The 72,089-nt window shown below is 39.2% G+C and overlaps 2 protein-coding genes across 4 annotated transcripts in view; both read right to left on the bottom strand.

The window, feature by feature from the left end:
* The window catches only part of RICTOR (RPTOR independent companion of MTOR complex 2), a 53,173-nt gene extending 45,789 nt beyond the window's left edge, over nucleotides 1-7,384 (bottom strand). Inside the window, exons 1-2 of the mRNA XM_061362740.1 lie at nucleotides 7,223-7,384; nucleotides 7,018-7,065 (exon numbers count right to left, since the gene is read on the bottom strand). Of these exons, the coding sequence (XP_061218724.1) occupies nucleotides 7,018-7,065; nucleotides 7,223-7,271 (97 nt within the window). The 5' untranslated portion in view covers nucleotides 7,272-7,384. The remainder of the gene's footprint in view (nucleotides 1-7,017; nucleotides 7,066-7,222) is intronic.
* A 10,195-nt stretch (nucleotides 7,385-17,579) lies between these two features.
* Nucleotides 17,580-66,493, bottom strand: FYB1 (FYN binding protein 1). Of its 3 annotated transcripts, XM_061362737.1 has the most exons (17): nucleotides 66,307-66,493; nucleotides 61,843-62,017; nucleotides 60,295-61,441; nucleotides 44,212-44,392; nucleotides 39,000-39,117; nucleotides 36,352-36,508; nucleotides 34,305-34,449; nucleotides 32,315-32,343; nucleotides 31,080-31,149; nucleotides 30,388-30,528; nucleotides 29,685-29,716; nucleotides 28,526-28,634; nucleotides 27,069-27,174; nucleotides 26,597-26,759; nucleotides 21,323-21,356; nucleotides 20,137-20,168; nucleotides 17,580-20,022 (listed from the first exon to the last, which is right to left on the bottom strand). In XM_061362737.1, exons 3-17 carry the CDS (start codon nucleotides 61,412-61,414, stop codon nucleotides 20,000-20,002), a joined length of 2,460 nt encoding a protein of 819 aa, XP_061218721.1. In that variant the 5' UTR covers nucleotides 61,415-61,441; nucleotides 61,843-62,017; nucleotides 66,307-66,493; the 3' UTR covers nucleotides 17,580-19,999. The 3 variants fall into 3 exon arrangements, with proteins under 3 accessions (XP_061218721.1, XP_061218720.1, XP_061218723.1); XM_061362736.1 differs by lacking the exon at nucleotides 61,843-62,017 and having other exon boundaries at nucleotides 66,307-66,492; XM_061362739.1 differs by lacking the exons at nucleotides 30,388-30,528; nucleotides 61,843-62,017 and having other exon boundaries at nucleotides 66,307-66,492.
* Nucleotides 66,494-72,089: the final 5,596 nt, after the last annotated feature.

The following is a 72,089-nucleotide window of genomic DNA, read 5'->3' as shown; positions in this document are numbered from 1 at the left end:
TTATGGAAACAATAACTTTTCTCCATTTCTTTTCTTTATATGTCATAAAAAAAAAAAAAACACAAAGCAATTCTTTTCTTTATATGTCATTAAAAAAAAAAAAAAAAAAGTAAGTGTACCCATGAGAATCACACACGGTTTGCATAGAGGAGATGAGAACATCCTAAATTCTCTAGATATGAGGTTACTAAAGCTGAATTCTGACTTCACTGATGCTCAGAAGGTAATAAAGGAAAAAGATTATAGATCCAATCTTTTTTTTTTTTTTTAAGTAACTTTCAGGCAACAGCTGTTCTTGACAGTAATCTATCTGTACGAAGTAGCTATTTAATATATGTATTTTTGTGTAGTCTGTGTACACTTCAAGCAGAAAAACAATCTTTTACACAGCTGAAAAAAAAACCCAGACAAAATCCCTGTATTTTTACTACACATTTTACATGAAGCAACTAATGAAATTATTCTTTGTTACTTTTATATTTTTTCCAGAAATCATGCCCATATTGTTTTGCTTTAAATACCTTACTTCTATATATAAGTATCTCTGACTAATCATTCTGTAGTCTTAAATCAACAGCTGTAGTTTATTTGTTGTGAAATTTATGTAGATGTTGTATAGAAATGTACCTCTCATTTTGACCACACTAACCAACTGCAGCCATTTCAAATACCAGTGAGTAGCCATCCTAGCTCATTTTTACTGTTTTGCCATCCTTGCCACCTGATGTTGTGCATCTCTTCTCTGTTACTAGGGGCAAACTTATGAGATTGATGGGTAATTGGTAAAGTATGCATGAAAGTCATGAGATTGAGCAAATAAATTATGTATTTCTTTCTGGGAAGGCCATCGTTGACATAGCTTCCTTATTTACTGTAATTATGATGAGGGGTGTGTTTCTTTACATAGCATCTACACTGGATAGGCTCTGACAAAAAGACAAAAAAAAAAAAATCCTGAAACTAAGCATAGCGTTAATCTCAAAAGGGGGGTGGGGGTGGTGGAAGGGAAGGGAGGGAAGGAAGAAACTAAAATTAGGAACATTTATGACAAAGACTAAAACATTCATATCAAGAAGGCAGGAACTAGAGATATTGGTACTTCAACAGTTTCTAAACTTAATAAGACTCAAATAACTCTGTGGGGTGTTGGGGAGAGGGTAGGAAGCAGAATACTATAATGCTGTGGAAACACAGCATAGCTTAAACACCTAGGAAGATATTTATAGCGATCTGAATGGCAGAACAATTTTGTCAAATATAAATAGGAACCACAAGATATTAGACAGTCATTTTATTCTCTGTCCTCCAGAATGAAGGCTGACATTTGTTGAGCACTCTGAACCACAGAAGGAAAAAAATAAAGAACCCACCCACAGAAACAAATCCAGAGATGCTGCGCATGAAAACTTTACAGGTATGAATTCAGATCTTGAAAGACATGGTAGTGCCCATTTCCTAGATACCTTAACACTAGGTAAGCAAGTTAGAAGGTTTTTTCAAGTTGACTTTTGTTACGTTCGTTCTTCATTAAAAACATTGTTCCTGTTATCAAGAAATAAAAAGTGAAAATATTCTAAGCACACACCTTCTTACTAGCTCTGAAGTCTTAAAACTGTAAAAGTAGTAATGCTTTAGGAAGCAAAGCCAAAGGTACACAAGAATCATTAATCTAACCAGGTCAGTGCACTCTAGTCACCAAAACAATAGTCAACTAAAGGGCAAGTACAAACAGGAAAGCTAAGTGCACGCTTCATTCTGCACCTGTACCTCTCTAACCTACCAAAAAGTAACACGTTACCCCAAGAGTTGGCAGGCCAACATTACCAATCATTCCACATATGAACAAAACAATATACAAGAATAATGCAGAAAAACATTTCTCAGACAGCAAGACAAGTAATACCTCTCTTCAGCTGTTTTTCAAGCTGCTTTTCTATATTTCAGAAAAAAAATGAAAAAAAAAAAAGAAAAGAAGCTATTAATTACCTTCTTGCTCCTATTACAGCTTTTGTTACAGATTCACAAATGAGGGAGCAAAAAATGAGCTATTTCTCTGTGTGGATCTAACACAAGTATCCTGCTACGGTTACTTATCACAGTGATGGCATACTGCAAAGCCAGGGTGAAAAGTACCCACACATTTTGTTTATTTGGGTATTTTTAAGGTAATGTTTTGACAGTGCACTGGAGCCCCACTGCTTCCTTTTCAAGCCAGAATACATACTTCAAGAGTATAAAAAAAAAACCCAAGAGGCTCCAGGTAACAGTCTTGCCAGTAGTATGGAACAACTGCCTTTGAGCCACCAAGGAAGTTAACATTATGCCCCAGTTCCCCACTGCCTTGCTACAAGCAGTCAACTCCAAAATGGGTGGGGATTTTTCCCTCCCCCACTACTTGGGCTCTCAGTACCAGACAGGTGCGCAGTGTCCCTCCCTGCTTCTTCCATACTGATGCAGGAAGCTGCGAACAGCATGGTCAAATCTCAAGCTCAATTTGGAAACTAAATTCATCTAGCCTTCTCTGACTATCCCGCAAATAACCCTTAAAAATGCCCGACATTTTTGTGGGCTGTAAACTGCAAATAGCATCCCGAGATGTTTGCCCTGCATGCAATGCATTATATTTTGCCATGTGGGCACATGGAATCAAATGCAACATCGTTTAAAGTGATGAAAGCACGGTACAAAAAATAATACAGTTCAGATCTCAAATTATATGGAGCTCCTGTATCTTTTACTTTTACCCACATGATAGGAGGAAATGATGGATAGTAGAGGCAAAGAAGGAAAATGGTTAACTCTGTAGAGAACAATAGCCAATTTTGTGAAACACATTCTTAGGCAGAAAAAGTCAGTTTCCTCAACTACTTTGTTCATATCTGCCTCATGTTGTAGTTAGAAGACTCAACATTTACAAAGCAGAGAGAGCTGGCTGTACGAACAGAACTGCTACATCTAAGTACTACCTCATAATGCATGTTTATGAATAATAAAGTACTGATGTTGGATACAGGTACATTTCAGTTAATTAAGAAGTACAGTACCAGAAAGTGAAAACTGTTACCCCCAAAAAGGAAGAAATGAAGACAGAGACATGAACAGTACCTGACCATCATCACTTGGCACTCTTGCATCTCTCTAAAGCTTCTGAAAAGTTGTTAACAGCCACTTGCAGGCTCAGAGCTACAGAAATCCAAGAAAACTGGGATCTCTTGAAGGAAGGACATTTAAAGGAGCCTGATTACAGATAAAGCACTGTGAGACATGGTTCTTCAACTATGCAAGTTCTAAACTACTTGGGCCTTCACCAAGGACAAGTGCTGAAAATCAGAACAAAGTCAGAGATGATGGTCACCCAAGAGAATAGGAAGATTCAGGCACCAAGGCAAGAAAAGAGCAGCAAATGATGTGTGGATTATACAGCCTTTTACAGAGGCTAAACCTTTGGAAGGTATATACGTTTCTGTAATTTGGTTTGGAATATCTGTAAAACAGTCAGAAACCAAGATGAATTATGCTAAAATCACGTAATACTTGTGCTGTGATGACATACACAACCATGACCAGACTCAATGCAAAAATTCCTACTGAATGCACTAACCTAGTCGATAACTCCAATTGTCCTTTCTGGCCTTAAGAAGTTACAAGGTTGATTTCAGTAGTCTAATTAAACCAATCTGCCTCATCCCACTGCTAATTCCTTCCAGATGACTGTAATGGGAGTTGCACGGGTGGCAAGTCTGTCCTCCTTTTCCTTTTCTGTTCTATTCTGAGCAGGTAATATGACACAAGGCCAAAACCTGAGCACTCCAAACCTCAGTTATTAACTGGAATTTGTAATCAACAGAACATGTGCTGGGGACGATTTTTCCAGAGTTGATCATCCTTTCAGCAAACTAATTTTCTTTAGAAAATTACTGTCCCAAAAGAATTTCTTTTGAAAAAATTACAGATTTACCAGAATCCTCTTAAAAGATGGAGGCCAGCCTGGACTGAGTGGCCCATAAGTTAAAAGGAAAAGAACAAAACAAAACAAAAAACCACACACACACAAAACAAACCCAAATCACCACAAAAAAACCCCACAAAACTCCAGCAACAACCAAAAACACCAAGGAGAAAAAAATCCCCAAAACTATGAGGAACAGCAAACCATAAGACTTTACATTATAATCTTTAACCAGTGTAGTCTTATACACAGGAGTTCACACACATATACATGCAGTGCACCATCATATAAAATGCATTTCATAAGCATTATTATGCACCATTTTTAAAATGGCAGGGCACCAAGATGGCTCTAAAGAGTGAAACCATACTATACAAGCTATGGTAAACATGGTGAGTCCTGGGAAAACATGGGCAACCCTCAAACTACAGCAGCAAAGGAAAGAGCAAACAAAAAGCACACAGAGAAAGGCAGATAAGCAGAAAGAAGCAAAGCATTCCCCCAGCCTTACTGCACAAAAAGCCAGGAAGAAGTAGTACTCAAAGCAGCACAAACAGGGCTAACATCCTCCCCACATCTATTATTAGTTCTGAAATACTTAATAACAGCACTGGCCTCTTGCATGGAAACAGTGTAGTTAGTACACAGTCCACAGGTATGGACTAGCAAAGGTCTAACTTGAATGCTAAGTCATGTTTGCCAAGCCATCACTAATAGCAATCTGTTTAAAACAAGGCAATACCAACATAATTTCACATGTTTGTAATAAAGAGGACACTATAACTAGAACCATATGTCTGAGGCACTGTTTATGGTGATTTTCTTCTTTGCCCAAATCAGATATTTCATGTTAATCAAAACAAAATTCAGCTGACCAGGGAAACAAAACCCACTAGAATATTCTTTAAAGTTACAGAAAACATAAGCCTTGTGGAAAACTATGTGATCCACTCAACACAGTGAATCAAATCAGTGTATTACCAGTACAGAATGAGGCTAGCAATTTAAAATATTTAAACTAATCACTTACGTAACTACTGCAACAGCTGGAAAAAAAAACATTGTGCTCAGTGTGGAAATCAAGTTATGATCTAGGTTAGTTAATGTCCTGCTGAGACTTTTTAACTTTTTACTTTTGCTTTCTCTTTAAAATGAGGTTAATAACTATCATGGATAGCTATATGACTACTGATCAGTCAACTGTGGTTTCTCTGACAAAAAACCAAACCCCTTACTTTTTTGGTAACTGGTTCACAACTAAATATAAAGCAGTTTCTTAATCGGTTGCAATTACCACAACATTTTTAAATAGGGGCTATACAGAGTCACAGTGCAAAACATCTTTTTTTTATTGTACTAAAAAATTATTTTGCATCTTACCTGAGAGCCTATTTTATAGTATGATACACAGTTGCACTGCTACTACTACTGTCTCGTGGAATCAGTAGGTGGCTGAAAACACCTCATGGCAAAAATCAATACCATAATAATAGTCACTTATCAAATTCCAAGTAAAAGATTTCAAACAGAGCACATGTAAAAAATACCACTCCAGAATTTAAATTTTGTGTATTGCTCTTCCACACCAAAACAATTCAGCATGCTACAAAACATCAAAAATTACTAAACCATTCATTAAAATCCCAATACTTTAAATTTCATGAACAGGTAACACTGCTTACACTAATAACTGTGGCATGTGCTCAAACTGTTAAGGCCTTTGTCATACATTTTGTTGACTAAAGTTTCACTTGTTTTAATTTTAAAGACAGTGTCTCACTAACACAGTCATGTCCATTTGGATACAGGGTGGGAGGAAACGTAAGAGCCCATTTCTTCAAGCTGAAAAAACCTCAGCACTTTTTCCCAGGAACAAAAATACACGTGCAAACATATGTACACAGAGAGATAGCTTTCAGCCCATGGCAAAACTGTTTCATAAAAAAAATTCTGAACACTGATCATACTGAGGGAAAAGGGAAGTAGAGGTGGAATTGCTGATACAGCCTCTTACTAAACTGAAAACTTGATTGATGCTGCTAATATTTGTACTTCCTTTACATTTCACAGTCGTCTCATTGATTCTATCACTTCCCTGCCTCCTTCCTCGTAAAATGGACCTATTCAGGATAGCTCCAGCCCTGATCTCCTGAAACAGAACAGTTATACTACAACCATGAAATTTATTCCCTCCCCCAGACAAAGATTTTCTTCCCCAAGAACAGTCATTGCTTCTAGTACGCCAGTTCGTTTTCTGCATTTTATTCAGCTCCTTGAGAGATCTAACCCTTACCCTGGCCCTCAGCACGGCAAGATAAACTACGTATTTGGGTAGGGAACAAGTTCCTATTTGCCTGAGACGAAATCAGCTGGTGTGTAGCAGATGTTATTGTTTCTTCCTTCCTCTTATCTGTGTCCCCGTTCCTCCCCATACATCTGAGATTAGTGGAGGATGTTTGAAACAATTTAACAAGTAAACGGGAGATAAGTGCCCTCTGGTCTAACCGCAAGCGGCTCACGGCAAACACGGTGGCCAGCCGGCATAGGACAGGCAGGGTTCTACGACAAGGTATGGGGGCAGGTCCAGCCCCACCGCAGAAGTGCTCCCCCGGGCCACAGCGCCCGACCCGCCGAGCGGACCCGCAGGCGGAGGGAGTCCCGGCGGCGAGGCCGACTCCTGCGGTACGGCAGCTGTAAACATAGAGCTCCGTCTACAAAGCCCTCTGGAAATAACCCCAGGAGCGGCCGGGGAACCGATGCCCCCACGTAGGAGTTACGCTCGTCTGCGGCCAGGGACGGCCAACGCTACGGCCCCACAGTTCCCGACACGGGTGAGCAAAGGCTTCCACCTACGGGCAGTGCCGCTCACTACAGGTCGCCGGGTAGCCCACCGGTGGTGGGCACAGGCACCCCGCTACTGCTCCACCTCCCCCCACCGCTCTCCGGGCTCCCGCGGCCGCACCGCAGCACCAGGCCGCTCGCCGCCGGCGGCTCCCCCCGCCCTCCGCCGCGGGCGCGCAGGGAGGGGCAGGCGGCACCTCCGCTCCCCGCCGGCCCCCAGACTGTACCTCGGCTGAGATCGAGGGAGACGTTCTCCTCGCCGCTGTCGTTCCGACCTGCAGGGACAGGGAGAGAGAAGCGCGTTATGCTGACGGAGAGGAGGAAGCCGGAGAAGAAGGGGAGGAAAAGAAGGGAGGGTGCGGCTGGGCAGCAGTGTGGTGCTAGAGCGGGCCAGGGCACAGCGTGCGGCCGCGGCCTGCTCTGGCCCCTTACCTCGGATGCGGAGGTGCCTCAACGACCGGGCGCGGAGACTCACCGCCATGTTTACGGCCCCGCAGTCACAACACCGGAAACCTCGCCCGCTCTCGCGAGGAGCAACCCACGGAGCCGCCGCCACGGCCGGCACCCCTCCGCCGCTCCTCCCCTCCCTCCGCTTCCGCCGCGACGCAGGGCCGGCTGAGGCGAGGCAGGGCCGGACCCGGCTGGGCGGTGCTGGTTGAGCCGCTGCCTCTGCCGGGGTGTAGCGGCGCTGGTGACGCCGATGTGGGAGCTCAAGCACCGGAGGACCGGTGAGAGCTCCCGCCCCTCCGCCTCACCGAGGCGGTCGCAGGCGGCTCCGCCTGTTTGTGGCAGGGTTTCCGCGGCTCCGAATGGCGGGGTGGGCACCCTCCGTGGTGACGGAGGAACAGCAGCCGCCTCAGAGCCGCGCGGTGTCGAGGGCCGCAGCCAGCGCCGCGGTTCGCTGCGGGGCTTCTCGCGCAGCTCAGCCCCGAAAGGCTGGAACTCAGGGAGGTCTGAGGGGGTTTTCACGCTGCGCCATAGAACGTGGCGAACTCCTTGTCCTGGAGAGCTTGCCGTGCTGGAAGCTGACTTACTACAGAAACTGTGCTGTCACCACATCAGAAGGGTTTGGTCTGTCAAGTGAAATTACTTTTTGCCCTTTGATTTTGTTTATATGCGGTTTGCCCGCTTAGTTTTCCCTTTCTAAGCTGCACTTGCCTTATGATGATACAGTAATTCACGTGAATGCTGCATGACCATTAGCTTTGTACACAGGCTTTTTCCTGCACTCTGCTTTTTAATGTGTGAAGTAACTAAAACCAGGGAAGTGTCTTCTCACGGCTTTCTTGATTTATGCAGTGGGTCTCTCTGCAGTCTGAAGCATTGATCTCTTACCTTGATATTTGTTAAACTTACCTAATAAGACGTCTATATATGCAAAAGAAAAAAACAACTCAGAACTCGAAAAGAAGTCTCAAGAAAAGAAACAGTATGCTTACATATACTTGCTCTTGTCCTTTTTAGGCAAAAGTTTAAACGAGGAGGTAGCACCTTACATCATGTTCTGACACTTCAGACAGCCATAGACAAGGCAAGTTCTTTCACACAGGCTTCCAGATTCTCAGGGACAAAAGCAGCAAGCAGTAATCAAATTGAAATGTAGGAGTAGCCAGCTGTATAAAAGTAGCTTCACAAGCTCAGGTAATTGTTTTCCTGCTTTGTACTCGTCATTTTCCACACTAAGTTTTCCCTTCTCTCTCGAGATCCTTCAGTTCAGGTCCTGCATTACTCATGAAGATTTGATTAGGTATACATGAACATTTAAATTTCATCTCAATTTTTATGAGGACTGGTGCACTTCCAAAACATTAATACTCATTTAGGAGGTTAAAATAACAGTTTACAAAGCCAGAGTATAAAAACTCTGGGATATCAGTTTGTGGCAAATAAAGAATCCTGTTTTAATAGGAACATGTCAAGTATATTTAATTTAAAATGCAATTTTCAACAACTTTCTCATTTTGATTTTATTTTATATATAAAGATAATGATCCTGAGGAACCCCAGGTTTACCCAAAGTTAAGAGGTCTAAACAATAAAATTTCATCTATCCATCACACAGGACCAAAGTGAATGAAACTTCCTTGAATAGCTTCATCAATATGCGTCAGGGGTGTCCTTTAAAATTTCATGTCTGGGGAGCCCTTGAGTTCTTGAAAAATGTCAGATGAACTGTTGCTTACGGTAGTAACGTTGCATCCTGTTTATTACAAATTCTGCTGGGATTGGTTAATTTCACATAAATTCTGAAGCACCTCTGAAGTGTTGCCCTGCTGCTAAATTTCTGAATTGGATCTGAACTTGTAAACTGCATATAAAATGCTCTGGACCCTCATGCTAAGGGCTAATGCTATTCAGCACTTAGTTCTTCCCTTACAGATGCAAAGAGACACCATGTATTTTAGAAGAAACAGCATCTTGCAACAAGGGAGAAGCAAGGAAGGAGTAAGGTTTAAACTCCAGGGTACTCTTTTGCAGCTTTCTTCCTGCAGACACTTTTTAATAATAGAAATATTTCCCTTACTAACCCTAATTCTCTGGGCTCCAGAATTTTAAGGTTTTGTTATGGCGAAACGGAAAATTCGAAGTATGCACCACTCATAACTACCACTTAGATATAAGGGAGCTCCTGGGAAGAAAAAAAAAAAAAAAAGCATGCTGAAAAGTGAGTCCAGCCTTGAAAATCCAGCCTTGAAAATGTCATAGTCATTGCTGGTATGAAGACTCCTCTCCCTGTGAGAGGACATTTCAGGATCTATTTTTAACTTTTTCCATGTTTTGTTCCCCCAAGAATGTTGGAAAAGAATCGCAAAAGATTAAATAAAAAATTATAAAGATTCCGTATGTATCAAATTTTCTACACATTTTCATCAGCCACTGCTGCTCCTGAGTAAGAAGGAGGAGAAAAAAGGTTGAGGTGGAGGGGAGCTATTTTGTCATTTTAGAGGGGAAAATTAATACCAAAGAGAAAACTTAACTTGTTCACTGGTCTGATGGCTTATCTGTGTCACAAATTCCAATTGATCCAGCATAAGGTGGCCTCTGACTCATTATTTTTGGTTTTCAGTGTCTAAATTGCAATAAGTAAACTTGCAAGAAATAAACTTAAATAACATTAAAGAACATATGTTTTAATGGCCAAATGGGGAATCAGACTAGTAAAATTTTACTTCTTAGTTTGTAATTTTATGTGAAAATAACTTCTTTATATAGATAAGTAGGTCTCCTGAAGCCAGGGATATGGTATGAAAGCAGAATTTATATGACTTCCATCATTTTTTTCAAATATGGATAGTGGCTTAGCAGCTTATTTCCCCACCTCCGCCATCTGCGGGTCCTGAAGGAGCTGGTGAAAGAAGTCGCTAAGCCACTGTCAAGCATATTTGAAAAATCATGGCAGTCAGGTGAAGCTCCTGATGACTGGAAAAAGGGAAATATAACCCCCATTTTCAAGAATGGGAAAATGGATGACCCAGGGACCTACAGACCAGTCAGTCTCACCTCTGTGCCTGGCAAAATCTTGGAGCAGATTCTCCTGGAAGGCATGCTAAGGTGCACGAAAAACAACAGGGTCTTTCATGACAGCCAGCATGGCTTCACTAAGGGGAAATCCTGCATGACCCATTTGGTGTCCTTCTGTGATGGGGCTATGGAAAAGATGGACAGGGATAGAGCAGTTCATGTCATCTACCTGGACCTGTGCAAAGGGTTTGACACTGTCCCGCATTATATCCTTGTCTTTAAATTGGAGAGACATCAATTTGATAGATGAGCCACTCAGTGGATAAAGAGCTGGCTGGATGGCCATATGCAAAGAATTGTGGTCAATGGCTCAGTGTCCAGCTGGAGACCAGTAACGAGTGGTGTCCCTCAGGGATCAGTGTTGGAACCGGTCTTTTTTAACATCTTTGTCGTTGACATGGACAGTGGGATTGAGTGCGCCCTCAGCAAGTTTGCTGATGACACCAAGCTGTGTGGTTCAGTTGATATGCTGGAGGGAAGGAATGCCATCCAGAGGGACCTTGACACGCTTGTGAGGTGGGCTGATGCCAACCTCATGAAGTTTAACCACGCTAAGTGCAAGGTCCTACACCTGGGTCGGAGCAATCCCAGGCACAGCTACAGGCTGGGCAGAGAAGAGATTCAGAGCAGCCCTGCAGAGAAGGACTTGGGGGTGTTGGTTGATGAGAAACCTGACATGAGCCAGGAGTGTGTACTCGCAGCCCAGAAAGCCAACTGTATCCTGTGCCATATCAAGAGGAGCATGACCAGCAGGTTGAAGGAGGTGATCCTGCCCCTCTACTCTGCCCTCATGAGACCTCACTTGGAGTACTGTGTGCAGTTCTGGTGTCCTTATCATAAAAAGGACATGGAACTTTGGAACAAGTGCAGAGGAGGGCCACGAGGATGATCAGGGGACTGGAGCACTTCCCATATGAAGATAGGCTGAGAAAGTTGGAGCTGTTCAGCCTGGAGAAAAAAAGGCTGTGTGGAGACCTCAAAGCAGCCTTCCAGTATCTGAAGGGGGCTTATAAGATGCTGGGGAGGGTCTCTTCACGAGGGACTGTAGTGACAGGACAAGGGGTAATGGGTTAAAATATAAACAGAGGAAGTTTAGACTGGGTAAAAGGCGGAAGTTCTTTACTGTAAGGGTGGTGAGGCACTGGAATGGGTTGCCCAAGGAAGTTGTAAATGCTCGGTCCCTGTTGGTGTTCAAAGCCAGGCTGACAGAGCCTTGGATGACATGTCTCCCTCCCATGGGTAGGGAGTTAGGAACTAAATGATCTTAAGGTCTTTTCCAACCCTAACTATTCTATGATTCTGTGCTTCTATGAGCTGCTGGCATACTTCCGTTCCCACCTGCAAAGCACAATGTACGAGCACGTAACAACTCATCTGCAGTTTTGCAAAGGCACATTAATCTCCAAAACATATTAAAATGTTTCTATATGCTGTGGGGTGGATGGGGGCTTTTGCACCAAAGATGACCATAGGGTAGTTTGTCCATTTGATGCTGCAAGAATCACTCAGCCTGGTTTTTCTTATGTTAAGTAATCTCAGGCTGTAAAAGTGTCTGGCTCAGCAGAAACTCAGGGTCAGGTCAAGAAAGGTGCTAGTGGGCTTTTAGTTTAGAATTTCTACATTCTGAGACAATCAAATACAGATCATCACACATTTTTTAGCTGTTAGGCAAAAGTGCAGCATATCAAACTAAGTTGTTTGGAGTTCTGTACTTCCAGTGGTCACTCTTAAAGTGACACAGAGGCATTAGAGCAGACCTGCCCGGCACATGCATTCTCAGACCACCATGTGCTGCACAATGTGTGTGTAACAGTATGAGCCTGCACACTGCATCTCCAGCCAGTGATATGGAGCAGTCTGTGGGAGGGTGCAGGTGCAGCTGCAGCTCAGTGTTTGTGTGCTTTTGTTGTGCAATGGGAACTGCTAGGATCAACTAGGGAGAGGGTTGTGCTGAAAATTAAAAAGTCTTCAGAAGATGCAGGAAAGGAAACTAGGGGGAAAAGGTGACCCTACTGGCTAGCTTGATCTACATAAATTGAAGTCCTTTAATGAGACATTCTTAAGGTTTCTTTTGTGTGTCTCTATAATACAGCAATGAGCAGAAATAGGAAAGGTCCTTCTTCCTGTATATAAAATCAACTGCCTCCTGGGAACAGTGTGTCTTTGCCCTGAACCCTGCCAGAGGATCCAAGAAAGTATGAACATGTCCAGACCTTGATTGAAAACCTAGCAGACCTTGGAATATCAGGAAGGACAGTGATTCTGAAACACAAGGGCAATGTGCAAGCATGCATTTTACACACATCTGGTCCCTTGGGAATCCAGCTGGCCCATGGGGTTGCTTGGAAAGGACATGGTGATATGGAGATCCTGTAAATATGTGCTGGGCCATCTCTGTACAGCCTCACACTGGTCCTGAGCCAAAACTATTTGGTTTGGCCAGAGTCACAGAAAAGACCATCAGTGTCCAGTGCCCAGGGATGTTTGTTTCCTGGCACTGCTTTAAGTGATGAATATGGGTGCAGCTATTGTGCCTCAGCTGTGTCTGGATATAGGTAGGGGGGGGGGGGCACTGCAGAGAATAAATGAAGCAAAGAGGACTCTAGTGCATAAACATGAGCTCTAGGTGGATGCTGAATATTTTTTGTTGAACATTTGAGCCATGTGTTGATTTTTTAACTTGTTGCTTTTAGTTTCATGCTTACCAATCAGCTTTTTCTGTAAGGGGCAATTTGCAGTTTGCTCCCCAGAGAGGCTGCTTCCACTGGATTTGCTTTCTGGGATGTGATTGTGCTCCTGAGTGATGTGGAATATTCCTAATATTTCCCTGTGCCAGCCTTTACAATATGTGTATTTGTACATATATTATTATGGAAAAGGAGTTCTGTAGATAATTTTGTAAGTATCAGTAATACAACTTGCAAAAGCAATGTGCTTTGGCTAAAAAAAAAAAAAAATCCTAATAAAATGTTAATCTCAGGTATTTTTTTTTCTTTTTTTTCTGGAATTGCTCTGATTTTAAAAAACAGCATAATCTAAGTTAATTCATTAATATATACCCTTAAATCCAGCTAGAAATATAAACTAGTAATAAAAAAAAACCAACCTGAATTGATTGCAGCTAGGTGGAATGTTAATAACTCCTTCAGTATCCAGAAAAGGAAGAAATTAGAAAAATGACCATACAGCGCATGGCAGAAAAGTATGAAGAGTAGCAGTAAGTGTCAAACTAAAGCAACAATAACCAGCTGCAATATAACAGAATGTCAAGTGATGCAGCAAGTCTTCCTGATTAACTAGGCAGATTGCTAACTAGATTGTTAATTAGTGCAACCTTACGCACAGGCTCCTTCTCATGGAAGATCGTTCACAGCATTTTGTGCTGCGTAATTGTACTGAAGCTGTGAAAAGCAACAGGTGTTGAGTTTGGGTATGGTTGGCATATTAATTAGACCTGAGGAAAAAAAATCTTTAAAAACCACAGATGTTAAGCGTTTCGGTCCGAATAAGCTCCAGCAATAGTGCTTGAGCTGCATGTAAGGATAATTTATCACCATTGAATTCAAAATCCATGTGGCAGCAGAAGCTGCTTTTTTATAGGTCTTCATGGTCTTTTTTTTTTAATTTAATTTTAATATTTTCCTTGGCCATGGGCTGACAAGGGCTGGCTAACACTTTAATAGCAGTGCTGTTATATATCATGGTATCCATACTGAAATATTTGGATAGCTGAGATGCTCAGCAGTCAGTGGTTATCATTAGAACAGGCTTCAGTCCCTTAGATAGCTGGTAACAAGTAAATGTCTATGAATACAGGAGCAGAAAAAGAAAAGGGTTGGGCTAGAAAATGCATTCTTTTTTTCTTTTTTTCAATTTATTTTTTATTAAACTGTAAATAAATTTGAGTAAACTAAATTTATTTACATATATCATCCAAACTTAAGTACTGAAAAAACCTCCCCAAAATACTGAGGGCAGAAGTAAGGTATGTTTGGCCTGATTTAAAATGCTATGGGATAAACAGTGTAGAGCACAAAATACAAGAATTCTAAGTCTTCTCAGTGGTTGGTGACTCATAAAACCTCTGTTGGTGTCACCCACAGAGTTAGGAATCTTGCACATAAAAAAAAAGGAGCATTTAAACAGAGCAGCTTTTAAAACTGGGATAAAAGTGAAAGAGCCAGGGGCAGGAATGAAAAAGAAGGGGAACAGTTTAAAAGGATGAAAAGAGAAAGGAATAAGGAAGCAGAAAGGCAAAGGGCAGAACAGCATGGTCAGAGGATGAAGGAAAAGAGAAATAATTATAGGGAACAGGAAGTAATTGAGAAAGCAAGTCAAAGAGTACAGAGAACTTCTCAGGTGGTGAAAGGAGGCAATGAAAATACAAAACTAAGGGTGTCTTTGTATCAATACAGAAGAAGAAACTGGTCTTACCTGCATGAGATGGAAACTTCTTGACAGCATTGTCCAGGGCAGGAGAACTTGGGAGAAGCTGAGATGCAGGAGAAGGCAAGGGAGTCTGGCAGTGTGTCCCTTCTGTCATCAAGAAAAGGGGACTGGAGTCCTGGTTTCTGTGTCTCTAGTTTGTGTACGTTTCCACCTGAAGCGCACCCACACGCAAATGAGGGATCAGGCAGCTTTTCCTGCTAAGACCTTGAAAATCAGGAATCGGGCCAAAAAAAGAATTAAAAGGCAGGAAAATAAGCCAGTGCTGATTTTCCTTTTCTTTGTCTGTCTCATGATGCTTGAGCTGCAGGATTTGGCAATATTAATGAAGTAATGCAAATCGTATAATGTTTCTTAAAACCCTTGGTATCCATCTAATTCACATTTCATTCACATTTGTGTTGATGTTTTGCATACTTCCTTTCTGCCTTACAGTAAAAGCTTTAAGTTTAAGCAATATTTATGTGTCAGTGTGTCAAGAAAGAAAATATAGTTTCCCATATTCTTTTCAATGAGGCCCACAATATAAAAAGCCTTGAGCAAGAAACTCTATACTTTTAATAACGACTTAATCCTCTCAAAGTGCTTTAGAAGGCGGCAAGTGGAGATAATTTAACAAACTTTACGTATGTTCAGGAGCCAGCTAGCTAGAATGAAAGACAGAGAAGAAAGGCTTTGTGAGATCATTGCAATTTTGCTCCACCCAAGCAGAGAAGGGGACCTGGGGCTAACAGGGAGCTGTTCTGCACAACACTACAACATGCTGTAGTGTCCTTCTGCAGTGCTGTGGCTAACTGGGCTGTGGCACAGAGATACCTTCCAGCTGGCTTCAGTGATGGAAACTGGTTAGAGTGACCCTTCAGGTGCACCCCTACCTTGTTTCTTTGTCAGACTAAGTAGTCGAGGTGGCAGGCTTGGAAGGCTTAGCTGCAATCCTGGGTGAATGGCTTCTGATAAATAAGTTAATCCTTTCAGAACTGGTTTGGGTGTCTCAGCCTGGCATATCCCCAAACCGTATACACGAAAGGTTTTAATTCTGCCAAAAGCCATAGACCTGACTCAAAACCATGCCAACAAACTTGCTGTCAATATGTAGGTTGGGTGTAAGTGGAGGGGACAGTGTAGACCACTCACTTCTAGAATTTGTCCTCAGTTTTCATTAAGTTTCAGAATGTTATGTAAACTATTGCTTAAATTCACTTTTAATCAGTATCGCCTATTTGCCCTGTTTTTATTACTGTGAGCATGGTATATTAAAAATACTCATTTGGGATGCTAATACTTTTTAAACACAAGGTGTTTAATCACAAGTAGAGGCAAAGAGATGGAAAATAGTGAGAGAACTAATCTTGGAAAGTACAAAAAATATAATTAATTTAGCTTTAGCAGTTTGTTTTTATATCCAGGATTAATGGGTATGTGCCACAAATTGTTTTCTGTTTGTGCCTTGCTTTCATACACCAAAAACAGGGATACAGTATTTTCCTCTCTCATGATAAATCCATTACTGTGCATAGGAAATACGAGATATCATTGTGACAAATGCCATGAGAAACTAATTCTGGGTGCAGCATGGGTTTGGGAAGATTTGCACTAAATAGAGGAGTGTCCAGAAACTGTATAAGCAGGGCTAACAACTGCCTTTTCTGTTAACTTTCATCCAGCTCATGCACTAAATGAGGCAGGGATCCTGTGGAAAAAAATACTGAGCCCTCATGTAATTATAGACTGTGCACACAGTTAAAGACACATCCACACAAGTAGACAGAGCGGAAACTGTGCAAATACAAACTGATTTATTGCACCTCCTAGGATTTAAGTGCTTCACTTTGTAGAAAAGCTACATCCAAAAGCTTTTCCATGTGACATGGTCTGGAGCTGCTGTACAGAAGTCCTTCTAAAGGTCCATTAGTTTCCTCAGAGGTTGTTTTACTTGACAGAAAATATACACATCCAGAGATACACATACGTGTATGCACAAACATGTTTATGTTTATGCGTATAGCTGTCATGAAGTAATGTTGTGGTGAGAGGTAATATAATTCACACACAGTGAATCTAGGTTCCTCCACTGAGTTTCCTTCCCTCGCTAAAGCACTGATCTTCACAGCTGAGGTGGATTGTGCAACAACATCACACATAGAGGAGTTTTGTTACTACAGTGGGAGAAGTAGCCAAGGGATCTGCAATTATGTGGATCAGGAATATAAACCTCTTACACAGGAATGCACAGGAGATCAGCTGCATTCCTGCAGTCCAGAGCCTGTGCTAACAGCAGAGAAATGCTCTAAAGCTCCTGAATTAGAGAAGCCTTTATTGCACTCCCAGTTTTGGTTTTGCTTAGCTTGTTTACTGGTGCAGCATAGAGGTAAAACACAGATGAAAACATCTCTTTTCACCATAGCTGTGGTGTTCATGCTGAAGTCTAATTTTTATGTCAATATTTTGATGTTTTCACTGCTGAATGTTTTAGCAGGAGAAGCCAAATATTCCAGGATCACAGACCGAGTTTGGGGAGGGAAGAGTAACCAGAGAGAACAGTTTTCCTTTTTTTTCTTTATGTTCTTCAAAAGATAACAAAATAAATTACAGGTGAGAAGCCCTTAAAGTACTGACTTTATTAAACTGCCTAAGTATAGATTTTTCTGCCTGGAAGATTTTCTGCTTTCACTTTTTGGATAGTAATTACTGACAAAGAAATGCCGTATTGTAGTTATGCTGCCAATAAAGCCGGTTCTCATTCTGCTAGACACACAGTGATAATTTTCAGAAGTTACTGTTCAGCTGTTGTTCTACTTTGGCAGAAAATGGTGCACCCACATTTCTTGTCAAAAAGCACATTTTTATTCAGAAGAGAGAAAAAAAATGGATCCAGTTAACAAAGTTTGTAAAATAATGAAAAGAAAAAATATACAATACAGTAATTTTTCAGTGCGTAGTACCTTTTAAATACATTTAGACACCCTGTAACAACCACCTGATATTTGATCTGCTTAAACAATACACAGATTTTTAGCTTAAAGAATCTTATGATTATTTCTTTTTGTTATTTGATGTATCGTATGACAAATTCAGTCAATACATTCAGTAAGGAAACACAGTACCTACAGCACATCAAGGCTAAGAACATTAAAAGCTATTAAAAAATATATGACTGAAAAATCTCACAAAGAATAAAGTTCACTTCTTTTTCAGGGGTACAAAAGAGGTTTGTATTCTACTGAAGTCCTTTAGTACAAGATAGATAAATTATACTCAGAAGGGAAGTTTCTTTGTTGGTCTTAGTGCAACACGTGAAATTTACTATTAGTTAAAACTAAACCAAGACTGGGCATATATGCTAGAATTTGAAACAGAATCTTTTGCGACAACTAACTGTGTAAAACTAACAAGTGGTTGTGTATTTCTAAATGTCTGCCTTCCTTCTCAGTTCTTTGGTGTATCACTGCTTTGATGAGGATACCCTCTTGAATGCCCTTGAAAAATAAATAAACCACCAGCAGCAATATAGTCAAATAACCAAATGCGTTCATTTCACTCGGTATAATAAGGTAATTTTTAAAATTTGGGTGCTGGTGCTGATGTTTACAAAGAAAACTGGTATTTGTATGCCTGGATGCTGGTTTGAATAGCAAATACAGAACAGGAATCTCAAGTTTACATATAGATTTTCAGTGCATTATAAGTGATTTTAAATACAGTATAAAACAGCTTATAGGCTATTATCTCAACAGTTAATTTTAAGTTTGATATCCCCATAGCATTATACCTCCTTCAAGATTTACTGTATTTTGAACTGTCAGTAAAAGGCACTTGTGTAAGATGAAATCTCAGCACCACTGAAGACAAGACCAAAACTCACTGACTTCAACAGAGCCAAAAATGTTGTATTTATAAGCTAAACTTGCTGGTTTGCTACATTGCACTGGTTTGCACAGTGTGTTTTACTTCCCTTGAGGATTATAGGAGCCTTGATTATCAGGAGGAGTTGCTTACACTGATCCAGCCACTTTGGTTATTACAGGTTTTTTATTATCTTGCATTACAGAGAAAGCATCACACATTAAAAGTATACATTCCATTTTCTGTGCATGCTCACCCTCTTTACTGGGAGTTCACTGTAACTGTCTTTTGATTTCCAGAGAGTTTGGATATGTAAGTGCAAAGTGATATTTATTATTATGATTCATTGTTCATTTTACTTTCGTTTGCTACTTGCTCATTCAGAGAACACCATCACAATGATTCTTAGGGATAAATGTCATTTCTATACTCTCATTCAGCCAAGTCTAAAATACAGTACTTAGATGAAAAAGGTATTATCAAAACATATATTTAACCTCTAAGTTATTTCCAATCAATTTATCATCAGTTTATAGGTCCATTTTAGTGCCTAAGTTACTATAGTGGCAACAGCAACATATCTTCAAACTAAATAGGAACTAAATCTTGACCTAAATGTTCTGAATATATTTTGAGCAATGCTATACTATAATCTATAGCCTATACTATGCTGTTCTGTGGTTTATATCTCAGAGTGCTGTATGTAAGACAGATAGCATTGTTACTATTTTACTGTTAGTCAAAAAGTACTTACAGAATGGTCAAATGAACCTTAAGAGAATTATATTCTATCATTAGTACAACACAGAAAAAGCAACTTGAGCAGTGATGGTACATGGCTGTACATGTCAGTGTAGCTAACGCTACTGCAGTTGGAATGGCAGGTCAGCAATGTATTGTCTTCTCCGATGCCCACTTTTGATTTCCTGTTTTCACAACAGGATGTTATCACTAAAGGAAGCATTTCTTTTCAGGATACTGTCCTCCCCAGAGTGGGAGTCTCTGGTGTTTAATAGACCAGAATCAAAGTAAAACCTGTTCCCAGGGGTTATTGTCATCTGTATCCTTCATAGACCTGAACTAGCCTCTCTGGGTATAAGTAATTGAAGAAGTGTTTTTACATAGACTATCATAAATGTGGAAAGAAAGTGGAATATGGTAACTTTAACTTTAGCTCATATTCCCTGAATTTTGATTGCTCAGATAAATGGCAATTCAAATGTCACACAAAGCAAGGAATGCAAGAACCCTGAAATCCTAAAAAAATATTAATTGTACATTCGTAAGAGTGTAACTGAGTTAACTTGTAATCGGCTTTAGTGACTTCTCTTTTTTTCCCAATTAGCAACTCTGAAATAGATTTTGATCTTCAATGAACCTCTTGAATAAAATTCTGCCTCAGTCATTATCATAGATGCAATCTGAAATGGAAGTAAAATGCAAAAAATATTAGTATTATATTACTTCAACTCAAGAATAAAGTTATTTGGTGTAATTGAATACTGTTATTGTATTGTTTGAAATGTTCAACATACCATCACCAATATCATCGTAAATCTCTCCATCACTGTAAATTAAAAAAAGAAAAATAATGTGTGTAAAAAATTGAGACATCAGACCATAGAATCACAGAATGATTTGGGTTGATATTACTACTTGCATGCAGATACAAAATAGCATACCGGTATAGTGCAGACATGCTATGAAGTAATTAATTAGCTAATTAGGAAAGTGCAGTCTTCATGGTAACAGTACTGTGTTGAACAAGATGGTCATGTCAAAAGATTTTCAGTAGAGGGTAGAGTTCTATATATTTCTAACATGCCAGGCTTTTTTTCATTAAAAGTTTTTTTGATTGAGCTTTTAAGTAGCTATTCTAAAAAACTCAGAGATACTGCCATAAAACAATTAAATGCTTACTGATTTTTTTTTTTTAATGAAAACTAGAAAAGATGAGCAAAAAAATATCATTATGTCCTTGAAATTCTTATTTGTTTCTGTATTTCTCAATGCCATAATGGTTTTGGAGTAGCAGCTATTTAATTAATTAATTTAGGTAATGTTGATAAATGATACATGGTCTGTGAATTTTTACAGTATGTCACTTACATACATGAATAGGCCCATGGAAGCCAGTAAGGCTATTTATACATATAAGAAATGTGTGTATAAGTGTTTGCAGGCCTAAATTCTAAAAGTGACATCTGATTTGATGCTTAAGGGTCTAATATAAAGCCCATTGAAGGAAATGGACAGACTTTGTCTGGTGAGAGTTTTGAATTAGAATCTAAGTGCTGAACTCCATGCAATTATTCGGAGCAACACTGAGCCAAATCTGCTCAATCCCAATGAGACTGAAATAATATTAAACCTAAAAAAAATTGGTCCATGTTAGTTAAACAGTTGAAAATGGAACCAATACACTCAATCCCAGTAACTTAGTGTTCAGTAATAGATTCTAGTACTAATGATGTTTAATTTGTGTAATTTTTCATGATTTAAACCAGAGCTTATGGTTAAGCAATGAGGAATGGAGCCCTGGAAGATTTCCAACATGGATGTGTGTGACTAATTCTTGAAAAATCTAAACTCCATTAAAAGAAATTAATTTGCAGGACTAGAATGACATACTAAAATAACTACGTTTCACTTTTATTTAACAGTTTAGAACAAAATTGAGTGTTACAACAAATTTTTTCAAATAGATAACTTTGTACTTACTTCTGAACTAAATCACTCCTCAGAACATAGCCATCTGTAAAATTGAAATATATAAGTATTTAATTAAATATTCATGTTATTCTATTGCTAGCACTAGTGAAATACAGTTTTTCTCTTTTAGATGTTTCAGACAGAAAGACATAATAGGTGGATAATGACAAAAAATAGGTATATACTTGTATATACTCAAGTATATACTTGAGGAAAGTTATGCTATGTCCAATTTTAGTTTTAATCATTATTTGCTTGTTTAATACATCTATGCCTTAGATAGGGAATGAGAATACTACAGAAGCTCCAAAATCAGTTAGATGACTATTGTGCCAGGTACCTCACGTATTCATAAAATCTCGTTTTTCTTGTTTTGTTGCAGTAGTTTCCATTGTGTACAAATTTAGTGCTGAAAGGAGGAAATAGTAATACAATTTGTGTGAGATTAGGTTTTCATCTCATATTTTAGTTTCCTTGTTGCATGAGAGTGGTGTGAAATAATAGCCATTAACACAAAATAAAGTACAGTTCATGAATTATAGCACAAAAATGTGGTATAACAATAACCACATATTATTTATAATAATAAAACCCAGAAATATGTATATAGGACAAAATGTCTTTCAAGATGTATACACCAATTAACCATTAACTGTATTATATTGATAAGAGCTTTTTATATAGATAATGGAAATACCTTAGGAAAGCTGCTCACTAGTGAAATATTTTATTAGCCTGCTGCATTACTAATTAAATCAGATAAAACTGCATATATTCTTCAATATATCTAACATCTTGAAAAAAATGCTTGGCATCTTTGGTAAAAGATATCTACAGAAATATTTGTCAGTTGGTGTAACATGCAAGCAAACAGAAAGCTGCAACAGTAATTACATATTTATAGGTAAACATATACTGATACAAAAGTAGGACAATGCTAAAATGAGAAATATGATCTTGTGTTATATTTGAAATTATTATATAAATTTCCTTCTTTTATTCATTAGGAGGCTTACGTGGTCATACTAAAATGTCAGGTTTTTAGTAGTTCATACAATATTCATAGGTTTTAGAATAAATTTGTTAGTCTGACTTGTAAATTTCCTTTAATTCCTGGAGGCGATACTGCTCCATGTACTTAGAAGAACCATTATATAGTATAGCAAGTATCAGTTTTCTGGTAATATTTCTTGTGGCAATCCTTCAGGTCAGTCTACAGATCCTGGAGGAATTTTTCTTTTCTAATACACAAGACATAAAAGTCTCTTAAGTCTCTCTGTCTTTTTTTTTTTTTTCTTTTAATATAAATGCACAGTAATGTCCAGATAACCTCATATTTCATGTTAAGCCTTTTTCACATCTAAGCCCTAATTTTATTCTAACTGGAATTGCACTTTTGAAGATATTTACTAGTAGAAGAAACCTTCCCTTGCAAACTGGCGTCAGTCACAATGAGCTAGTACTGTTCCCAAAAGTTGTCATATTGGCAGAGTCTTTGAATTGCCAATGTGAAATGTCCTATGATTCCTGTACGGAATATTGAAAAAATTATCTGCCAAGACTAATATCTCCAATAGTCCTGCAAATTGTAATAAATAATTATTATATACTGCTTTTCTTCATAAAGAAATATTCGCATAATTCATTTTAACTTGGTGTATTTCCACCTTAAAATAGGTAATATCAGATAGTGCTATAAATCTCAAATGTAAGTAAGGGTGGGTTTTTTCCCCAGAATATGCTATATATAAAGTAGATTAGCAATTTGCTATGTGAAAGCTGTAATGCATTAAAGCCTTTTAAACCTCTGTCTTGTGCTAGACCTGAAGGTTGCCTAGAAAGACATTAATTCTATGTGATCATATTTTATCTGACACTTATCTGCACTACCTTCTGTTTAAGACTGGACACCTAGCCAGGATGAAGCTACAGATAAAGTGTTCTTCAAACAACTGGGACAAGTGTCATGATTGTTTGCCCTTGTTGTCGTGGGGGACCTCACCCTACCAGATGTCTGCTGGAAGTGGCACACAGCAGAGAAAAAACAATCCAGGAGGTTCTTGGAGAGTATGGAAGATAACTTCCTGACACAGCTGGTGACAGCCAACTAGGGGGGATGCCTGGCTAGACTTGTTCCAAACAGAGAAGTACTGGTGAGTACTTGGAGCCAACTTGGGCAAAGCAATCACAAACGGATTGAATTTTTGGTCCTTGGAGAAATCAGGAAGGTCAGCAAAATCTCTACCTTAGACTTCCAGAGGGCTGACTTCAGCCTATTTATGACACTGGTTGGCAGAATTCCTTGGGAAACATTACTGAAGGTCAAAGAGGTCCAGGAAGGCTGGACACTCTTCAAGAATGAAATCCTTAAGGTACAGGAGTGGCAGCGCCTATATGCCAAAAATAAAACTGCTGTGGAAGAGGCCAGCCTGGCTGAACAGAAGATATTGCTGGAACTCAGGGTAAAAAAGAGAATCTATTACCTGTGGAAGAATAACTGTCACTCCAGGAAAAATACAAGGATGTTGTTAGGCTGTGTAGAAAGGAAGTTCGAAAGGCAAAGACACAGATGGAACTAAATTTGGCCACTGCCATCAAAGATAATAAAAAGTGCTTTTTCAAAATATATTAACAATAAAAGAAGGGCCAAAGAGAGCCTCTATCTTCTGCTGGATACTGTGTGAAACCTAGTGATTGAGGATGAGGACAAGGCTGAGGTACTTAATACTGCCTTTGCCTCAGTCTTTAATAGTCACACAGCCATCCCCAGCATACTCGGTTCCCTGAACTGGATGACAGAGACAGGGAGCTGATTCAAGTGCCCATAATTCAGGAAGAAATGGTTAGCAACCTCCTGCTGCACTTAGACATACACAAGTTTATGGGGCCAGATGGGTTCCACCCAAAAGTGCTGGCAGAGGAGCTTGCTAAGCCACTCCTCATCATCTATCAGCAGTCCTGTTCTAGTGGGCAGGTCCCAGGGGATTGGAGGTTGGCCAAGATGACACCTCTCTACAAAAAGGGCAGGAAGGAACCCCAGAAACTACAGGCCTGTGAGCCTGAGCTCTGTGCCAGGGGAGGTCATGGAGCAGATAATCCTGAGTGAGGTCATAAAGCACGTGTAGGAAAACAGAGGGATCAGGCCCAGTCAGCATGGGTTCATGAAGGGCCACCTGATCTCCTTCTACAGTAAGGTGATGCCTGGTTGATGAGGGAAAGGCTGTGGACGTTGTGTATTTGGATTTAAGTAAAACACTTGACACTGTCTCCCACAGCATTCTCCTGGAGAAACTGGCTGCTCATGGCCTGGATAGGAGGATTCTTTGCTGGGTTGGAAACTGGATGGATGGCTGAGTCCGAAGAGTGGTGGTGAATGGTGTCACATCTAGTTGGCAGTCAGTCACTAGTGGTGTCCTTCAGGGCTCGGTGTTAGGCCCAGTGTTGTTTAACATGTTTAGTGATGTCCTAGATGAGGGCATCCAGTGCACCCTCAGTAAATGTGCAGATGACACCAAGATAGGTGAGAGGGTTGATCTGCTGGAGGATATGGAAGCTCTGCAGAGGGATCTGGACAGGCCAGATCAATGGGCTGTGAACAGTGGTATGAGGTTCAACAAGGCAAAGTTCTGTGTCCTGCATTTGGGTCACAATAACCCCATGCAATGATACAGGCTTGTGGCACAGTGGCTGGAAAGCTGCTCAGTAGAAAAGGACATGGGGGTGCTGACTGACAGAGCTCAACATGATCCAGCTTGTGCCCAGGCAGCCAAGAAAGCCAACAGCATCCTGGCCTGTAACAGCAATAGTGTGGCCAGCAGGGCCAGGGCAGTGATCATCCCCCTCTACTGGGCACTGGTGAGGCCACACCTCAAATTCTGTGTTCAGTTTTGCGCCCTTCACTACAAGAGAGACACTGAGGTACTGGAGCGGGTCCAGAGAAGAGCAACGCAGCTGGTGAAGGGTCTGGAGCACAAGAATTCATGTGCAATAAATTAACAAAAACATCTTTAATTGTTGATTTTCAGTCTATTTGACTTTCAGAAGGTAAAATCATATCTTTAAGATATGAGAAACTAGTGCAACTAGAGAAAATAACTGAAACCATCAGGCACTTAACTAAAGTAGGATTCAAACTTCACTAATGAATGTGAAAATTGACAAGAGATCTATTCAGAGGTTTCCAGGGAGGATATTTTTATTTGTTTTGCTCTTTTATGCATAGCAAAGCAGTCACTCTTGTCACTATTTGAAAAGCTTTGAAGACTGAGGGAAACAGCTGACATGAACTACTTTCTACTTTGTTATTAGCTTGATTCAAAAAATGCAGCAGTGAAAGCTGCACTTCAGGATGTGGCTACTAGTGTAGCCCATATTTTGAAAAACATATGTGTTGTCATGCAAGAAATTCTCCCTCACCCTGCAGGCCTGCCAAGAAGAAGACTATAATCCAGATTGTAACAGATGAGTACAAAGCAGGGAAAAATAGAAGGAAAGCGACTGTGTCTGAGAGGTATATAGCATTGGACAGTCATCTACATTGGTCAGAGGTAAAAAGTAAAGTGAGCAGAAAAATGCTTCTCCTTTGGATGCAGTCTTCCTACACAGTGAATTTTCATTAGGAGATTTGAAAAATAACAGAAATGCATTAATAAATTGAAACCAGTAGTAAATAGTCCAAACTTCTTCAAAAATGCAAAAAACTTCTGCCAGTGCAGGCCCCAGCCAAGGGTTTCGAAGAAATACTGGACGACCTTGTGCAGCTCCCCAGACAAGCAGGCATGCCTTGAACCAGCTAGGGGATGGAGGAAAGACTCCTAAGCACTTTCCCACACAGCCTTTTGGAAAGATTAAGCTTCCAAAGTAAGAATATTGTTACTGATGTTCCCTTGGCTGCAATCAATGGGCAAATGTTTCCCAGAGGTGCAGCAAGGATTTTACTTTTACTAGTTTCTGTGGGGTATTATAGCTACGCTCTTTTTGGCAAATAAAGACAGAAGCAACAAAATCATCTGCTAATATCAGCTGATGCAAAGCAGGATTTACATAACTACGTTGTACTTTTTCTCTCATTTGGTATCTGTTGGAATTTTGATTGCTTTAAGACAATCCTGTCTTAAAATAATAAAAATTACAAGAATTTGCCTCTTGTCAACCACCAGGCAAAGAAAAGGACAAATACTAGACTCTGCTTTAGTGTGGAAGGGTAGAGAAATTTTTTACGCAACTTGACTCAATCATTCTCTGATAATTTGATTTATACTACAGCTTTGTAATAAAACTTACATTTTCCTTCTCCATTCCTGCACAGGACCTTGGTATCATCTGTACTTTCTATAATTTCAAGAGACTCCCCTGGTTTAACTTGTAAGTCTTTAGATCCCCATCTTCTCTCGGGCAAATCCTGGACTGCTGTGGTGGAGTACATAACTTTAATTTCACCTTCAAACTGCAAAAGTAAAATACAGAGATGCTGATTAAAAATGATCAACATAAAGCTTATGATTGTGCATTTCTTAGACCAATATATTCCCACTTATTAGTTAATTTTTGAAAATAAGGCAAAAGATTGTTTAGGCTGTGTATTATGTGCCCATGCTTGCATTTGTACTTATAGATACTCAGATAACTAGTTTTACAAATACTAATACTTTACATTTGAAGGCAAAATAATTGATTACTGGCAAATAAAGAGATGCAAATTAGAGGAATCAATATAGATATTTTAGTATTTATATTTTATGTGAACAAAACTTACTTTGAACTTTTTTCTGAACTGTTTCTCTTCTCTTTCCGTATTTTTAAACTTTTGTGCATCTTTTTCATCTGATTTATATTTTACAAGCCTTGCTGATTTTGATGAACTAAAACAAGAGGTTACAAATAAAAACTAAATTAACAATACATCTGAGATATTAACAAACTTTTTGATAATTTTAGTGAAAATGCATTTGCCTTCAGGTGTGTTTCACATGTTTTTGCTGCTCTGCAAAACTAATACAGATAATGCAATGCAGATTTGGTTTCAAAAGAAATAAAAAGTTGGGGTTGTCTTAGTATTCTCTTTTAGTGAGTTCTGATGTTAATATATCTATCACATAAGTGAATATGGAAAATTATTTGACATTTCTAGCTGCTAGAGCAATAAGAACTTTAAATCTACCAAAAATAGTTTAGGTAGATTATACCCATCACTTTAGAATCTCTAGGCAAGGTGCAAATTTTGTGAAGCCTATACATCTTTGGATAATAGCCTGAATAACACGTCCCACTCTGGAGGAAGCTGGAACCTCGTGGCCTTTTGTACAGTAGCTCCGTTAGTTCTGTGCGCCCATAGAAGACCTTGATACACAAGGGGATCTGCATTGCATGATCCATTTCAAGTTCATTTGGTTTTTCCACATCCCCAATACTGTTGACTTATGCCAGTGAGCATGGAAGAGTTTCGTGCCCTAACTCCTGATGCCATACATGCAAGTTCAAAGTCTGACCCTACTTTTTGATACTTCCTGATCTCTTTAGGAGTTGCAGATGACAGTTTCACTGATAATGAATGTATGTCTGTGTGTGGACTAGCCTAGATTTAGCTTAGGAAGGCTATGTCTTTTCCTTTGTATACAGAATTCAAAGAGCTATCTCTGTTTTAATGCCTCCAGACTAGATTATTGTAGTGCATGCTTTAGCTCCACCTGAACGGAGTTAGTACAACAGACTGTGACATGTTGCAGTCATCTTCATAGATGCATCTCTACTCATAACACATCTGTGCTTCAGAGATGGCCATAACTTCCTGATACAGGGATAGAAGTTCTTCAAGCTGAACTTTACACTGCTATATGCATTTCATACCTATAACAGCACACTGTCTGCTTTTCTCTTAAAACATTGCAGCAGCTGAAATCAAGTACTTATCATATCAGTCCCCAAATTCTGATAGGAAAAGAACTACATGCAGAAAATCTACAGCAAAGTACTGTTAGGCCATGCATTCATTTCTCTCTTGTCCATCAATGACTAAATTTGTTGAAATTCAATGCATGCTTATTTTTTCTGTAGTCTAATTATTATTTCACTCTGAAATGGAAGCAGGGAATATTCCACTTCCATTGTCAACAGCAGAGTCATGAGAATAAAACTTAACAACGCCAAATAAAGCACGCATTAGTAGCAGTGTGCCTGTAGTAAATACTTTGAAAATGTTTTTCAGTGTATTACAGATTTCTAATCAGGGGAGAGATTTCCATTTTCTTTTGCTTGAGGTCAGGCAGAGGAGGAGAGAAGTCTGAAGAATCTACATCATCATAAACATCATTGTCTTCACAATCTGAAACAAAAGTTTGAAAAGAATGGAAAATCATTATGCAATCCTTGAGAAGTGAATACATTGTGTTACAATCTATGGCACTGTAACCATTTACTCTCTATAGTAACTGGGGCTTCTCTGTTTTGCACAATGTACTGTGAAAACATATACCAGCTAACCTTTTCAGAAGACTCTTTATTAATAATAACAGGTATTCACTGATATGTTAATCTTTTGATGCTGAGGCAAGTTTTAGCACATGTTGGCTAATTTAATAGCATTTAATCTTCATTTTAATGAGTCCATTTCCCACCGTATTGCATCAAAGTATAATTTTGGAGTTTGATTTTAACGTACACACAGGCACTTCTATGGCACTGTGGTCAATGCAGTGCTGCTTAGCAGTGCAAATAAGTGACATACATGTTAGGGTTTAGACCATCTTGCAATGCCAAAGCAGCGAAAAGAAATCTTACCCAAGAATATACTTTGAATCACATTCAACGTATTTGTAAAGAGGAAGCAATTGTTGAACTCATCAAACCAATGGCAAGAAGAATCACAGTGGAAAATAAAAGGTTTAGAACTCAGTTCTAGAAAAAGCCTCAAAAATTGTAAGAACTTGCTTTTCATTTCAAGGCTGAGCTGATATTTGCGAGTATAGATTCTCTCACAAAGACACTGTAAGTGATAAAAATAGCAACAAGCATCTCTTTTTACTTTTGAAGTCTTGCAGTAAGTACTTCTTTCCAAAGCTAGCTGTTCATACTAATGTCAAATAAAACAAAATAGTATAAATCTCACATAGAAAAATCTCAGCTTCTTAAAAAAATTCCATTAAATTGTTTTCCAGAGAGCTTGCAGTGTATATGTATCTCCTTGTCTGTAGACAAATCAGTCACAATATTTGAAATTTGTTTACTGGAACTGGCTAAGAAGTGGGAAATCCTATTTCCTTCCTTGAATGTATTTTTGTGACCAGCATAATACAGAGTAATGTATACAAAAGAAAAAAAAAAAAAAAGAAGATTGGGAATCAATATGGAGACTGAACAATAGGCTGTTAATTACCTTTTCCAAACTGTTTTGTTGAAGGAGGCATGCTGTAAAAAAAGGTTCTCATTAAGTATTTATATCAGATTAATAGGCTTTTGCATCATTTAAGTAATTTAAAAAACTTTCAACAACGGCTGCAAGTAATCTCCAGACATTTTGAAGCTCTTCTGACACCAGGAATACTCGTGGACTAAACAAATTTTTACCAATAAATCAAAGGAAAATGATTCATAACTGAATGAGAGAAGATAGCAACAAGCAGTTGCTTATCTAACCTATAGGCAAGATGGGTAAAAGACAATCTTTGCATTATTCGGTTGAACACAGTATTCTTAAAATTTGGATTATGGCACTAGGTTTGCCAGTTTGTCTCAGATACATTGTACTGGTGAGCAAAGTACATTTAAACTGAGGATGCAGAAAACTTACATCACCAGAGTGGCACAAAGATGATGCATTATTTTGGCACTCTTCACCAGAAAAAAAAAAAAAAGGCAATTTTAATTACCAGACTTATGCAACAAATGCAGCTTATTAAGCAAACAGCTATATTATAGAGGTGAAAAGAAAGGAGGTCAGTGGTTTTGCAGAAAAGTATCATCCTGAGCTGCAATTTCATACATGATTCATTAGGTTGCTGTAAGAACAGGTTAGTAGCATGTGATCAATTTTTTTTTAATTAGTTAATGTGCACTGTGATTTCCTGGCAGACTCTTACAACAAATTTCCATTATCTTCTGCCACATTGACTTTGGTTGGTTTTTCTCGTACACTTTTCTTTTTGTCATCTTTGACTTTTAGCCTCTTCAAGATTCCCCAGGACCAGATACCGTTCTTATCTTCATCCTGTGATACAGACCTTTGGAGTATGGATGCAATTATCACAATGTAAAATGTAACATTCTTTTTAAAAGGTCCAGTTTAAATTCTCCATTGATGCACATAATTCTCATTAATGGCAACGGTGCCTATACCACAAAGCGAGGACTCCTACCTAAATGCTAAACACTCAAATGCTGAACTATAAATATGTATGTTATCATTTGTAGATATTGAGATGTATTTGTAGGTTTGGATATTAATCTAGTGGCTTACTGTTTTCATGTTGTTACTCCAAAAGCTAGCATTCTACTTTGTTGATCTCATTTCAGAGCTATTCTGTCTAGTTGGGAATTCGTGGATTTTCATGACTGCAGCTGCTTTTGCTGACATATCAAAAATAATGACAAAACCACTCCAAAAGACCAAAGAGCCCTTTTCTTTGCTTCATGAACCCATACTGATATATATCCAGCAATATATATATTCCTGATCATTCTAATACTTGCTAATTATTATTCCTAATTTAAAAACACTAAAAACTGAAATGAAAACACTCTGCTAAAGAAGCAAAATGATACAAAAACATACCTGGTCACAGCATCTTCATCGTTAATCCCATCATAAATATCTTTATCAGAAGGAGGAGGTGAGAACATACCTTTAACAGATCAAACATGAATTAATGGATTATATTAAATGCTAATGAATAGGGTATTCATTACTGGCCTCTTTAGTATGTCAGATGTGTGTGCAACTTGTTCAGTATCCTTATAAATGGAACCTTTTTGTAAACCAGTATTTATTAAAACAGTGATTTAGACTTATGCCAGTTAGGAATGCCATTCACAGCATTTAAATGTGCTACTGCCAATCACAACAGCATAAATACTGGAAACAAATGCATTTACACTGTATTCCATGAAGTTCTAAATGGCTAATTTTGGCCCAGTCCTTATGATGACTGATGGTTTTTACCTTTCTGTGTGTGACTCGAGTGATGATGGAAGATGTCAGATGAACATTTTCAACAACTGACATCTTGTGCTCACCCACAAAAGAAAGAGGCAAATGCAATGTAAGCTCCCCATTTTGGTCTTTTTTTTTTTTTTTTTTTTTTGTCTTTGGACCTTTCAGCCCCACCTCCTTCAGTGCAGGGTTAGCTCATTTTCCGTGTCCAGTTCTAGCCTCTGGCCAGATTAATCACTGAAACCTGTACTTAGCTGGCAGCAACTTCATTCAGCACTGCCAGGGGATGCTTCTGCCATGACTCGTATCTAAACTCTATGCTGAGAAGATGAGCTGTGCTCTTGTGATCAACAGAGAATCCTCTGAAAATACATGTGCTACCAAAGGGGAAACTGTTTGAAGGTGCATTCTTGACAGTGTGAAACAGCTGCAGTCATACCAGTTAGGACTCCAGAGTATCAGTGAAACTGAAGTTCCATTTACTCTGTCAGCAAAATTCAGCTTTAATTGGCAGTATTACTGGCTATTTCAGAACTAAATTTCTCCTGCACAAAAGCTCTTGCTCGTGTTAATATTTTGCCAGTTATGTATGTGCCATTTTGTAGGATGATTTACCTTCACAAAAAGAAATTAGTTTTATCATCTTCTGGCATGCTTCTGATTCACAGTATCTTTATCAACCCAAGTTCCCATATGTGGAAAGAAAGTGAATTTAGCCTCTATACTTCCTTGTTTGTTGCCTGTTAGCTAATATTTAGCATGGTTATGGATAATTACTGTCTTATTTGGAAAGTGCAGATTTGAAGGTAAGCGGTATGCAGAAACCATTCCTCCTCAAAATTGTATGTAGAACTTACTTCCAGATCCACTTTGTCCAGCACTGTTACTGGAAAAGCAAGTGAGAGACATTTTAGAGAAAAACAGTCATCCTTTGGAAAATGAAAAACCCCTGATCACCCACCGCTTCTCAGCAATTTGGCTTTGGTACTCATCTACATTGCCAGTTGAGCACTACAGGTTCTGCACTGGAAGCTCAGGCATGCTTTTGTGTTCTATATGGGCAACAGCTAAATGTCCCAGTTCTTTTTTCTCTCTCTGTTTTCACCACATGCACACTAGTTTCTTACAGTCAAATGCTAGTTGCATTCTCACTAATGCTAAAGTAAAGGTGCCATCTAATTCCTAAGTAAACTAGCTCTTAGATGAGGAAAGATTAAGTAGGTTCAGGTAAAGTAGGAAAAAATACTGTTCTTTTTCTTGGAAATAATTATTTACAAATCAGAAAAGAGTATTATAAAATTTCATTCACAGTAAATCAAAGGAGAATGAGAGACAGTTAATGGTACCGTGTTTAGTTAATATAAAAGACAGTATTTTATAAGTAACTGTGAAGCAAATTCTCTATTTGCATAAATCAAAGCAGATATTTCAAGCTAATGAAGGTGTGCATTTTCATATGAGCAGAACATTTGGTCCTAATTGTTAGTAATTGTTAGCAACTGTTAGCAATTTCCAATAAAGTGTCATTTTCAAAGAAATGCAAATTGATGTCTACAGCTATAGCGATTTAATGTATTTAGAACATATTTTATATTCGTGTTGCTGTCTTCAAACTAAAGTACAAAATAGGACTTAGGATCATAAGATATTTCATGTTGGAAAGGATCTCAGGAACTCATGAAGTCAAACTTGATGGGGATAAAAATATAATTTGAACACTAGAGAGTGCATCCACATCATTTAGAATAATCCCTTATAAGGGGATTTTCTGGAGAGGAAATGTTAAACAAATCAACTTAATGCTCAACTAGCTTTCATTGGGTGATGCTTTACCTCTAACTCCATGTTTCTAACATTTTGAGGATTCCATATTAGCCCAGTATTCCAACCGTAATTAAAAAAACCTGGTAGCTACACAGTAGCTGGCATTATTTCTAGGTCAGAGCCTTTCTCAAACTTTTACATATTTTGTTGAACTCTTGTGCCAAGATATCCTAAAATACAACAGCCTTAGTAGTCACTAGGAATATTTTGGAATATTAACAATACTATTTGATCAATAGGCTTTTTTTAGGATGACATTCTTACAGTGCTTTCAAAACATGCTAATGTATGTCAAACCTTCCAACAACTCATGCTTGTGAACTGAACAGAATGCTATTCATCACTAGAGAAGATAAAAATGGCAAAATACATCTTAAAGGATTTCATGAGCCATTCATTCATCCTTCCAAGTTCCTTACACTGTTATTTTAGTGTATAACAGTGCAAATATTCTTGTTTGCTTTGGGATTCGATAAATTTTCTGAATTCCTTGCATTGAGGTAGTTAATTGTAATGTTTGCCATAGTGAAATTGGTTGACCAAAGATACTTCTGCAATGAAGTACCTAATGCTCAGTTTTTCCTAAAACCTGGAACAACTAAAGCAACACTTCTGGCTAGGTTACAATGCCATGAGACCAATGTGCAGGGAGGAAAACTGATACTGAGCAACCTGGGAAAATATCAGACACGAAACTATATTGGCTGCTGAAAGAATGCCAGCCTGAAGTCAGATCTGATTTGTAATCCTGCATTTTTTGCATTTTATTCTCTTTTGGACTGCTAGGCTATAGGTCCTCTCCCAACAGTATGGATTTCTCCTGAGTATCAACGGTTATAGATGCTGGATTCCAGAATCCATCCTTGGTCCTCTGACTATGTCAGTCTGAATAGCTGTTACATGTTTCTTATATAAATGGCTGTTCTTTGGTAACAAGAGTCTACTTTCCTGTTGTAAACCTTCCCCTCTTTAGGCTGACTGGGGTGAATCATTGGTTCATTTTCATTCATTCCTTATACATACTTGCTAATACTGTCCTGCTCTCCAACATCATCATACACTTCTTGGTCACTCTCTGGACATTTCACAGAAGCTCTGGTAGACTGTTGTTGCTTTCTTCTTAAAGAATCATAATCGATCTCCACCATGGTTGTTTTAATGTATCCATCTAAATAAATGAAAACGTGATTATGCAGAGGTAGTTTTGAAGCTCATGGTATAGGGATGTGTTTAACAGAAGGTTCAGAACCAGTGGTTGAATTGTTCTACATGATCTTTGAAAACTTTCAAAGAAGTGTCTCATTCCAAGTAGCCTCAGCTTGGGTCTGCATCTGTCTACACAAATACAAATCTCAGACCTGTCCCAGATCTACACCCAAACCGTCCTCAGCTGGTGTCAAGTTAACTTCACCTTTATTTGTTTCTCAGGTACAGCAGAAGAATATTCTGTGCAAATTCCAGGAATGACTGGGCAAGCTCCCTTTATCAGCTAACCTTGGTATCACTGCAGCATCATGGAGTGTTTTAGGCAGTCCATGACATAAAGATTCCGACAGGGCATTACGAGGGAGATGCACTTTGTTTGCACTGATTTTGCTTCACGCTGGTAGACATGCTGAAGCTGTATTTCTATCCTCTTATGCCTGGGTTTTTTGTAAAAAAATGTCTGGTTATATCCCTGGGTGGCATGGATCAGGAGAAACCTACAGCAAAGCAGTTGGCCTGGGATTGGGAACTCTGTCTATGTTAAGAGGACTTTTAGACAAGTGTACTGCCTGTATAGAAGGGAGCACAAATGGATTTTTCTGAATGTGAAAAAATGTTTCTGCATTTCCTGAAAATGGAAAATCCCTCCCCCCCCCCATTTCTGAGTAAACCCAGTTTTTACTGTGTTTCTCCCCAGATCTGTAACTTTTCTCTTATTTCAATGATCAAAACTGATTTTCCTCTGTTGTTTGGTCTTCTTCACAGACCATTACTGGCATCTGGTGAAACAAATTTGACTGTACCATTGACACTTGTCACTCCGAAGCCCTGTGCATCTTGTTTTTGCTGATGCAAGAATTGGTTTATGAAAAGTAAATTAATTAAAGATGTATTAATTAATTGACTGCACGTTCTCAAGACGATACCCTTCTTCTAGCCCTCACCAACATTTGTTTTGCTGTGTACAAAATGATCCATGCTAAAGACTTATTAATGAAACTTCAAAGTAGCACAGAAAAGCTGATATTGGAACTTGCCTCTTGAGATCATCTTGGCCAACCTCCCTGCCCAAGCAGGATCTGCTAAAGCAGGTTGCTCAGGACTCTGTCCCATCAGGTTTTGGAAATCTCCATGGATGGAGGCTCTACCACCTCTTTTGGCAACCTGCTCCCTTGCTTGGTCACCCTGACAGTAAAAGTGTTTCCTGATGTTCATGCAGAATTTCACAGGTTTCAGTCTATGCCTCTTGTGTCTATCAATTCTCTTGGGACAATAGAAAGATCCTGGCTCCATGTTCTTTATACCTTCCCATCAGATATTTATGAACAATTATAATATCCCCCTCTGAGCTTTCCCTTTACCAGGCTGAACAGTCCTGGCTTTCTTAGCATCTCTTTGTGTAAGACATGCTCCAGTTCCTTAATATTTTTTTACGTCCAGCACTACAAAGTACTCAGCTGGTATTGTTCAGCTCTACAGGTGTGAAGTGTCTTACTGAACTGACTATCGTTTTAGTCTCTTTAAAAAAGAAGCAAGTGCTTTAATAGTTTTCATTGATTTTATGGCTCAGTCTTTTAATGTCTTTGCTATAACCCAGAAGCCAGATCATAAACTCCTTATCATGCTCATAGGTCCACTGATGACGTTTATGCTATTAGAGACAGATCTTGGATTTCAGACAAAGTAAAATCTATAAATGAGTAAGGAATAGGAACAAGACAAACACTTCGAGCAGTGCTCCATATTCTCTGCTTCTATTTTAAGAACATCTATGATATTTTTTAATACTCCTTGGTGTAATGCTTACATGTTTGCTGTCTTACAGTAAAAACATTCAGGAACTCAGGGAAGAAACAGAACTCACAACATCCATTTATCCTCCCCAGCCACTTTCCTTCTGGGTTGTCATTGAGGCGAATTATTTCAATCTCATCCCCCTGTTTGACAGTCAGCTCGTTCTTCCCTCCCTTGTGGTCAGCACAAGCTCGTGCCTGATGAAGGACTTGGATGGGTCCTGTTAACTGCAGAGAAGAAGCAACAGAAGAAATTGTAGATGTGGAAAACCTATGTTATTTCCGAAACATTCAGACAAAAGAGAAAATAATTACAATAAAATCATAGAATCATAGAAGAGTTAGGGTTGGAAAGGACCTTAAGATCATCCAGTTCCAACCCCCCTGCCATGGGCAGGGACACCTCACATTAAACCATGTCACCCAAGGCTCTGTCCAACCTGGACTTGAACACCACCAGGGATGGAGCATTCACAACTTCCTTGGGCAACCCATTCTTGTGCCTCATCACCCTTACAGTAAAGAACTTCTTCCTTATATCCAATCTAAAATACTGATTACTTGCTTCATTAACATTTAAAATAGTCTAGGCAAATAAAGAGAAAGGCACGACTCCTGTCCCCAGCTACCCAGTTGAAATTAATAATCACGGATTAAAAGATAGGGATATGGCACAGCAGTAGGGCAGTTGAAGAAGTGACTGGCAAGATCACAGAAACACAAAGCCTAAACCCAACAAAGTAACCACCTATGGAGCCTTCTACGTGTTCACAAAATCTACACGTATTTCATTCCAGTGGGCAGCTCCATGTAGCTCCAGCAGAACTACTCCTAGAATCACAGAATTTTTCAGGTTGGAAAAGACCCTTAAGATCATTGAGTTTAAGTGTTAAACTAGCACTGACAGGTCCACCGCTAAACCACATTCTGAAGTGCCACATCTACATCCCTTTAAAGTACCCACAGAGATGGTGACTCCATCACTTCCCTGGACAGCCTGTTCCAGTACTAGACAACCCTTTCTGTGAAAATTTTTTCCAATATGAATCAACATATCAGTAGTAAATTAGGTAAGTCAGGAAAGAGTAGAGTTTTGTGAGGTCTTAAATAGCTTCCGTTTTCAGATAGAAAAGTAAAAGCTTCTGAAGAGCAAAAGAGTAAGGATTAACCAGAGCTAAGTAATCTCTGCAGCAGTGGTCTGAACTGGGACCTAAAAAAATAAAAAAATAAAAGAACTCACAAGCAAACAAAAAACCAACAATCAATCACTTGTTACTTGGGGCAAGAGTAGTTGTAGAGAGTGGTAAGTGATCCCCTCAGCTTCCACACTAAACACCCCCATTTCAGCCTCTTTGCCATTTTCTGGACCTGCTCCAGCACCTCAATGTCTCTTTAGTGAAGGGGTCAAACCACGATTTCAGGTGCAGCCTCACCACTGCCCAGTACAGGGGGGTGATCACTGCCCTGGCCCTGCTGCCACACTGTTGCTGATACAGATTGTATGAGTAAATGTGCATTAACATAAATATGCCTACCACATAATGTCCTGTGTTTACGATTCTGGTCTGTAAATGATCCTGCAAGTACTCACAAGAGATGATCACAATGTCTACTGGAATTCAGGATTCTCTTTGTGAAATCTTTAGTACATGTTATGAAGAAACCATTTTGGATTTAGTATCTGTGTCTTTAAGATATATGTGATTTTGCAGAGGCTAGTGGCCTTTGACAATTACAGACTAGCTCAGGCAGTGAAGAAATGTGAAAGAAAATATACATTAAAATGTATTTGTCTGCATTTAAGAATAACAACATACCTTAATGGCTGCAAGAGAGCAATCTGCAGTGCGCACGCATTCTGTGCACTAATGCCTTCATTCCTGTGGTGTGATTTGAAAAATAGACTTGGGGCCTGCCAAACACCACCTAACCCACTATTATTAACTATTACTATTTTCCTTCAGTATTTGCTCCTCAGCTCATGGCAGTCTCTCCACAGCAGACCAAGGCTATGATGTGAGAGAATCATCATGGTTTTACCGTGTACACAGAGAGTGTAATATGAAGAAAAACAAAGCTGCCCACTATGTACAACGATGCTGAAAGCAGTACAGTGCAGCACAGTGAACAGGCATTAGTCAACAGAGAATGACTGGCAGGTTTGTAGACTGTGGTAGCATGCGGCACCAGCTTTATGAAGATTATACAAACCAGAAAGAACCATCTCATCATGTAGCCCCTAGCTGGTCCCTTTAGACCAAGGAAAGGGTAATGTATTGTAGTATAATGTTGAAATCTCTTAAGGGCTGGACACAGTTGTATTTGACTCCAGCGAAGCAAAACCCATTAAGTATATGTGATCCAATTTCCACTTTTATTAAGGACTTTTGAAGATATTAGTGATGTAAATGCTTTTTAAACAGAAAAGTGAAAGGAAATGTTTTTAAGACATTTTTTACATAAAAAGAATGTGAGAAGGGAGTTTAATGAAAACAGTATAAGCACTGAAACTGACTTTGCCCTCAGTACAGATCCTGAACTCCAGCCTATGCCAAACATAAAAGGGTAACTTAAACCTTTATTCAGAATTCATCCAGGTTCTTGAACTACCTATCATAACAAATGGTTTGTTTCTAGCTGAAAAGTGTATTTTGAACTTGACAATGCTAAACAATGCTTCTTACATGTCTTTGGTTAGATTACAAAACAAAAAGCTTACTTTGAACTTCTTCCTTATTTCCTGCTCTTTCTTTTCTCTTTCCTTTTGTTCCTTCTTCTCTTGGTCCATTCTTCTCTTTTCTTCCTTGTCCCACTTCTTCTCTTTTTCTCTTGATGATCTGAAAGTTCATTGCCAGGATTGAACGTAAGTGTGAAACAAATCTCACTAAAGCCACCTTTTCCAAGGTTAACAAAGAACTATATGCAGTTGGAAAAAGACTGACATCAAGGCTACAGATTCCAAACCCTAGTCTGGATGCAACAGGTACAGTAAGCACCGCTTTATCTTATATTGTAAGTATAATTTAAAGTGGCTGTCCTTAAGAGGACAATATACCAGAGAAGTTTATCTGGAGGTAAAAAACTGGCTCTATGTGCATATTTAAACATTTCTGAGCTAATTTTAGAAATCAAGTTTGGAAACTGGTAGCTGTCTGGTTGCTGTGGCACTGACTGCAGCTGTTAAATGTTTACTCAGGCCATCAGTGGTTGATGCAGCCTGAAATAGAGCCTGAGCTACCACTGGACTGTGGTTATAAACCTAATTGCATTCTACATAAATTACAGTCAGTCTTCTGCACCACATCACAAATATACCTATCACACCAGGGTACATTGCCTTCTGTGCCTCAGGTACTGGATGGTACTGAGATCTAGGCCCTGGGATGTAATTAGGACTATAGCTACAGCTCTGCCATTTGGTGCCAATGGTTTCACTGGAAGAGCTGTGCTTTACAGACGCTATGGAAATGACTGAGTGTGGGTCCCTCCTCTTCCTTTTTTGGTACTTTAGCTAAACTAATATGCTTAAATTATATTAAAAAAAAGAAGACTGAAAAAGGATTACTTGCTTTGATTATGTAATTTTAAAATTATCTGTTTTCAGAGGGAACTAATAAGTTTTTGCTGAAAGTCATTCTACATCTTCAACAAAGAACTTTAGACTGTTACTAATTTGAGGGGAATTAGCTTTTCTTTGTTGTCCTACAGTGAATCCCATACATTTAGACATTAGCAGGACAAGAGACTTCTCAAAGGAAGGGACTAAATGGCAGAATAATAGGTCGAGTTCATATTCTGTCTCAGTACCTATGGTAGAGGACTCAGGCCGTGAGTAAATTGTAAATCCAGCCTTTCATATGAGTTCTAAGAACATTTATCAAGAATACAAGAAAAACAACCACAACAAAAGCTCTATCTGGGACAATAGGGGCTGAGCTTACTTTTCCTCCTAGGCTATAATTCCAAGCAGTGATTCAGATATGTTCATTAGATCAGAAATCAGACTTTTGTTACCTTGTTCATAGTAATCACATGATTTTATTGCAGCCCAGGGCATAGCAGATCTAAGTAGGAAAAAACCTGAGATCAACTGGACTTTCTCTAGGCAAAATGAATGAACGCAACAATGCCTGGCAGGGACTGCAGTGGGATCACTCTTTTGTGCCAGGTGAAATAACTTTGTTAGCAAGCTTTTAGTAACAAAGATACAATAGGTTCTAGAGTTTAAAATTACTACCTGATGTCATTTATGTCTTCATACATCTCACCATCACTTTCTTGGCCCTGTAAGAAAAATTCAGTTTTGAATGGAAAGACATGAGGAAACTGGACCTGCTATGTAAGCTTCATAAAAACTATATGAAAACATTTCCAGCAAAATGAAAATACAAACAAGTTTAACCATCCCAAACCAAGTTACTATATTATTCAAACCCACTATTCCTTTTTTTCTGCCTTAGTTTTTATTATACTGCATCTATGAAGTCCTGGTTATAATCATACTAGCACATTGTTTAATCCAAAGTGGATGTTTCAAGTGCAGTGTTAGTCCTGGAAAGCCTTTATCTGTGTTGATTATTGCACTGTCATGATGAAGGTACTAGGGTTAGCAGTAGTTAAACTGGAACAGTAGGGATCTACATGGGACTCAGATGAAGGTCTCAGAGACTGCTTTAGTCCTAATACATCTAATATATCTACTTAAAGGCACCAGTACAAACCTGTGCTGAACTGAAACAAGAGGTTTATTACTAGAATAAAACAATGTTGTGGTTTAAGCTGTTCTTGTTTCTGGAAAATTTTAGTGAAGCAAAATATTAGTGGAAATAGAACGGGTGATTTTGCTTTTTAAAAATCAATTTCTGGTGTCTAGCCAGCTTTCATAATTAGTTCCAGTTTTCTCCACTTAACCGGTTTTATTTCTGTACTTCACAATAAGTAAGTGTTTCTGCAACTGACTGTCAATATACTGGATTCATTCAGCAATTAGTTTTCTAATGTGCTGAAAGGATTTTACTAAATCTGTAAGTTTGTGCTAAAAGGATAGGTTTGTTATGGATGATAACACTTACCTCCTTTGTGTTTTGATGACCTATATGACAAAAAATGAAAACAGGGTATTTATTTTTTGATGTACAGAAAATAATTCATTCTAGCATTAACTATTTACAAATTGCTACTAATACCAGTGACATTAAGTAGAAATATGTGCAGGCTTCTGGCTTTTAATAGGGGTATGGATGCAAAAATCAGAGGGTTTTTTCAGTTTGCTTTTGTAATACACTGTAAACTAGAAATATCTACAAAACAGCATATTTCACCGTGTATTTTCAAAAGTGGAATTTTTTTTTAAAGATTCTTTAGTGACAATGACGAACTTACCTATGCTATTTGTTTACAAAATGCCTATTCATGCAAGAAAGTAGTTATTAAAAATCTCATAAATCCAAATAGACCTCAAAGAACTTGCTTGCACCAGGCCCACAGCTGAATATGGAGTATGGAGGCAAAGGCTCTTCTGCTAAGCCAGCCTCTACCCTGAGCTGCAGGAGAAGAAACTGAATTTCCTCCTTCCTCCTTACTCTGCCGGCAGTTAGGTGAGAAAAGAGCTTGGGCTCAGTTTCAGCTCCACAGCTTACATTGCTGTATGGCAGGGATGGCTAGCACACTAAATGATGCATACTGTGCCTGGCACAAACCAAGTCCTCCAGAGGAGAGATCAGAAGGCAGATTGAAATTCTTTGTGTCACAATCTGCTTCTCCGGCTGCTCCTGGTACAACACAGTGACTCACTGCCTTTTATTGAAGGCAGACCACAAAGAGACATTAAAAGCACAGTCAACAATTTTTTTTTTTTTTAATCAAGTATAAAACAATGCCTGTTTCACCAGAGTACGCAACTTCAGCTCTGGAAGAGCAGCATTCCTTTTGGTTCAGATTTGAAAACCTGGTAATTTATAGTCCCAGCATACTTCCAACTGAATAAAAGGGGGATATTTAAAGAAGTTCCTGAGAGTCTGTCATATTAATTATAGAACAGTTAGTGTTATAACTAACTTCAAGGATAAAACTGCAGAAACAGCATAATTAGTAACACAAGTCACTCACAAATACCATTTCCTTTTGCTTATCTTGTAAATACAGTATGCTTACAGCCTCTTACAGCTGCCATTAATTAAAATGTATGCATCTTACCCTGTGAAACAAATTCAACATCATCATAATTTTCTTCATTTTCTGGACTTCTGTAAATAGGTAAAAATGGACATGTGAAACCTATGAAGATTGCATTTTCAAGCATCATTGTTCTGGTGTTTTTTTCAGCTATTTTATACAATGGGTGTACAGGCTGTGGAGCCTTGTATGCTAATTAAGTACCCACAAGTTTCACTAATTGTTCTTCTTAACTGTAGCTCCCCAACCCCCCTGGGGACACCTAGATTCTGAATATAAAAGGAGAAAATGAGCCAAAGGCACTCTATGGAGAAGAACTTATCTATGCTATTTGTTTACAAATGAAAATTGTATGAAAAAATATAATAGGCAGATGGGCTGACAGAACGCAAAGAATCTTTTGGGCTTTTTAACCATCTTCACAGGTGCATGCTTCTTACACAATTCATAAGCAGAATGCCAGAGTTTTGCTTCTTGTTAAATATAGCTCTAAAATATGCTCCTTGACTTGCAGAGCTTAAAGTTGGAACAAGGGATAAGAGAAACAGTGGTATAAAGTTAGCCCAGGTAAAAGTCTCTGATGCTTTTAGATTTAAAAGTGATGTCAAACTGAGAGAAGCAAGAATTGAGAATGTAACTAATAATAATATCAGGGACTTTTAACTTTAAAATACCTTATGTTAGTTGAAAGAAAACTAGAGCTGACAGCCATCAACAAAGAAATGTAATCAAAGAAAGGACTTGAAAGCAGAATGTGATGTTTTAAAATTGGCCTGATGGAGAAAGCAACCAAGACAGAGGGGGGAAGGAATAGTGTCAGCATCCACGCACACATTTTCAGGAGAAGGGAGGCTCCAAAGGGCACACAGGAACAGGAGAGTGGAAGGACAATCTGTAAGTAAATTTTCCAGATTCCTGAAGACAAAGAGGGCACACTTGGATCCCAAGCACTTGGCAAGGAGGGTGTCTGGGGAGCTGCAGCAGGGGCTGCAGAGAGTGCTCCTGCTGCTGGATGGGGTATATGCTAATACACACCTGTCTAATGCCTAATATATTTTCCCTGTTGTCTGTTTCCTGCTATTTGCCATAACCACTGGCCAGAGAGAGGGTCATTATTCAGGATCAGCTTGTTTCTAGTCAGTTTTGACACTAGACTGAAGTGGGCTTAGCTCTTCATCAGAGAGGTTCCCATTTTGTATGCAGCTCTTTGAGGAAGGATGTAGAAAACAGCCCTATATGTGACAGAGGCTTTTCAGTGTTATCACAACAGGCCACAGCACAGCCCTTGGTACAGTTTCACAACCAGCACTGAGCTCAGTATCTCTGGCTTGCAAAGCTGTTTCCTGGGGTATCAGCCAATAGACCTGACCCTCCTGGTCCTCTTTCCCCAGAAAAAGTCAGGGGAAAGCTTTAGTTACTGATACAAATAATTTTCTACCAGTGTATGAAGCCCTTGAAATGTTCTGATGTAATGAACCTAGAGGGGTATCTGTTCCCTCCCTCCTCCCCTTACCAACAAGGCAGAAAAAAGTGCTTTTACAGATAAGACAATTTGGGGAAACAACTGAATAGATGGAGGGTTCAATCTAACCAAACCTAATTCCAAACAGTCCAGGGACAGGGTAGGACAAGGAAAGTGGTGTGGGAGCTCACTGCCACAGAAATCCGGGACACCTGCAACTTTAATCTGCTACTGCATGAACAACGTAATAGAAAAAGGTGAGAAAATACAGACCTTTGGGTTTAAGTTCACTTACATTGTTTCAAAGCTGGGCTTGATGTTTCTGGGAGGCAGGTTAGGAGCTGCTTGGGCCTGCAGAGATGGGTGAGAGGCTGATGGAGGAGATGGCAACTGCATAGCAGGGTGTGGTGGAGGTACAGGCAGGGAAAGTGCTGCTGAGGGAGGTACTATCGGTTTCAAACCTTCATTTCTAGGGTCTGAAAAAAAGGACAGTCTGAGTTTACCAAGCAAACAACTGAGGAAGGAGCGTCACTGTTTACATGAAGCATTAGGATGCAGTATCAGTACTGCACACACCCCAAAGCAAACACATTTTATTGAACTCACTTAGATATATTTGGTGCCTTATCTTGCCAGAGAGACTCTGCCTAGAAGAATGTATAGAAGGCCTTGAAAGCTTTTTTGCCAAGATATGAATAAGACACAAAAATATCAGTTCATCCACTATTTAAGCTGTCTTAAAACTGAATTATCACTTAATTCTACAAATTACTTGAAAAGATCAGCTGCAGATGAGCAGATCATCATGTGAGCACTGATGCAGTCTTGCTGGAGTTTACCTTGCTCAGATACAGAGTTTCAAGGGAAGGGATGATGGATGAAAAGATATTTTGGCACAGATTAAGAGGTATAATAGTCTCTGTACATCTTCAAATAAATTTGTAACCTAAGTTGTAAAAGGCTGGACTTAATTTCCTAGCAAGCCCATACCAGAAAAGTGGTAGTTTGAGAAGCTGCACAGAAGCTACACAAACAGATGCAGCCTAACAAACACGATGATGCAGTGCATCAGGCACAGATACCATAATACATGAGTGGGTTGGTATGTATGCATGTGTGCTGCACTGAATTCAGGCTCTGTGTACAACCATAGTAACCACTGCTTTGAAAGTTCACACTGAGAGAAGTTATTCAACACAACCAAATGATACCACTATTTGGATATGATGCCATGAGAACTAGTTTTCTTTCAAGTATCATGAGTGGATTTCAAGGTACTCAGAAAGAATTGTCCCTAGCTGTACAGAGGGAAGTCCAGCAAAATCTAAGAAGAGAGAAGAAGGAATAACAAAATTCACAGTTCAGTTAAACCAATTGAAACTGAAAAGAACCCCTTTTTTTTTTCTGGAGATTTTCTTCAAGTTCACACCTGTATAGTGGAAAAAAATCTCAAGAAAAATACACTTTCACTTCTGTTTTAGAAAAAAAGTGGTTTGAACACAGAACAGGGACAAATATGTAGTAATGCTTAATACCAAGACTGAAAGTTATAGAAACTACTGAAAGAGCTCTCTTTAGCTCTTTAGGAGTCTAAGAATCTGTTTTTGAGAGAAGTAGAAGGGGAATCAACAACTATTTGAAGGACATCTCATGCGTCACATGAAATCAAAGCGAAATTACAAAGCCTTGACCGTTTTTTCTGTTACCAAGAAAGAACTCAAAAAATTTTGGATATGCTGGGCTTTGGATACGCTTGGAGTAACCTGTCAACACGTGTGTCAGCAGCACTGCATTTGAAACCTTTTAAATTCCTCCATTACTTAAACAGCAGAATACTGAAAGTTCCAATGCTGATGATGACATTGGTGAATTCTTTGGTTCTTTTGTTAAGAAACAGTCATCTTGCAAAAGCAGACCCTTACAATTTAAGGTATGCCAAGATTAAAGTTGTATGGTATCACATATTTTTTTATTCACACATCTTTGAATAATTTTATTCAAAAGCATAATATAGAAGTCAAGTAAAATAATCCTTACACTTTGTAGGGGGGGGAGGCTACCACAGGGTTAATGTGTGCCAGTTGGAGAGAGTCCATAGGAGAAAGTGAGAAAGATTAGAGATCTAGAAAACATTGATTCGTAGATACATTGAACAAATTATGGTTGTTTAGGGGAATATGATAAGACTGAGGGAAAACAAAATTAATACCTAAGTCTCTGGCAAAGAAGAAAGGGAAATGTTTTTTCTTCATTTCTGTGACGGAGAAGGCAAGAAATTACGTGTTTAAAGGCCAGCAACGTTTGTTAGGTGTCACTTTCTAATACTGAAAGTGGAATTTCCATGGATTTAAGATTCATGTTGAAAAAGTAGAATAAACTTATGGCATGAATAAGTTCTAGTATAAATGTGGATGGGCACCAAACAGCTTCTTTATGCTTGAAGTTATGATATCTCCTGTTTCTTGTCATATATTTTAGAAGACATCACATATAAAATACTTGCCCTATATTGAGCCCAACAACTAGAGATCTACTAAAATACAATTTTGGCTAAAACTTGTGTTCCAGCAAGATGTCCCACTTGTTTGAAAATGAGAGAAGGAATATACCACTACAGAGTTTGGTTGAGTTCGGTCACTGTTAAAATTTGTATTTTACTGTTTCCCAAGATCATCAGGCTTCAGGTTCTATTAGTTTTATTTCTACCTTTGCTTACTAGATTTTGATAACTTTAAAGACCCAAAGCTTTTAGTCTCTTCCCAAAGCATTTCCTTACCCCCCCCCCCCCCCCATCTCCATCTAGCAATTAATTTGTAGCTATTTCTGTAATCTCTCCAACTTTGACAGCATTGTAGAAAATCTGGCACTGGAATTCCACACAGCATGCACTTGTCTGCCACATGCAGTGGTGAATATTACAAGCCATTCTTAATCTGGCCATATCTCTACTGATTGCATCTAGGGCATTTCAGTATTTTCTCCAGTTGTTATCCCTCCTCCTGTTTTGGAATTGCAGACACCTGAATATCAAACTAAGGCCCATTAGCAAAATCTTTTATTCAAAACCTTTGTAACTATATGAAGAATCCTTACAGGTAAATCTCTAAGAATTTAGGATTACAGGATGATAACAATTATGCATTAGACTTTCCTGTCACATCATTGTCCTTACTGATTTGTGGAGTTGTTCAGAAAATCTAGATTTGTTCCCAAGACATTACACAACTCTTTGCAGGTGTGGTTTACATTTCTTCATTCTACATGTGTACTTTGAGTAAAGACAAATTTTGTCTAAATGAGCTGAGATTACACATGATTTTCTCTTGTTATATCTGACTCTCTGAGGACTTTGTGTTCCCATTTAACTCTTCATAGTCTTTATTTACCAGCTATGATGTCTAATTGTTCTAAACCCCTGATAAAAATGAGTAACACTGGCAATCTAAGCATGTATCTGCAACTGAAGTCTTTCAAGCAGATTCTAATGAAAAAATAAGCCAGAAAGGTGTGTTCTGTTTAGTTTTATTTTTTCATTTGGCTTTGTTTTAAAGACGTGTTAGTTGGTATTAATTATATTGTCAAATTTCTATATTTTAACAGTTTTTTAACTGTTTCCCTAATACAGTGTTGTGTATATGTTTACATAAATACATTATGTCTTCATACACCATTATTTTATTGTAACTAATTTTTAGGATTAAGGTAAAAAGTCTGTCCAAGTCTCTGTGCATAATATTTCTTTCATCTGATGCCTCTTGGGAGCCAAATTCAGGCAATAGGAAACTGAGCCAGGAAAGGACATCACATGCATTTTAGATTAATTACTTATTTTTAAGTATAAGGGCTGAACAGGCTGTCCCTTTTAATTTATATACACTGCTGGAATCTAACAATAACTGAATGATCATCGTATTAACGTAAACAGTGCTTTTTATTTTTTAACTATCAGAACTGACTCTTCACTGCCTTTAGAGTTGTAATTGCCTACACTTATGACTGAGACTGATGTGGGTGTAAAATGCTTTAATTCTAGTACTGAAAATAATGGGATGAGTTACATTTAGTATGAAAGGTGACATTTAGTGTGAAAAAGCTCTTATAATCAGCCCCATGGAGCCAAAGATATCAAAATGTTTCAGTAGTGTTTTATTTCCCTTTTTAAGGGAGCATTTTATTCTGACTCCAGTTCCATCTTTTTGTGTACACTTGGTACACTAAGGACATGGAAAGGCTCTGTGTGGGTAGAGGAACTGAAGTCAGCTCTGGACGCTCAGAATGAGAAAACAAATTCAAACTACATTCTGGCTTCACATGTATCCAAAGCACTCTCATCACAGGAAACTGTGTTAAGGACCATCACTGTGTGGTAGCTTTGACCACTAACAAACAGCTCAGTGATCAGATAGCCTCTTCCTGCTTCTTGGGAATCTTAAGTTTTCTCACATGCTGTGCTGCACTGAAGAAACAGATGCAGAAACGGAAGCTCTTCACAAAGAAATGAAAGCTTATATGAAAAGGAACGAGTTCCTCAAAACCTCTGCAGCTGTATTGCAACTAAGATAAAGTTGCCAGAGTAACAGTCCATAGAAAGTACCAAACATCCCATTAAACTGCTGCTTGTCATATTAAACTTCTTTAATTGTGCTGGACATCAGCACTTACAGCAGAACTATGCACAGAACACTTCAAACACTTCTGTGCTCTTGGGGAACCTTTTCAAGCAACTTCCACACACGCAGTGAGCAAAGGTCATGTACATTATTAGAGAATGTTTATTTATCCAGAAGTTTAGGGCACTGAAGTTGGCTTGATGAAGAATTTGTGACTTTCACTCTTGCAGTCTTGGCTTGTGAAGAAAAAACACTGATACCTGTTTTGTAGCTGACATAATACCTAGAGAAACATCCCAACTGCCCTTCATATCCAGATATCCTGTATTCAACAACCTCAAGAGAAATCAACCTCCACATTAACAATACCCTAATACCTCTCTTGTGTGAACTCCAAGAGAAACTAGTTAAAACCCCAAAATAAGTCCAGGTGTTTTAAGCCATATACTTTACGTAGTCAGAAACAAGTTTGAGGACACAATGGGAAAAAGATCCATTCTCACCTTGCTAAAATCCTCAATTCTCTACTGAGATGCTGCATTAAGGGATTCTATAGGCACATTGCTAATAAAAGAAAGACTAGGGACAACGTAGGCCCTCTCTGGAAGCTATCAGAACTGGCTACCCTGGATTTGAAGAAGGCTGAGCTTCTTAATGACTTATTTGCCTCGGTCTTCACTGCCAAAAGCTCTGACCACACCAAACAAGTCTTGGAAAGCAGATTCAGGGACTGTGAGAATGAAGGCTTTAGGCCCACTGTAGGAGAGGATCTGGTTCAAGACCATCTTAAGAACCTGAACGTGCACAAGTACATGGAACCTGAAGAAATCCATCTGTGGGTCCTGAAGGAGCTGGTGAATGAAGTTACTAGGCCACTGTCCATGATATTTGAAAAATCATGGCAGTCAGATGAAGTTTCCAATGACTTGAAAAAGGGAAACATAAACCCATTTTCAAGTAGGGGAAAATGGATGAGCCAGGGAACTACAGACCCGTCAGTCTCACCTCTGTGCCTGGCAAAATCTTGGAGCAGATTCTCCTGGAAGGCATGCTAAAGCACATGAAAAACAACAAGGTGCTTGATGACAGCCAGCATGGCTTCACTAAGGGAAAATCCTGCCTGACCAATTTGGTGGCCTTCTATGATGGGGCTGCAGAATGATGGGACAGGAATAGAGCAGTTGACCTGGACTACCTGGACTTGTGCAAAGCATTCGACACTGTCCCGTATGGCATCCTTGTTTCTAAATTGGAGAGACATCAATTTGGTAGGTGGACCACCCGGTGGCTAAAGAACTGTCTGGTTGGCCACACGCAGAGAGTTATAGTCAATGGCTCAAAATCCAGCTGGAGACCAGTAACGAGTGGTGTCCCTCAGGGATCAGTGGTGGGACCGGTCTTGTTTAACAACTTTGTAGCTGACATGGACAGTGGGATTGAGTGTGCCCTCAGCAAGTTTGCCAATGACACCAAGCTGTGTGGTTCAGTTGATATGCTGGAGGGAAGGAATGCCATCCAGAGGGACCTTGACATGCTTGTGAGGTGGGCTGGTGCTAACCTCATGAAGTTTAACCATGCCAAATGCAAGGTCCTACACCTGGGTTGGAGCAATCCCAGGCACAGCTACAGGTTGGGCAGAGAAGAGATTCAGAGCAGCCGTGCAGAGAAGAACTTGGGGGTGTTGGCTGATGAGAAAATGAACATGAGTTGGCTTCAGTGTCTGCTTGCAGCCCAGAAAGCCAACTGTATCCTGGGCTGCATCAAAAGGAGTGTGACCAGCAGGTTGAAGGAGGTGATCCTGCCCCTCTACTCTGCTCTTGTGAGACCTCACTTGGAGTATTGTGTGCAGTTCTGGTGCCCTCAACATAAAAAGGACATGGAACTGTTGGAACAAGTCCAGAGGAGGGCCACGAGAATGATCAGGGGACTGGAGCACCTCCCGTATGATGATAGGCTGAGAAAGTTGGAGCTGTTCAGCCTGGAGAAGAGTAGGCTGCATGGAGACCTCATAGCTGCCTTCCAGTATCTGAAGGTGGCATATAAGGGTGCTGGGGAGGGACTCTTCATTAGGGACCGTAGTGACAGGACAAGGGGTAATGGGTTCAAACTTAAACAGGGGAAGTTTAGATTGGATATAAGGAGGAAGTTCTTTACTGTAAGGGTGGTGAGGCACTGGAATGGGTTGCCCAAGGAAGTTGTGAATGCTCCATCCCTGGCAGTGTTCAAGGCTAGGTTGAACAGAGCCTTTGGTGACATGGTTTAGTGTGAGGTGTCCTTGCCTATGGCAGGGGGTTGGAACTTGATGATCTTAAGGTCCTTTCCAACCCTAATTATTCTATGATTCTATTATGCTACCCTGAGATGCTAATCCAGAAATAAGTGGTGAATTGTAGAGAATTCCCACCACTGCTAGAATCCTTATTGGAGTAACAGAGGCAAGAAGTAATTAACTGGGATAAGAATCATGGGAACCAGGACTTTGTCCAGATCCAGTCCCCCCATTCCTCTTCAAAATCATAAAATAAATTGCACTCAGGTGCAAGGGTGTTACAGGTGAAAATACATGTCTCTATTCATTCCCCTCTCTAAATACCAAGCTATTGATATGGCTTGGGTGAAAGACTGGCACATAGACAAATAATGGCATTAACAACCTAAGCAGAACAGAAGTACTCAAAGGAAAAAAAAGACATACATGTTTAGCACTCACACCTGCAGTTCAGCATCCATTGGCTGAAGATACAGACTCTCATGATCAATTCAACTTGTATTGCAACAGAATGTGATTACTTGACACAAAGCTTTTATCTTGCAACAATAGAAATCACCTCGAAAAAGAGATATTTTGAAAGAAAGAAAGTAAAATCGAGAGGAGAGGAGAGGAGAGGAGAGGAGAGGAGAGGAGAGGAGAGGAGAGGAGAGGGGAGGAGAGGGGAGGAGAGGGGAGGAGAGGGAGGAGAGGGGAGGAGAGGGGAGGAGAGGAGAGGAGAGGAGAGGAGAGGAGAGGAGAGGAGAGGAGAGGAGAGGAGAGGAGAGGGAGAGGAGAGGAGAGGAGAGGAGAGGAGAGGAGAGGAGAGGAGAGGAGAGGAGAGGAGAGGAGAGGAGAGGAGAGGAGAGGAGAGGAGAGAAGGAAAGGGAAAGAGCATGGGAAAGGGAATGGGAATGAGAAAGGGAAAGAGAAAGCAGGGTTGTATCTGGGCAAGTGGGGTCTGGGCTTAAGAATGGCAATAATCAAAAACTTTCTATGGATTTTGTTTTCAGAATGTGAGCAGTGTCTCCAATAAGCTTCATGTCTCTGTTGTTACAGGATGTCTAACAACAGCATAATTAAAAGCACTTTCAGTAATGTTGCAAGTTTACCTGCTTACTTCGAGCAGCTCCAAAGTAGCATAATTGTGAAACCTGAAACCATGGCTTGTATCTAAATTAATATGTGGGTTAGGGAAGCAGAGAACAGTACTCTGCACATTTTGAATTAAGCAGGAAGTGGGTGATCAGCTCCTGCAGATGTTGCTGCAGGTTGTTAGCAAACCCTCTGTAAAACTGAGGAAGCTTCCCAGATCTTGCATATGGAAATGTGAAAAGTTTTGCAGTAAAACTGAAAACCAATATTGCATTTGCAGAGTAGCTCAATAGCACTTTGTTTTACTAAAGGATGCTTCTATCAAAATGCAAAACTTTTGACTGTGTAACTACTTGTGAAGTCCTGAATTATTTTTTTTTTTAGTACAGATCTCCATCCATTTTCAGACTGTTTTGTTGATTGCTTCTTGTACAAAATGAAAAACATGATCAGAGATAACGGAGAATTTGTCTTTTTTTTTTTAAGCACAACTTCTCATTGCTCTCAATTGGGATATATTGTTTCCAGGACAGATGCACAGACTACATCAATGGTATTTCACCTAATACTTAACAACTATTCAATATAAGTCCCAGACTACACATCTTATAGAGGGTATTCCCATTCTGTGAGAGAATGTAGAGAAAAACAGATGAAGGATAAACATCACCCAAATGTGAATGTCTAAGTATAGGATTGATAGCTGAAAAATATTAAGCATGCATGTAATCTTACTCCCCCCAAAACCCCTACAGGTTTCATCCAAAGTCCTTTGGTATGTTAAAGCTCACCAGACTGAGCCTTATGGTGACTCAATACGAGGTTAGATATTCAGAACGCTTCATCTGGGCAGTGCTGCTGTCATAAGGAAAGTGATTTCAGACTACAGATGCGTAGTCATACGCAGATGCCTATCCTTATTTAAAGGGGAACGCAAAATTAATTCCCAATTGAAATATAGGTGAAACTTTTCCTTGTCTGACAAGAAGCCTTAGTAATTACTTCTTTTTTTAAATAAGAAGTATTTATAAGCCTGAGCCAGTTAATTTTGCACTGCATGGTGTACTCCATTTCATATGCATGAATAAAGAACAGCAACTGCAAGTATTCAGAAATGGAGGACAAACATAATTAAGGTAACATAATTAAGCAGACAGAATTATTCAGTTACGTCAGTTTTACTGCTTTCTTTCTAGCCATCTACTTTCTATCACCTTCCATAATAAACTCATAGGTGTCTTATTTTTTTTGACACATTTAAATTCTTGTTTCTAACTAGTGTTCTCAACATTCCCTCACAAAATGTCCTTTTGTATATGGTGTAATCCTAGACACATTGTGTTAACCCATACAGCACTCACACTGCTGGGGGTAGACACTGGTTTCTAATACGGTGTAACGTGTTACGGGTTTTGTTCAGTTCTTTGCAGAAATTCAGACCTATTGAGTGAATATATTAGACACACACTTTGATTCATAACAGAAGAGTCCTCAGAACAATTCAAACTTCATATCAATGTGTGTTTGAAATTCCTATTAAGTGATCATTTAGGCTTAATCAACAGAATTAACAGATGTGTTTGCACGATTTACCTTCAGAGTCCTAAATTCTGCATCTGAGATTCTGAGATCTTCACTCAGGAATTATTGTAACTCACTCAATGAGAATTAGGATAGTCAACTGCAGGAATTCTTACATAAACTATAACAAGTATTTACATGAGAAAAAATACATTTTCCTGTGCCTTCATACTATGATATAAACAGCCCATATCTTACTTTTCATTTTACTAGGATCAGATAATCTGGAAGAGAACAAGTGTGCCACATAAGGCTGAACAAACAAAACCAGAAATAGAGGAAGATAAATGAATTTGCCAAGTGTGTAGGTTATAACATTTTGTGACTGATAACTGCCCTCTGGTGGTTTATTGATGGATACATTTTATTTGTTTATAAGTTAAAAAATACATTATTTTAAAGATATTGTGGACTGCTATAGCTAAGGAAATGAGTTTAAGTATTAATTTGTGAAGTTTTTTGTGTACTTTTGTTCCTAGTGCACAACAGCAAGTTGTACCCAGAACAATCTTCTGCAAGGAGTTACTAAAGGATGGCTTCCCTCAAGACTTATTTTATCTATAACTTGAATTAGATTTATCTATTTCCTTAGGCAGATAAATAACTTCTCATTCATATTTCTATCAGGATGGTTTCATTCATTTTTAAATTGCAGTGTTTTATCTTTTGCAGTGCTGTAAGCCATACTAGCAGTTTCACCTGTAGTCTTGTCTATAGATTTTAGCAGAATTATATGGTGGATCCTTGGCCAATTACAGGTAATACTACAAAAACTTCAATGTGGCAAGGTTTCTCCCATAGCATTAATACTCTTTGTGGTGTAGGCCCTTAAAGAGTCTGAAAAATTTATCTCTGATTGAAGCAGACTGAAAGCATGTCTCCACTCTTTGATTGTAGAAAACCTTAGTCTTACATGCGCATTCTCTAATTGTGGTGCATGTAATTATAGCTGGAGGATGAAGATATGAGCAAAAAGACTGAGGGAAATTTAATTCACCTGGTCTTTTGGAACCTACAGTTTGAACTATTAAAAGATAGTCAAAGAAACAATATTGAAATTAGAAAGGAACAATGCTTTTTTGAAGCTAGCCTTATACCAGTCCCATGAGTAAGACAACTCCTTCGAGGTCAGACATACACAGGTGATGTCAATGCACTTGTACTGAACTATGTACATTGTCTGAGATTTCATACACTGAGGAATGATTTTCATGATAAATGCACAAATTTAACTATATTTCAGCTTACCATTGTCTAGTTCTAGGAGCTTCAAAACTGATTCTTCTGTTTCTCAGAGGTGCAAAATATTTCAGTCTAATGCTGCTGAACAATAAACATTTGGGTTCTCTCAGAGGAGAGAGAGAAATGTCCTTACATAAAAGCTGAGGAGCTTTTACATTCATTTCCACTAAAAACTAAACTACAGGCAAATACTCATCCAGTTTTTCTAGCCCCAGCAGAGTTAAGTTCTTGGCAGATCTGTATGATCATAATTTCAAATTCACTTCCATATTTTTAAGGTAAATGTATGGGGGACCAATAATAAGAAATATCAACTTCATGTAATCTAATAAAAGACCAGGTAAAAAAACCACTGAAGGTCTTCAAAGTCCCACAGTTTCATTTCTGAGTCTCATAATTTTCATATTGCTTGAAATTCAGCATTTTATCTCTGTATAGCAGGCATTTTAGAATCATAGAATAGTTAGGTTTGGAAAAGACCTTAAGATCATCAAGTTCCAACCCCCCTGCCATGGGCAGGGACACCTCACACTAAACCATCTCACCCAAGGCTCTGTCCAACCTGGCTTGAACACTGCCAGGGATGGAGCATTCACAACCTTCCTGGGCAACCCATTCCAGTGCCTCACCACCCTCACAGTAAATAATTTCTTCCTTACATCCAATCGAAACTTCCCCTGTTTAAGTTTGAACCTGTTACTCCTTGTCCTGTCACTACAGTCCCTAATTAACAGTCCATCCCCAACATCCCTATTTTGTTGCACATAATTATCATTCCATTCTGAAATTATGATTGAGCTGTTACAAGGGTTTGTGGCATACTGTAGTTCACCTGTGCAAACAGAGATATCACATCATTACACACAGCTACCCCCACCCTCAACTGCGTTGTTTCATCCCCTGCTTTTATTTTTATCTGTCTTAGAAACAAGATGATTTAGCTCATGTAACAATTCTTTTTATTCCCTTCTACCTTAATACTGAGCTGTTGCATAACTTTATCCAATCTAGCGCTGAGGTAAAAAAAGAAAACCTACATTGACCTTTTAAGTCCAGATTCTGCAGTAAAGAGCCGTGACATCCTGTGCTAAAAAAAAAAAAAAAAAAAAAAAAAAAAGTTCCCTGCTCTTTATAACTTTGGAAGTTGCTTTTTCAACTTGCCATCAAGTAAGAGGAACAATTGGTTCTAAGAGACTTTGTAAAGACAGTTAAGACATTTACTGTCTTCAGAAGTAGTGCTTGATTGTGAATTACTTTGCCAACAGAGTGTTGTGATAAATTTGACAAAGCACCTCAAATTTTAATTCCTCCTTTCTCTCTGGTGTCTTACCCAACTCAGATAGCCATGTCACTGTGTGGGTATATAGTCTGCTGCAGGACAGAACCTCAACAAGGACTGCAAACAGAACCATTAATCAAATTATAAATTGTGAGAATTTTCTTAGATGTATTCTTCTCTTCTAGATCCAGTAGTTTCCTTTCATTTCTCCCAGTACAGCTCAAAATACTCTCTGTAGCAGAAACTCCAGTGTTGATCATTAACAAGACGTTCAGAGGTGTTTAAAGCCTTCAACTGACTTGATGTGGGTGGCCATCTGTACACACAGGATCACACTGAGGTCAGCCCAGGTGCAGCTCTCTAAAAGGAATGGTATGGTTGTGGCCTCACACAGAAAGCTGTCAGCAAATGACTTTGTCTTGTTTCTGACAAAGCATCCATTTGCACATGTTCATTATAAAACAGTATCATTAGTACTACTTTCTGAATCTAGAACGCACATGCATCTCACTGATTCTGAGCTGACGTAAATATAATCTACTGTCAGGGAAAATTGTTGTAATGGGACATAACACAGGAATTTACCAGAGTGCTCTGTATGCACAGGTCCAGACAGGAATTTCTTAAAACCTGCTTTCACTGGAAAATAGTAACGCATCAATAGTCACACTTTCCTCAGCAAGACACTTGTTTCTACAGAAAATTTATCAAGAAAAAATTTTTATAACCAGGTGAAAATTCTAATCCAAAGCAAGGCCAATACCAAACCAGCATCCCTTAGTATTCATGCAGGAATGAAAACCCTTCTCCCATTCATGACTGAGAGAGTCGCATCAAAGGTAAGTCCTTCAACCTCTAATGTTTAAAGTTATTTCATGCCTAGTGAATACCTGATTACAAAAAAGGTAAAGCAGCTTTCATGGGAAAGGATAACAACCAAAGAAAAAAGGCTGAATTTATACTTCTGAGTAAACAGAGGTCAAACTCTTGCTTTATATCAGACAATATAAGGTTTTCTGCACCACAAGTACATGCCCTAACACAAGTGTCATGACTGCTATATGAAGAGCTTTTCTCAAAGGACAACAGAAAACCTAACTTTTGCCCTAGTACATATCAACCCCCCCGCCCCAGTGCTAGATCTCAGGAAGCTTCGTTGGGTGGGAAACCCCTTTCCATATTCTTGTTCTTTTTACTCAGCACCTGAATCATGGCAGCAAATTAGGCAACTGTAAAGTTGCCTTAAAGTAAAGAGCAGGAATTTGTGCTATGGGGGTGGCACCTTCCTGTCATGACTTTGGTGCTTGAAATGGCAGTTTAAAAGAAAGAAAAAAATTCCGTTTAACTGCCCTTCCAAAGCAGGTAGGTTTTGTCATTTGAGTTTAGTATTCCAAGAAACCCATCAACGATGAATAACTGTTGAGCTAAAAATTAATCTGTTCAGGATTCATTCTAGAACACCTAGTCATTCCACCAGAACGGTTCTATGGAGAGTTCTGGCCACATTAATTAAAACCAAACAGAACGTCAGGTCTACATGCCAAGCCTACAGAGGAAAGCTGGTGTGCAGAGCCATACAGCTTCCTATGGATGTGGTTTCTAAATTTTTCGGTTTTGCCCTGGCTCAAACACTGTGAGATAGAAAAGACCATGTCTGACCCTTCAGTTCTACTTAGCTGGGTGTGTATTTTGCAACACGTTCAGAAAAAATCCTGTGCCACCATACTAGGCACCTCCACCCTTTGCTCACATTCCCCATGTGACTCAACCAGGCTGGTGATTGCGCTAGTGCTGGTTAGTGACAACTGGAGATCCTCGCTGTAGCAAAAGTTCTGGTTATATCCTTACAGCCCTGCTCGCAGTATTCATTTTTAATGATTAAATATTACTAGCCCTTGGTTATAAAAAAAGGATGAGGAAAAAATGTTTTGCGTCATTACCTGCATCGGAACTAGAAAAAAATAAACAAAAAGTAACATTATTTCTCCATTACTTAAACTAAAAAATGTACTTTAAAAAAAAAAGTTGCAATTTTGGGTGTCTCCAGCTTTATCAGGACTTCTCAAAGTTCTAGCTAGCAAAGCTATCTGTTTTTATTGAATCAAAGTATTTTCTGGTATAATTTGCTGAAAATGCTGTCTTTCCATTTTGAAACTGCTCTGGGCACTCAAGTAAAGCCAGCCATGGTCAACAGTGCTCTATTGAGAAGGAGCAGCTGCGCAGACTGTTATATATTGGCGTATTTCTCTTAAAGAGATTTTAAAGAAATTTACAACATTTGAGGATCTGGCTCTGGTCATGGATTTGTGAGAACACTTTTGTAACTGTAGGAATAGACAGGAAAAAACAGGATGTAGCAGCTGGCAAGAACATACATTTTATGTTACTGATATACTCCTAATTTTTGAATGAAATTAATAATAATAAAATATATAGCTGCATGCACACTCTGTGGTTTTAGTGTGGCTTTTTGTCTTTACAGAAAGGCAGATCCGAGGTTTTTCATCCAGTCATAATCCCTTTGAATATCTTCTCTCTCAGGAAGATGAGTCTTATGTGCACTCAAAAATACTGAAGCACAAACTATACTGTATTCTAACTATGGGAGGCACAAGGCCAAACTTCTTATCACTTAGATTACATTAAAGTACCTAATATAGAGCACATGCACAGTGTGGAATGATTCACACCATCTATCACCAGCTACATTAGGCATCTAACTGTAATGCTCTGAATCGCAACATTAGGCATCTCCCTTTTCCACTGACTACACTGAAAATTTAAAAGTCTGATCTGTTTAATTAAATCAAAGCCAGCTGGTTACAGCAGACTGATGTGCATGAAATGCTCCTCATTATTAGAAATTACTTAGCTGTGTGTATCACCTGACAAAATTAGTTGCAGGACATGAATGGTTATAATTACTTGAGCTAAAATATATATGTGAGGATTGAATATGTCTTTTCTTCTTGAGCTCAGTGCAGACAGCATTGCATTAAGGGAGAAGTAAAAACCCAAACAACCCAACTTAAAAGCAACTTAAAGCTTTGATTTTAAAATGGGATCAGAATTTCTTATGCAATCACTGTTTCTTGCACCTGCTGCTATAAGGAAAAAGAGGAAGCCTCCTTCAGCTCCTGTAAAACTTGTAACAGAAATGTACCAATTGGCATCACATATTCCAGCACGAGTTGCTGTTTTTAACTTTACAGAATTGTTGAAGAGTGCCTAAAAGCCTTTTTGAAAAACCTTAACCCAAATTTTGAAATACAGGTGATTTAATGAGAAATTAAGGACATTCAGAACCTCACAAAACTGACCTCTCCTTCAAGGAGCTGACAGTGGTTATGTGGGCCTAACTCTAGGAAACTGCATTTTTACATGAGAGTTTCAAGGGCATGTTTGAAATACCTCAGAAACAGCTTATATCATTGTTGCAATTTGTCTTATGCAGTGAAAGCAACCCACTGAAACAGGATTCTTTTGGGGAGTGGAGTTGCAGCAACTTCTTTTTTTTCCACAAGGATTTGTGTCTTTCCAGTTATTTCAAGACAATCTCAAATTTTACAGAAATCTAGTGACAGATTTTACAGAAACCTAATGCCTGTATTATGACCATCGGGAAGTTCAGAGGTTTGGTTCTTTACTAAAGGAGTGAGGCAGACACTCAGGCGCTACCAACTGTGGTACTGCTGCAATCATTCAAATCTAACATAAAAGAAGTCTAGGAGATGCTTTTGGAGTCTGGATTCAGATCTGGGTATAAAATCAATGAAGCATGTGAACAATTGATTCTGTAATTTTGCTTAGTGTTCAACCTTCTAAATAAACCTTAAAATACAGTAACTTATAGGGTCACACTGTGATTAGTCATTGTGAAAGGCAAAAATGAAATTAAAAAAAGTGTGCAGGTACTAGTATATCGTTTTGGTGACCCTCAAACTGTGCCCAGGAAGTTACCATTGATAATGGGGCACATGACATGAACATCTCGTTTATAGGAAGGCAAGACTTAAATGTCTATTAAGAAAAATACTTACAGTACCTGACGCAAGTTATAGCTACCTCTAGGTAGTTTTGAAAGCAAATAAACCCAATACAGAAAGAATTCATCCTACACTTTATCATAGAGGGAGGGAGAATATAATTTTAATTTTTGTCCTGAATCGAACAGACACAAACATAGGTTAAAGCTTTAAAGTGTTGTCTGATGCATAAGTCTCATTATTTCTGAACAGAAGAAGGGATTTCACCTGAAATGAACTGGGTAGTAAATGCATAAATACGGCAATACCCAGGAAAGCAAGAACAGAGAGGACTCACTGTCTTTTAGGCTGCTCTTCCGAAACCTTTCTAGGTGCACGCTGGGGGGTCTGCTGGGCTTCTGCGGGGGCTGGCCCAGCTTGAACAGTGGGGGCAAGGGTTTCTGCTTGGGTTTTCCTGAGCTCCCGTCCCCATCCTCTTTCTCTTGTGATGCATCTGATAGCCTTCCTTCAGCAAATACTGTGTTTGTCTGATGGAACTTAGAAGAGGAACCTGACCCTTCCTGGGTGATTTTGTTGAGAAAGATGTTCTGGGCAGCACTCATTCCCTTTTCCTCAGTTTTCTCCTCCATATTTTTGGGGGTTCCTTCGGATGAACCAGAACAGTGATCAGCAGGCTTCAGAGCTATGTTAGAAAAATGACTTCCTGCTGTTTCTGCAGAACAGTTACTATTTTTATCAATTTCCTTCGTTGCTTTAAAAGAATGTACATTTTGTCTAGGGCCTGATAGTCCTTTTTGCAGAAAAACATTTTTATTAGAAGTGTCTTCATTGCGGGAGACATCATAGTTTAGAGAAGGTTTCTGTGCAAGAGGTGGTTTAGAGAAGGAAGACTTGGGCTCGTTTTCTTGTGTTGCAGACAAGAACTTTTCCTTAACTCCAGTTACTTTTGAAAATGCTGGTTTTGCCTCACTCTCCTGTGCCGCAAAATTTGGATTTGGTTTTGTTCCCACAGCACTTTTTTCTTTCTCATAAGGAGCAGAGTTAAGGAACCTGTTCTGTGCAAGTTTTGGATACAGAGGCACTGGCTCTTCCTTTGCCAAGTCACTGGTTTTGGTGGGGACTTTAGTGCATCCAGCTTTTTCATTATTTTCTCTGTTTGTTGCCTGAAGCTGAACTCCAAACCTTTGTGCCACTGGTTTCAAATATGGGGGCTTTGGATCCTTCTCTGTTCTATCATCACTTGAAGGCTTGACTGCCAGAGGAGGCTTAGGATGAACAGGTTTGTGAAAAGTACTGGGTCCTGAAGAAGAAGTTGCATTTCCTTGGCTTGCAAATTTCTCAAAGGCTGCTTTCCTTGTTTGTAATCCTGTATGGACAGGTTGTCCAGAGACTTTGAAGGGATGGCTGTTACCAGAAACATCCTCTGTGGGGTTGTTGCCCGTGTTAAATTTTGCCATGAGTGACTTCACATCTACTCTGACATCCTGTAAGCATGAAGACAAAAAGAAAGAGGAGCACTGAGAAAGTTGTCGTTGCAATGTTCACACATACTGTACATTAAAGAGTTTCCTGATCTGAGGCTTGTAGTACTGCTGATTGGCTGTGGAGATATTGTATCACATCTTCCTGTAGGGTTAGAGAAGCTTTGTATTTTATTATATCCTTGCTGTGGTTATACAAACTTCTAAAATTTTCAGTGCAGGTACTGCCCTTAGAGCAGGGTCATGCAGCTCCTTTTGGGCATACCAAAAATTCTCTTTATTTCTACAATTAGGAACTGAACACATAATAAAACCAATAAAATACATACTACTTTAGAATTAATATATCCTTAAAAATATGAGTGATCTATGAGAAGCATAGACTGTACTAGAACTTTGATTACCAGACTAGTGTTATTCCTGTAAAATCCTTAGAGAGCTACAAGCTCCCTTTTGAAAACAGAAATTCTTCTGTTTTGGGGTGTGTGTGTCAGTTTTTCTTTCCCTTCTCAGTAATTTTTCTTCCCTGCTGCTCTCCCTTTCCTCTCTGTGTTCTTGTTTGTCTTCTCCATTTTGTATCTGGAAAAAAAAGTGCATGTGTAGATGGAGAATTAAAATATGTGGAGTAAAGAAGGAAGATACAACCGTCAAAACACGTAGAAACTCTCAAAGATACGTAAGTTCTTGCAGGGAAAAAAAGAAAAAAAAAAGAAAGTTGAACAATTCCAAGTGGAAAACACATAGCTTCATTTGAAACTGTTTTAATTTGGCAGCCCTGTTCAACAACTTTCAGGACCAGTCTTTAGTGTGAACTGAGAGCAAAAGCTCAGTATGTTTGAATTCAGCACAATTAAAACACAGTGCAGTGAAGGATAGGGGCAATAGGGAGGCAGCTGGACTCCTGAACTGGGAACAACTTTGGGTTCCAGAAGTCCTCTGTAGCAAGGACTCCTTTCCCAGCCAATAGCGGAAACAGGGGTGCAGCTACAGCAGATAATGGTGGTGTGTGAAAGTTAAAATGTAAGACGAATGATACAAAGCTGGAATGTTGCAACCAGAAGGGCTCTGAACTGTTTGTTTGAAATTAAAGGAGTATCACTACAAAGCACAATAAACAGCAGTCTGAAAAATATTTCAGAAAGATGTTGAAGAATGATACACTGCCTTTATTCGGTACAGTTCAGTAGGTATTCAGTTGGGTTTTTTAACTTCACTAACAAGACCTTCTAAATTGGGGTGTTGCTCCTTTTGCCGTCTGTTTGATTTTATCACATTACATGAATTGCCAGTTACGTTGGAATAGTTTTACCTCTAACTTCTGCAACTTAAAGTTATCTTTCCAGTCTTTAAGTATCACCAAGAAATTCATTCTTTCCAAACACTGCATATTATACTATAAAGTTACTTACAATAAAGACAGTCAAACTAAGACATATGTGAAACTTACCCCCAGAGCACCATATTGTCATTTCTTTTGCACATACAGAGAAGAGAGGAAGTACACATTTACTATAGAGATTATCAGGTGTAAGCTATCTGCTGCTATTTGATGCATATGCACTCACACACACACAATTACACTGTAGAAATGTGTATATGTATCACTAATCATTCAAGATTTCTCCCACACTGCCTTACAAAGAATTGATTTCACCCTCTTAGGCAGAAAGTTAAGCTAATTGCAGTGCCAGAGAGAATAACACAGTATTTTGCCTCTGATCTGTTTTGACTTTGTACTGCATGCTTCTGACTTTGACTTTCTAACCCATGCTTTTTTTTCAACTGCTGTAACAAAATCTAAACCATCAGAGATACTATAACTTTAACTTAGTGTCTGAAGTCTTCAGAAATTCTAATTGCATTCTGATCAGCTGCTTGGCCAACTCAGAAGCTCATTTCTTTTGAAAGTTCTAGCAATACATTGATTCTTCCACTACCTCTTCCATTTGAAATTTAAGAAAATGTTCTGTGTCAAATTATAGCAATGTGATCATCCTGGAAAAGAGACATTCATCACGCAGACTTTGGGAGGCTGGAAATGTGGCTTTGAAGAAACCTGTTGTTATGAATTTGGTTTCACAGAAGTTTTCTACATCTTTGTAATAGCAAGATCAATTATATTCATACATGCTTCAGAGTGCATTGAATCATTCACTACTGCCATGTTATGACTATCAATGGATTTCTTTTAATAAATTTCTTACCAGTATTGTGAATAAACTTTGCCCTAGTCATGCAGATTTACAAGCACTTCAAGAGTAAAAAGCTCCTGGGCATGTGGAAGGGTTTATGATCAGCAGTGTAGCCTCTGTCTTTTACCAGTAGTAAACGGTAAAGGTAACACGAAGAACCAGAGACTGAAGTCTGTCTACTTTTCTCTAATGTATGTAACCTGTTCCTGCTTTCATAAAGCAAGTTATACTAGAAGCCATATTGTGGGTTATAATGTAAAACCTGACTGGCCAGGGAGATAGAAAAGGAACTGGGATAATGAGAAAATCTTTTATTTGTGGCTACGCTCACAGAGTAATCTCCGCAGTTTCTGTTTCCCTTCCCAGAAGCGACAGCAGTTACCTATTCCATTAGCACACACAATATACTGTAAATCATGAAATGGGAACTTGAAAAGATTCTGAAGGGAGATTAAGTTCACCGTACCCTTCCCCTCTAAAGTGCAGAGTGCCTGTGGGACAGAGCAGTCTCGTGCAGGAGGTACTTGGGTTATTTTCTGAACTTTCTCTTTGCACTATATTGGAAAATTCAGTGCAAAATATTTTGGATTTTCAGCTTCTGATCTGAACTGAAAGCAGCACATTAGGTGCACAGTAACATTTGCTTTTATATGAGATGGTTGCATTAGTCAAATGTGTTTGCTCAAATCTGGAACAATACTCGGGTTTAGTTTCCATTCCATGGATTCATCAAGGAGATTTGTATATGCAGTACTTTCCCAGCCTCCCCCTGCCTTCAACAAAGACTCACACAGATATCAAGGTACAGTTGTACAGACTTTTTCCACAAGTGGATCTTAATTACACCTCAGCGTAAACAACAGCAATTATCCATTCTTTACAATGTAACTTCATATGCCTATACCGTGTAATAAGAACACAAAAATACAGATGTTTCAACTGTATTATTCTTGAATTCCCTGTGAATATTCCAGTCTCAACCAGCAACTTGATTAAAAAAAAATAAAGTTGATTTGTTTTGGCATAAATATGGTCTCATTATTTACTTTTCAGTCTTTGTGAAGCCAAGCACTTCAACTTCCCCTTCTTGTGCTTGCTCTTTCTTCAAACAGCAACACTGCATCAATAAAAGGGTGTGCATACGATCCTCAATTAAGCAAGTGAAATATATCTAACTGTTGACTGTACAAGGCATTGTGCAATGCTGTCTAAGTGATTCCCTGATGAGAGGCTCACACCGTCTATGTTATCCTGAGAGCATAATTTCAAACATCCTTCTTTAACACCAGCAAGGCAAAACCAGCAGACTCGTGAGTACATGTAGCTGTCAAAATTAGACAAGACAGTGTTCCAGCCTGATCACACTGCATTCTGTATCTTTTCCATAGTGCATTACTCTACACTTCCATTGTCCCTCTCGTCATTTTTTCTCATTTTTTTACCTAGTTATAAGGTCAACTACATCATATTTCAGGAACATGAGAGGAAAATATAGTTCATACACTCAAGGTCAGACTGAGACCATAACTAGTGAAAGTGTAGGGCTTGACCAGAGCAGCCAGATGGCACCCCAGTTTGGACTCAAACTATTGTCACAGCTTATGCACGAAGCCAAAGCACCTATTCATTCATGGTCATCTATTCATTCTGTGTCCCACTAAATTCAGCACAAAGTTCAACCCTTATTTTCTGGCTTTTTTTGGTGCCTGTCTGTGTCAAAATAAAAAAAAACTGGCAACTATTGGCAACTCAGTCTTCAACAGCCGAAACCTGTCAACTTCTCCACCAAGAACGTCTATCCAATAATAGCATGGCTTTTAACATGGCTTTATATAGTCATAGACTGTCATGGTACTTAATAATTTGGGTTCTAAAAATTATTTTTCTCAGATGCTGATCAACAGCTTTCAGAATAATGCAAATTTTCTACAGTAACAGCCCAGAAATGAAGCAGTGTATATAGTGAACATAGTGTATATAGTGAATATAGTGTATACAGTGACTGCCTTATCACACAGTATCACAGTATGCTAGAGATTGGAAGGGACCTCAAAAGATCATCTAGTCCAATCCCCCTGCCGGTTTATGACATCTTTGATTTGACTCTGGTTATTCAACTAAAGGTAATATAACATCTCCAATAAGAAAAATGTAAGTTCCTGCCACTGAAAAGTTCCTACACTTATTTCTATAATTTCAAGATCCCTTGCAATTGTAAAGGAAATTTTGTGCAGTTTTAAGACATTGACTACCATTCTGACTTACCGATGGAAATAAGAATATTATTCATGACCCACTACAAACAAATTATATTCAGATGTCTCAACCCAGGGCATGGTATATTAAAAAATACCCCCCACACAACCAACCAACCACAAATAATGAAAAAGAAATTACTAGAAAATAATTGCATTTTGGTGATACCATTTCTGTTATTATTCAAAATGCAAACAGCACTTTAAGTAGGACTGCTCTTAGTAAAATTTCAGGGAACCAGTGAAAGAGAGAAATCCATTTTGTTAACCTGGCGTCTTTTCAGCTCCCTAAGTAATTTTAAGTAAAATCTACAATTAAAATTTCCAGTTATATAAGGTTATATGTAATACCTCATATCAACTCTATTTCTCCTGGAACTTTGCTCATTTATTTCTAAGACAAACATGTACAACAATTTACCTTGATTCCCCAAAGCTCTCCAATACTTTGATACAGGCAGAAAAACTGGTTCCTGCAATGATACAATCCATGGGTATCTCACTTCAGCAGCCTGGTCTGTTTGCTAAGAGGAGTTCTGCTTCTCAGCAAGGGTTTGCATAACAATGTTGCTTGTGGGTTTCATTATGATCAGTGGAGAAAACTGCTCTCCTCAGGATATTAAGCAAGAAGTGGTGGGGGAAAGGGAACTAAAATGTGCTCAGACTGTTTGGCTGCTGCTATCAGCAGTATTCAGCATGTGATGCATTTACCGCATATTGCAGAGTCCTGTAAAGCCATATTGGTGTATACAAGGTCATTACAAAGTAATGGCTAACGAAATTTGTGTGATAATTACAGGTATAAAGACAAGTGTGAAAAGACCTTGTAGTTCCCTGTTACCATTGAGAATCAGTGTACACTCCCTCTCCTCAGGTGTCTGCTAACGTGTTTGCTTGCTCCCTCCTTTGCCAGAAGGATCTTAAGAGATTCTGCTGGTAAGCCTTTTAAAGATTTAGCTATGTGGAGGTTGGCTTTTTTTTTTGTGTGTGTGTGTGTTTTTTTTTTTTTTAAACTATGATAATTTCTTCTGCCTTTCTGCCTGTGGGTTCATTACACAAATCAAAGACTTTGAAGGATAATAAAGGATTGTAAAACCAATACTGATAAAATAAGCTTCACTTGAAAATCTAAACCTGTGTTTGTGCTAAGTTAAACCCAATCCACAAAGGCAGAACTCTCTATTAAACAGACCTCAGCGAAGGTGCTGAGCTCTTCAGTGGGATGGGATTGCAGAATAAAAATTGTTTGAGCTTCACAAAAGGTTGCTTGACTCTTCCTCATTGTTTATCATGTCCCCTTCTGCACAAAATTTTAAGTACTTTTTGAAATATTTTGAGGTGGCAAAATAATGCTTTGGAAATGCTTGATATTTCCAGCTTAATTTTACCAAAAAGATCTATCTTAGCTAGTTCAGAAGCTTAGTAGAGTGCTGGATGGAACTTATTCGAGTTAAAAACACTGCCATGTGCTTTTTTATTAGCCACTAATCAATGATAGCTAGTTATTTTTTTTGTTGCATAACACAATGGGGTTTTTCTTAGTGGGAGAAATGCAGTTCTTTATGCTATCCATTCTGCTAAACACTGGATTTTATTTATAAAATCATGTTTATTTGTGAAAATAAACAATCAACACTAGTGATGAGGCATTTATTATTAAGGAATATTAGATGTTGCAGCTTGCTATTCTCATGAATGTCCTCATGACCATTAATGTGCTAACTGTAGCAATATAGTAATTTTGCGAGGGCAAACATTGCTGCAAAAGCATGAGCATAATATCAGCACTAGAAAAATCTTTCAATGATCAAAGGATGAGCTCATCTTTGCAACTCTGAATGCTAAGCAGTATGTGTCATCTTCTCTTTTGTCCAATACTCCAGAAATAAATGTATTCGTATCTGGTAGAACGCTCCTGAGAATATAAATGGAAACAAACACAATTAAAATAACTGTTCATGCTGAGAAATTTCTGTGAAAGTTGCCCATCTGAAAGGTCTATCATATGCTTCATTTTACACTTGCTGGTGGAAAAGCTTCCTGGATACTCTCTGTTTTTTCCACTTTTTTCTGTGAAGGATGTCTGTGATTAATTTGGGGAAACTAGGTATTTTTAGGTGAATAAAAAATTTTAAGGAATGAATGTTTTAAGGAACAGGACCCACAAGCCTGAAAGCAGCTTATACATATTTTGCCTTTTTCACAAAAACCAACACCAGTACTAGAAACAAAATCACAAGATTATATTCAAGCAATACAAGAATGTCAGCAATGGCACTACCTTTCATGTATAAACATGCCATTCCATTCTCTGTGTAGCACCTAAATCCCAGAGTAGCAATGGTGTGTTACTGTTCCCATGTGCATCTTTTATGACTGTAGCTCTAAACATTTTTTTATCAGAGCACTTATTCAACTTTTTGTTTACCTTTGTGAAAAGTGGCTGCTTAGATAATAAATTTGACAAAAATAGAGGAAAGTAAAGAAGGTGGGTAAGAGCTTCACTGCGTTTCTCTGCCATAAGTGCTAGTCCATCTTTTTAAGGTATTTTTCATGTATTGGTATTGTCCTGTGCTCTGAAGTAGTTTGAGTGGTTGGGCACTACCACCTGAACACCTCTGCCTTTCCATTCAATGCTTACAAGGAACATCATAATCAGGATCTTGTTACCTCCACAGTTCTGTCAGTACTATGGTTGGAGGTGAAGTGAAATGATATAAAATAAAAATAATTTTATTTCTCTTTCCATGCTGTTTTTAACCTGCTTCATTTCACTAATTTTAATCTATTAAATGATCCCAAAACAGGTGAAATATAATAATAGAATTATGTGGTGAATGAGGGTAGAGAAGAACAAGACAAAAATTATTGGCTGGGGCAGGTAATCCTTAAAACCATGTGTATATGGGGGAAAAAAGTACATGGGAGAACATTTTTGGACAGATGCGTTAATATTGTTTAAGCAAGTTTGACAGTCTCCTTCCTGAGTCAGAAGAGCGTTGCTCTGTATATCTGTAATATGCAATGCATACAAACATGAGGAGTACTCAGCAAGAGAAAGTCAGTATTAGCACAGTTTTCCACATAAACTTCCTGCTGCCTGCTTGCTCTTGTGGGGCTTTTGCTTCCTAGTGGCATGCTAGGAGCAGCAGCAGAAATGACACACTTTGCCACTGATCATTTCTTTGTACATACCTTTCCCGAGAGAGTTACAGTCTACCTGTTTTCAAGCTGCTCCATGATTACATATATGTGAACCTCATCAGAGGGCAAGGCAGAGAGTCAGCAGCTCTGGTTAGCAATGCTGCACCACTCCACAGAGTTAAGGTCTGGGGAAAAGTGCCACTGTGCTGCAGGAGCGATCCTGTGACAGCATCACTTTGAAAAGCACCTGATTTTCAATAAAAACTTTATATTGGTGAACACTGGCAGGAGCTTCTAACTCCCATTGCTATAGTATGCTATGACAATAAATGTTTCTTCATGCTTCTTGAGTCCATGCTATCTTTATGCTCACAGACAGGACCACACTTCCTGAAAAATGTGCTGGTGCATTTCCATTGGGTTGACATGTGAAGGTGGTTTTACTATTTATGACACAAGCTTGGTGTGTTCACGAGTGAATTAGCAGCATTCTTTCATGTATACACGCACTGTCATGCTTATGGGAAAAAATGGGTATTCCAGGTACTGTTTGTGGACAGCTACCATGCAGAACTCCCTGAAAGTTTCTCAAGTCAATGCTGTGGCTCTTGAAAATTGTCATAATTCAATCTCTATACTCTTATAACCATTAGCTATTGTTATAGCTTGACAAGGAGCGGAGAAATCTCTTTCCACTATTTATATTTTTCTGTCCTAGAAAAAGTAGATCTGTCAAATTCAAGAAGGAAGTCAGATGATGATGGCAAAGTCTCTTTACCCCAGCTATGTTTTGTGAAGGATATATTTCTGCCACGAAGGAAAGCCCAGCATACTCCAGAGAGTCACAGTCAGGTGCATGTCAAGCTCCTGGTTTTCTGCTTGGGTATATCCACTGTAATAAATCACTCTTTCCAGAGCACAGTCCTTCCCATTGACATCTAAAGATGATGTAAAGCACCTGCCATACAAAATAATGCTGCATGCAAAAAGTCTTTTTTTTTTTTTTTTTTTTTGTGACTTGACCTTAGAAGTGGTCTGTCAGCTCAAATCTCAATAAATTCTTTGAATACAAAGCTTGCATTCAGGTATTAACTATCATGTTTCACTGAATTACTCATCTTCACTGCCCTGCACTCCCTGCTCTGTGCTCTGCCCCTAGGCTGCCCTCAGTGTCCCCCACATATCGCAGGCTCTTCCCTGCCCTTTTTGCTGTGAAGCCCACTCACAGAGGGCTCAGATTAACTGGCTTTTGAACTCTGCTCTTTTTGCTCTGCAAGCTCTGTGGTTTCTGCCAACGTCGGTGCTCCTGCTTTCTGCCTGCCCGAGTTCAGCAGCAGGAGTTCAGGGGAACTGAAAGCAGTGCTGCAACAGAAAATGCTCCAAACAGACTAAATGGGAACACCAGGCCTCTACTAAACCCTTCAGGGGCACCAGAAAACACTCATGAAAATGTAGAATTCACCATAGCTGTCAAGAGCCCTGAAGCGTTACAGCCACAGCACCATTATCCCTCACATCCCACAGCCTGTGCCTTGTTGAGGGCTGCAGCTGATCATCAGTGTTAGCTTGATTACATGATTAACAAGCTAAACTGCAGGTGATGTGCATGTAGCTGTGATGGCTGAGTTTGCAGCAACCTATTCCTAGCCCGAGGCAAGGGGGATGGGGAGAGGACCTGCTAGCCATCTTGACAGGCAAGCAAGTGGTCTTGCTGGCTGGGAAGTTGCTAGAAGCTGTGTATGAGGGGAAATCAATAGAGGCTGGGGTGAGAGGGAGAATGCAAGCGCAAGGCAAGTCTAAAGGGAGCTGGGCATGAGCAGTCCATGTGGGGAAAACAGATCTGGCAGCTGGGGAGCACATGTACCTGTGCTTACTCACCCCCCCTCCTCTGTGCCCCTCAGCAGCGTTCATGCCTGTGCCCTGCCTTCCCCTGCCATCAGCTCACAGGACCCTGACTTGCTCTGTGCCCCCCTGCTGGGGCTCAGGCTGTCACAGAGGGACCCAGGACTGGCTGGAGCCAGCACAAACCTGAGTGCATGCACGCATACAGCCATCTTAGCACCTGCTGTCACCAGTGTCCTGGCACCCAGGGAGAGGAGGAGAGAGCCTAAACTGGTGGAAGGGGAGACTGGGTGGGAAGGTAGGGTAGGGAGGAAACAACTTGCTCAAGGAAGAAGTTGCTTAGGTTTCCTTCCCATTCACCCTCATATAAATGGTGGGGCAGCGGATTATCCAATGGCCTGGCTTTCCCCTTGGCATCCCCCACAGTTGCTGATACCAGGAGGAAGAGGAAGTGGAACAACAAGAGGAACAGACTGCTTTAGCAAGACACCACTGACTTCCCTTTCTCCTCAACATGTCCTTCCCTGCCTCTGCCTGTAAGGCAAAAAAAAAAAATGTGCAAGAACATGCAAACATCTTACCAGGAGTTGTGCAAACCTGTTGGAGGGAGAGAGGGACACTCCGTATTTTCACACTCAAACTTAACCTCCTTTCCTGTGCTCTTGTATGTTAAACCCCCATCAGCTGTGTAAATTTCATCTGCTTTTAGTTCAGAGAAGCAAAGCAGAAACCCATGTTTCCCAAATTGCATCTCAGTTCCAGGCAAGGCCCTGCTCTCAGTATTTGCCCTTCTGCACTAGTTTATGGAGGCATAGAGGACTTGCAGCTGATGTCTGTGCCTCCTCAGGTAACACCCAGCTCAGTTATGAGCTTTCTGTGGGAAGAGGGTAGCAAAGGGCCTCCTCAGGTAACACCTAGCTCAGTTATGAGCTTTCTGTGGGAAGAGGGTAGCAAAGGGCCTTTATCTCAAAATCTCCTTAAGCTTCTGAAGAAAAGGTTTCAGGTGAGAGCAAATTAGGTTCTGTTAACATGATATGATTTCTTACAAACAGCTCTTCAGTCTTTTCCTTTTAAAAAGTGGAAGATCAGACCTACATTTAGTAACCATTGCTGAAATCACACCAGTGGTGATCAGGCTGCTTTTGCTTTAAAAATATGTTTGCTTAAAAAAAAAAAAATCAAAAATAAATTTTCATGGTCACATTTGGTAAGTAAAAC

The sequence above is a fragment of the Neopsephotus bourkii genome, unplaced genomic scaffold (assembly GCF_033783945.1).
Source record: "Neopsephotus bourkii isolate Nb327-2 ecotype Australia unplaced genomic scaffold, CSIRO-AGI_Nbou_v1 NB_1134, whole genome shotgun sequence".
NCBI lineage: Eukaryota > Metazoa > Chordata > Aves > Psittaciformes > Psittacidae > Neopsephotus > Neopsephotus bourkii.
This window is presented reverse-complemented; position numbering and strand designations above follow the sequence as displayed.

What these genes read in the sequence shown, in the direction of transcription:
- FYB1 (XM_061362737.1), bottom strand. Translation starts at nt 61,414, where the DNA reads ATGGCAAAATTTAACACGGGCAACAACCCCACAGAGGATGTTTCTGGT. An exon ending in GAAGAGCAGCCTAAAAGACA is followed by an intron (nt 44,393 to 60,294) that starts GTGAGTCCTCTC and finishes CCTTTTTTTCAG; the next exon opens with ACCCTAGAAATGAAGGTTTG. An exon ending in GGGGAGGATAAATGGATGTT is followed by an intron (nt 34,450 to 36,351) that starts GTGAGTTCTGTT and finishes TCATTTATTTAG; the next exon opens with ATGGATACATTAAAACAACC.